Source organism: Sorex araneus, chromosome 4, assembly GCF_027595985.1.
Source record: "Sorex araneus isolate mSorAra2 chromosome 4, mSorAra2.pri, whole genome shotgun sequence".
Lineage (NCBI taxonomy): Eukaryota > Metazoa > Chordata > Mammalia > Eulipotyphla > Soricidae > Sorex > Sorex araneus.
The window spans coordinates 37,816,220-37,888,308 of NC_073305.1; the positions used below are offsets into that span (position 1 = coordinate 37,816,220).

A 72,089-nucleotide genomic window follows, 5' to 3' on the forward strand; every position below is an offset into this window, starting at 1 on the left:
AGCCCCAAGCATCCAGTTCTTATCCAGAGTGATCACTTCCCACTATCATTGTCATAGTGATCCCTTCTCTGACTGGTACGGAATTTTATTGTCAACAACTAACTGTGGATATAACTTTGTCCATTTAATTTTGTTGTTGTTGTTGTTGTTTTGGCTGTTTTGACTATAGTGCTGTTGCTAAATTGTGTGAGGGCATGCATGGAGAATATTAGCTTGGTGTGTGTGTGTGTGTGTGTGTGTGTGTGTGTGTGTGTGTGTGTGTGTGTGTATGTGTGTGCGCGCGCGGGTGAAATACCACTCGAGACTGGTATTTAATTCATTTGGAGTATGGGAATAAGAGCCTAAAAGTAGGATGGTGTGGTTGTGACTCCTTCTGTTCATGGCTGTGGGTTTGTTGTGTGGTGGAAGGAGGGAGGAACAGTGAAGGCTGGATGACTTCTGTGCTGGAGAGGCCCAGTGGTGGAAGGGCACAGGCTTGATGAGGAGAGCTGGTATGCGGTGTGGGTGGGACTGACTTGTGTTCAGATGTGGGGTAGAGTTGGTATGGAGGGAGCCTTAGCCAAGGATTGGCATGCAGTGCTGGTTATGGGGAAGAAGGGAGCGGAGAGATGAATATATGTGGTATCTAGTGTATGTATGCGACATGGTTGTAACTGAGCTTAGCTTTTGTTTAGATTTTCTTTTGCCCTTTGTTCTGGTCTTTGTTTTTGTTTCTGTTGGTCTTTGTTTAGTCTTTGTTTCATTCTTTGTTTCAACTTTCCTTTGGCTTTTGTTCGGTCCTTCTGTAGGCCTTTGTTTAAACTTTGTGTGGCCTTTTGTAGTCTTTGTATAGCTTTTGTTTTTAAGTGGGTCTTGGCTGAGAACCATCAAAAACACCTTGTGTAATGAAAACCCCGGATATATCAGCTCTCCCTATATAATCCACATGCACCGAGGTAGCCTCAATGCCCTCCGGGGACCTGGTACCCACTTGGAACCTGTTTCGGTCAAAAGCAACTACCTGGAGGTAAGCCGACTTTGGGTGCTCACATTGGACTTCATTATCAAGTGCCAGGGCACATATTTACAAGGGTTATTTCATGATGTCCGATGGGGGATCTTATGCTCTAGGCAATCACAATGGGGGAGGACATAAAGGAACAGACAAGACAAGAGCAAAGGACACGGGGTAGTTCAGGTGCACTTGGGGTAGGCTGTGTGCTCGCGGCTTGTGCAATGTTTGGGAGTCCTCCGAGTCTGGCAAGAGGCTCCGACCCCTAATTCAGTATCTTGCAGGTTTAAAGCCCCGTGATCCTGAGACTAGATCAATAGCACTGTTGGCTTCTTTTTGTATTTCTTCCTTTATTGCCTGTCATGACTTAAAAATGAGTTTTTCTTCTTATCTGGGAAGAACTTCTTCCCTCCTACTGCTGGCTGTATGTGTGAGGAATGCTAATGGAACAACAAAGCCCACATCTTAATAGAATGTTGCTTCATGTACACCAGCTGCTTAAATAAAAAAGTGCTAATGCTTTGCCTTGTACTGAATTGCTTAGAAATCATCGAGTTGTTTAGGTTTTGTGGTTGACAGAAAATAAAAACAAAATATATGTCCGTCCCAAATTAATAGATGTGGCTAGAGAGGCAGGAAGAGAATAGGTGAAAGAATTTTGAAACTTAAAAAAAATAACTCAAATAGGGAGATGAAAACAGACAGGGGTCAGATGGCAGCTAAGCTATTGTGTGTTTATTTTGAGCAATAAGAGGATGTCTTGGTGAGTGGAGGTTCATAATTATTTCAGATTTACAGAAAAATTGTGAATAGTACAAAAATTCCAGATGTACCTATATTATGCAAGTGATGATATTCAGCAACACTTGTACCCCAGAGTCAATCCAGAGTTATGATTTTCTTAGTTGTCATGTTCATTGAGACTCTTAAAATCAGGATGTGTATCTGGCACTAGCATCTCTCTCATGACCTGGACAGTGGTGAAGAGTAAAGGCTGCCATTTTATTAAATGTCCTTAATATTGGCTTTTAAATTTTTAAAATTTTTTGCTTGGTCTTACGCCTTCCCATGACTATGTTTTTGGGGAAGAAATAGGTTTGCTGTTTAGATGAGTCATATCTAAATACATACCTGAATCTGACTGCACATTTTTACCATGAGATTTGGCTTCTGGAATAGTAACTAGGATTTTAAATGATTGCCTAAAATCTTACAAGAAAAGTTGAAAAAAAGATTCAGAGTCATTGCGGGTAATGTACTTGCATTCACTAAAAGTGTGTGGCCCTTAAAGTTATATCTGAAGTGTTTGCAGGTGTGGAGCTCTGTGGTTACTCAAGGTTCATGGCGTGTGTTGGATTTATGCCTGTCACTGTGTATTCACTTCATAAATGTGATTATTCCTTTCTTAGCACAGTCATCTGCTAAATACACATCTCAGTGAAGAGTTGTCCTGAGTAGACACTCCAGTTTTCTCAGTGGTCTTGAGTGAGTGGACAGGAGAGAACGTGGATTTTGTTTGTAAGAAGTTGACTGTATTTATATTCTGCAGGTGGAAAGTTTGGCTGCCAGGAGACTTCCTTTGTATGGAAGAAGTGATTAAAATATACTTTTTAAGATATGCAAATATGAACAGTGCTTTGCTACTCAGAATACAATACAAATATGAACAATGTTTTGTTGCTCAGAATACCCGCAATGACTCTGAAGTCATAAATATAAATGTAGGGCGGTTGATTAATTTGTTGTGTGATCCTTGCAGTCAAGTGAGTGCATGTGTTACTGTAGGAATCAGGACTGTTTCCTTGGATGAGGTAGATATTCCAAAACATGAAGTTCTTTCAGAAGTCTGAGTTTCTGTGTATGGTGCAATGTAATGTTGAAGATCCCAGTATTGGGAAATAAAGCCTTGGTATGATGACTACTGTATCGGGGCCACAGAAGTTGCCCTGGAGTCGAGAAAGTATGTTCTACTTGAAGGCTCATGTGATTTATGATGAACCCTCCTGGGAAGAAATGAGAATTTATTCTCTTTCACCCATAAGGAGAGATCCAGGACATCAAGTCTCAGTAGGACAGGAGTGTCTTGCTTATATGTGCTGAGTTGCTGTCTATAACCTGGAAATCTTCTAGGCTGGGCTGCAATTCTAGAGTTGGGTTCCATTGTAGGGACCCCAAGAATGACCTCATCTATTGGCAATACAGGTCTCTCTTGATGGATGTTAGCTGTGCTCTGGCTCCTTAAGCTCTCAGCCTGTTTTTAAATATTCCTAAGGGCTAGAGAGATATTGTGGGTAAAGTGCTTATCTTACATATGGCCAACCCAGGCTCTATCCCCTGCCCCTCACATGGTTCCCTGAGCACCATCAGGAGTGATTCCTGATCACAGAACAAGAAGTAAGTCCTGAGAACAGTCAGGTATGGAGGCATGGCCTCAACCCCAACAAAATGAAACAAATAAAAAACATCTAAGGGCTGAAGAGATAGCTCAATGGCTGAGCTCATGCTTTGCTTGTGAAAAACACAGGACTGATCTCTGTCACCTCCAGATTCATTAAGTACCACGGGGAGCAACCCTCAAGCACAGAGTAATGAGTAGGTCCCAAAATACCACAGAATATGACCCCAAAACTAAAATGCGTAAGACATTTTTTTGTGCTATCTCCAGTGGTCCTCAGGCCTTACTCCTGGCTCTCTGCTCAGGGATCATTTCTGGTAGGCTTTGAGGGACACTATGTGGAACCCATCATCAAACCTGGCTTAGCTACACACACAACACAAATAAATGGCTGGTCCAAAATAAATTTTGAAAACGTTCCTGGGCTGGAGAGATAATAGAGGGGATAAAGTTCTCATCTCTTCTGTGTCTGAATCCGGTTTGGCTCTGCATATGGTCCCCTGAGCACTTCTAGGGGTGACCCCTCAATATAGAGCCAGGAGTGAGCCCTGAGCACTGCTATATGTGGCCCTCAAAAACAAAACAAACCAAAACAAAACAAAAACAAATTCTCAAGGAACAGGGGAGATGGATCAAAGGGCCAGACAGAGCTTGTGTCTGCCAGGCTCGGGGACCAGGTTCAATCTCCTGCACTGGGTGTCCTCCTAAGCTTGGCCAGGTGCAGTCAATCCTCAGGACTCTCAGCCCTGCTGAGGAGACCCCCTTAAAACAAAAGAGAGGTCAAAGGCAAAAACTCTGCCCAGGATTTTGTGTTTAGTCAGTATGGGGAGGCTGGAGGATCAGCAGATGCCTGCTGTTGAAAAGAGGGTTTGTTCCCATCTGTTCCCAGGAGGACGGGGCCTGCCATGCCGTGGCTTAGCCAGGAGCCTGTGGGCACCAGAAAGGGGAGAAAACCAGAGAGAACCTTAGTGCTACTTTTGGTCTGTGAGGAAAATGGGCTAGGGCAAGGGGGTTGGGTAGGCTCAGGATGAGCGAGTTTGAATGATTTCAGTGTGTCTGATCCCAAGTTGTCATGTACCTGACCCTGGCACCAGACACTATTACCTGCTACCTGGTACCAGACAATGATCCCAAGTTGTCTGGTACCCGCACCTTGTGTGTTTGACTCAACATATGCTCTGTCTCTGGGAGCACTATAGATAGAAAGGGTTACAGAAAAACAAAAGGGCTAAAGAAGTAAGGGATAAGACACTTGCCTTGCTTACAGTAGACTAAGTTTGAACCCTGGCAGCATCTATGTTTCTCTAAGCCCTGCCAGAAGTGATCCCTGAGCACAGCTGGGTGTGTCCCCCCGTCCCCTGCACCATTCTCCCTGCCACCCACCACCCCTACCCCGGGCCCCAAATTCAAAAAATTATCTAGCTTTGCTTGGGAGGAATAGTGTCTTCAGGGCTGGCCACACCACATGCTGGAGTATCAAAAATACAGAAAATAAGGAAATATGATTCGTGTATGTTTAAAGAAAATGGGCATCGGGAAAGGAAAGAGCATTCCGCCTGGAGAAAAAGCATTTAAGAACCAGATATTTGATAGCTGGATTCACGAAACATTTATTTTTCACAGTAGCCCAAAAATTAATGAAGGAGACAGAGGAGTGGAAGTGATCCACACAGCAGATGGTATATAAGTTTCATCTTGTTGCACAACAGATGAACTAGTGTCCTAAAATCATGTCCATTTGCTACCTCAGCATCCTGTAGATCAGATGTCCATTAGCCTTAGTCTATTAGTAGAGTCTCATGAGGTCTTACCTGTTGATGTTGCTGTATACAGGCTTCATTTCAGCTTATTTCTGGAGTTGGCAGAATTTATTTCCTTATGACTGTAGGACTTAAGACATGGGCCCTTCAATCTTCCAGCCAGCAATGTAGCATGAATTTTTTTTTCCCGTGCTCTGAATCTCTTTGATCTTGTCTTTTCAATCTATTTCCAGCTAGAACAAATTCTTGGATCTTAAGACGGGTTTAAAATATACCCGCTCAAATTATCAAGAGTAAATTTCTGTTTTTTCCTTTTTAAAATGTTTGGATCATGTCCATCTAGTGTGCATGTGGTCATTCCTGATGGTGCTCAGGGACGCTTGTAGTGCCAGGGATCAAACCTCAGGCTTCTTGAATGAAAACCCACTCCAACTCACGGAGTCTCCAGACCAACCTACTTGTTTAAAGATCTGTAACTCTAGTAACATGCTTCTGAAAATTTCCTTTCCCCCTACAATGTGACATAATATATATTACATATACATACAGATAACAAATGGTCATGATTTTAGGGCGCTAGTTCATTTATTGTGCAACAATACAAAACTAATAACTGACTGCTGTGAATCACTTCCATTCCTTTATTCCTTTGTTTTCTTAATAAATATATCATCATCATCATCATCATCCCGTTGATCTTCGATTTTCTCCAGTGGTCTTAGTAACGTCTCCATTCGTCTTAGTCCTGAGATTTCAGAAGCCTCTCTTTACACGTCCTTTCCAATGGCTCTGCATTGGAGGCTCTTTCAGGGTCAGGGGAATGAGACCCATCAATGTTACTGGTTTTGGCATATGAATATGCCACTGGGAGCTTGCCAGGCTCTCCCATGCGGGCAGGAAACTCTTGGTAGCTTGCCAGGTTCTCTGAGAGGGAGAACTAATAAGATGTCCTGGCCATCCCTGTCCCTCAGGGGCCATCCCAGTCCCTTCCTCCTTCTCCCCCTCTCCTCTACAGTCAGGGTACAAAGGGCGGGGAGTCCCGTGTAGGGGTGGGTCAGCAGCCGGGCTGAGGTGGAATCCTGGGAGATGGAGCACGAGCGCACGTGTTAGGACACGAAAGATGGTGAACTACGCGCCTGGGCAGGGCGAAGCCAGAGGAAACTCTGGTGGAGGTCCGTAGGGTCCTGACATGCAAATCGGTCATCCGACCTGGATATAGGGCAAAAGACTAATCAAACCATCTAGTAGCTAGTTCCCTCTGAAGCTTCCCTCAAGATAGCTGGCGCTCTCGCACGACCACTCACGCAGTTTCATCCGGTAAAGCATATATGATTAGAGGTCTTGGGGCCTCTAATTTTTAACGGTAGAATACCAAAATAAAGGAAATAATTTTATTGTAATTAACAATGCTAATATAATAATTAAAATAATAAAAATGGCAAGTTTTATTTTGTATGGCTCAACTCAATTTTAAAGATTAGTTAAATTAAGAAAAGCCACTGTTCATACAGAGCCTTTTAACAATGGCAAGCAAGTATTCCTGGGTCAGGGTGGGATACTCTTGATAGCTTGCTGGGCTCTCCGAGATGGACGGAAAAATCAAACCCGGGTCAGCTGCGTGCAAGGCAAACACCCTACCCGCTGTGCTATTGCTCCAGTCTTAAAAGCCAGAATTAGGACTATTTACCCTTTTTGTTTGCTGGGTCATACTCTACTGTCTTGATTGGTGGCTCTGGCCCTTTGCCAGAGGAATCACTCTAAGCAAGGCTCATGCATACCATGCCATGCCAGAGCCAATCTGGACTTGGTACATGTGAAATATGTGGTCAGCTTATTGAACTATTGAAATATAAGTATATATACATTTATATTGCTGTATATATATTCAGCATTAGGGAATTAGAACTTGAGTGGGAAGGCCATTTTGCTTACCACAGGTAGTTTATGATTAATGTAAAATGTGGTTATTAAGAAAAACATGAGAACCATTTCTATTTTGGGGCTGGCAAGATGTGGGGTCAGGCCAATTCCGTGGAAAACCATTATGAGGTATACCCAGATTTCTGCTTGAGAGCACTAGCAATGTTGTGAACATGAGGTGCAGAAGGGAACTGCTACCCTACATCAGTACCCCACCCAGGGTAAACAGGTGTTCCTGGGAGACTCTGTACCTCGTTACATAATCCATCACCACATCTTCAAACAGACTCCTTAGAGGTTGATGAAGTTAAGGTTTCTCAGTTGTGTGATTTCTCCTCTTCTATAGGTAGAAGAGCTCCCTAAGCTTATCTCTTTTACACACATGGATCTTTCTCCACAAGGTAGCAATCACTTCATCCGTCCCCATCCAGTAATTCAGTGATAAAACTTTGCCTGTAAGGAGGCAGATAAGATTCATGGCAAGATGATACACTACGTTGACATAGCACTGTAGCACTATAGTCATCCCGTTGTTTATCGATTTGCTTGAGTGGACACCAGTAACGTTTCCATTGTGAGACTTGTTGTTACTGTTTTTGGCACATCAAATACGCCACAGGTAGCTTGCCAGGCTCTGCCATGCGGATGAGATACTCTCGGTAGCTTGCTGGGCTCCCCAAGAGGGACGGAGGAATGAACCAGGGTTAGCCACATGCAAGACAAACGCCCTACCTGCTGTGCTATTGCTCCATTCCAGGTTGGCATACTATAATTTTATTTAGTTAGTTCTAAAAAAATTTTTTTTGAGTCACTGTGAGATAAACCATTACAAAGCTGTTCATAATTGGATTTCAGTCATAGAGTATTTCAACACCTCTTTCTCCACCAGTGTACATTTCCCAGCACCAGTGTCCCCAGGTTTCCTCCCATCACCCCCAACCCTCACTCCCTGCCTGCCTCTTTAACAGGCACTTCTCTCTCTCTCTCTCTCTCTCTCTCTCTCTCTCTCTCTCTCTCTCTCTCTCTCCTCACTCTATATATCCTTTTGGGCATTGTGGTTCACAATATTGATACTGAAATATTATCAAGAATATCCCTTGCCTACTTTTGACCCTCAGATCTTATCCAGTGTGTTCATTCCCAGCTATTATTGTCATACTGGTCTCTTCTCATTCTTACCTACCACCCTCAGCCCCACACAATGGTTAGTTCCAACCATTAATCAGTCCTCCTACCCACTGTTTTCCCTGGCCATGGATATAATTCTTCTACTATATACATGCTATAATTTTAGATTTCAAAGAGCAACAACTAAAAGATGGCACAATTACATACTATAGGGATTAATTTCTAGAACTGCATCTGCAGGTTTTCATTTATGTGACAATGGGTATATTCATTTACTTCTTATATTTCAGTCTACCAAACTATTAAGCATAAGTGTAGATAATATGCAATTTTTTTTTCCTTTTTGGGTCACACCTGGCGATGCACAAGGGTTACTCCTGGCTCTGCACTCAGGAATTACTCCTGGCAGTGCTCAAGGGACCATATAAGATGCTGGGAATTGAACACGGGTAGGCCGCGTGCAAGCCCTACCCGCTGTGCTATCGCTCCAGCCCCGATAATATCCAAATTAAACTAGCTTTTTGTTTGTTTGGTTTTGGACCACACCCAGAGGTCCTTGATCTTGCTTCTTTCAATATTCTCTCTCTGTCTTTGACTTTTGTCATTCTGATTATAGTGTATCTTGAAATTAATTTTTTTTTCTTTTGGGGTCACACCCAGCAACACTTCGAGGTTAAGCTCTGTGCTCAGGAATCACTCCTGATGGTGCTCAGGGGACCATAAAGGATGAAGGGAAGCAAACTTAGATCATCTGTATGCAAGACAAGTCATACCCGGGTCGACCGCATGCATGCAAGGCAAATGCCCTACCATTGTACAATCACTCCAGTCTTTTGGAGGTTTTTTTTTTTTTTTTTCCTATTTGAGTCTATTTCACTGGAACCATGGACTCTCTTGGATCTTGGTGCCTGCACTCCCCAACACTGGAAAATTCTTATCGGTGATTTCAACTAGAAGTTATTAGAAGTTCCTAATTGAATTTGCCTTCCTATTCTTTAAGGACTCTGATGATTTTTTATATGGTTCCTCTTAAACTGTTTCCATAGCTCTCTCTTATGCTCTTCACTTCATCTCAGACTTGCCCCCACATTTTTTTTTTTAGAGGTTTCTCATCTTGAAGCTCATCAATCTTTTCCTCAGTTATTTTTATTCTGCAGCTCAGACCTTTTTGGTTTGCTTGTTTATTTATTTCCACACTGAGCAGTCCTAAGGGCTTACTATTGGCTCTGTGCTCAGAGATCACTCCTGGCCGTTCTCAAGGAACAGTATCAGTGCCACGGATGAACTTGGACTGGCCGTGTGCAAGGCAAGCACCCTACCTGCTGTTCTATTGCTCTGAGTCCTGTTTCTCAGACCTTTCACTGAGGGTTTCTTTTTTTTTTTTGTATCACCTGCCATACTCTTCACTGCTGTCACTTCTTAGTGTAGTTTTCTCATTTCCTCTCTCAACTTTCTTGTGCTTTGCTGACTATCTGTGCCATCGTTGCTTTGAATTCAAAAACCTTCAACATGATGTCACTAAAGGTATTCTCTGAGCATTTACAGAGCTCGTTGTTACTGATAGATCCCTCCATCTTATTTTTTTTACTTGTTGAGTTTGGTGGGTTTCTGTGTGTCTTCCTCATAAGGTTTGCTGTGCTCCTGTTGTACAGAGGGTGAATCTTTATAGTCAGCTCCACTGGGAGTTCTTTTTTTTTTCCTTTCTGGGTCACACCTGGTGATGCACAGGGGTTATTTCTGGCTCTGCACTCAGGAATTACTCCTGGTGGTGCTCAGGGGACCATATGGGTCCATATGCTGGGAATTGAACCCGGATTGGCTGCGTGCAAGGCAAACGCCCTATTCTCTGTGCTATCACTCCAGCCCCTCCACTGGGAGTTCTTGAGCCAGAAAGTTGATTTTTTTCCTTCCTTGACTGTCTTCAAGCAGTGATAGGAGGAATAAATGTGAGCAGAGTGAGGTATGATGAATTGAGTTATCATGTGGCCGTGTAGGGGTTGTGTAGTTCAGGAAATGCAGAGCTGGGCCTGCTGGGAAGGCAGAGGTCAAGTGTGGAGGCCGCTGGGCCTGGTTACAAGGGAGGAAAATACTTTTCTAATCCCCAAAAATGCATCAGGGATGTCAGCCGGGAGCTTAACCTCACCTGAAAGGGTTGGAGAACAAGCAGAGAGCTGAGGTGTGGAGGTGGGCCAGCTGTGATCACGGAGGGTGACAGACTTTTAAAAGCTTGCATCATGTCAATTTTGACAAGTAGAGAGGAGAAGAACATGCCAGTGATTCACATTTGATTTACAAAGATTTACACAACTTGTTATGAATTATTGATTGTGTAATGAGTACTAGGAAAAGGATTTATCAACTCAAGAATAAAAATTGTAGGAGGTTATTTATTTATTTATTTATTTATTTATTTATTTTGCTGTCATCCCTAGTGGTAGTCAGTGATTACACTTTGCTCAGGGGTTGCTCCTGGTGATGCTTGGGAGACCACGCAGTGCTGGGGGTCGAACCTGGGCCTCCTGCATGCAAAGTGTAATTTACAGCCCTTTAAGCAAATTCTCTTGGCCCAGAAGGTTCTTTTTAGAGATATTCATAATCATACAAGATTCCCTTATTAAACAGCTCCAAGATATGATCTACATTTAAAAAAGAATAAGACAAATGGTTATAAATAATCACATAAATTCCTATATTGCATGAGAAAACACAGTTGATAACTCTGTAGAAATTCTGACTGCAGGGGCCTGAACAATAGTATAGCAGGTAGGGCAGTTGCCTGGCATGTGGCTGATCCAAATTCAATAACTGGCACCATATATGGTCCCAGAGCACCACAAGGATTGATCTTTGAGCACAGATCCAGGAGTAAGCCCTGAGCATAGCTGGGTATGGCCCCCAAACAACAAACAAACAAAAAAGAAATTCTGAACGTAATGCCTCACCAAATTGCATATGTTCATTGAGTGTACTATGCAAAAAGCAGTGATAGGAGGAATAAATATGAGCAGAGTGAGGTATGATGTCTCTCTTTCCACAACTGTAGGGAAAAAGAATACTCCCTCAATTCATTTATTGAAATTCTCTATTGTGAAGATAACATATTTGGTTTGTTTTTGGGCCACAGCTGGTGGTGCTCAGAGCTCACTTCTGAGTTTGTGCTCAGGGATTACTCCTACGTATGTTCAGGAGTCCAAATTGGGTGCCAGTGATCGAACCCAGGTCAGCTGTGTGCAAACAAATGCTTTACCTGGTGTACTCTCTTTGTTTGTTTGTTTGTTTTTGGACCACTACTGGTGGTGCTAAGGTTTTACGCTGCTCTGCTCTAGAGATCACTACCAGCAGACTTGGGGTACCATATATGATGCTAGGGATCAAACCTGGGTTGGCCATGTGCAAGGCAAGTGTCCTACCCACTGTATTATCGCTCCAGCCTCTTGTGAAGATAATTTTTATTTGTTGCATTTTTATAACAACATTCTGGAATTTTATAACAACATTTTGGACTTTATTAGTATTATAAACAAAAATCATAATCATGTAGGGGAAAATAGAGCAAAGGGCTAGAACATATGCCACACACCAAGCTTGTGGGAGCCCTCGATTAAATCCTTGGCACTGCACTGTCCACAATGAGCAATCTCTGAGCATTGGTGTAACCCCTGTGCACTGCTGATATTGCCCAACCCCCACCCCAACTCCATCACGTTTGTAAAACTCAGATTTACTAGGAGAAATCACTAAGGATAGTTTATGCTTCCTCCACAGTGATGAGGTGGACATTAAAAGGCTTGCATGTGAACTGGAGATAGAGTACAGAAAATGAGACTCTTGCCTTGCATGTGACCAACTTGCAAGGTTTGATGACCAGTACTGCATATGGATGGTCCCCTCCCCCCATATCAGGAGTGGTCCCCTTCTCTCCCCTGCACCAAAGACTTGCGTGTGATTTTGTGGTTACAACTTTCTCCTTTGTCACAACCGACAGACTCCATCTGGATCAGACATTCTAATTCTTCTTAGGATTAAGAAAGTGATGCTCCATGTATAACAAACTTGAATTAGAACCTAAGCAATTAAAGCACCAAATTAACCAGAACACATTCTACTGCTTTACTTTTAGGAAAAAAAGAAGCAAATGATACCAAGACAAGCTCCTAACAGGGATCTAATCATCAGATGTGTGCGGAGGAAAATACAGGTACCAATGAATCTTCTAATTTGGGGATTGGCATCTAAATTATTGCATCATGATTACTGGCATTCAGAAAGTCACAATAGAATGCAGAATCAGCAAAAGACTGAGAATCAAACATTCAATAAAAGGTAAAATACTTGTTGGAACTATGCCAGCTGTCTCGTGGCATTCTAGGTTTGGGAAAAAATTATAAAAAATAATTTTTCTCTCTATCATAGACCCCATGACTAAAGCCAAAAAAAATTTTTTTTTGAGTCCATACCTAGTGATGCTCAGGGATTACTCCTGGAATCATTCTGGGCAGGTTCAGGGGATCATAGGGGGTGGAGGGGATAGGACACGGGTTGGCCAAGTGCTAGGCATGTGTTCTACCCACAGTATTATGGTTATAGCTCCTCAAGCTAACATTTGTTTACCTCAGCAAAACCAAGCACTACGTACAGTGAAATGAAAAAAGAGACTTTCTCCACCAATACCTTTAGGCTGTACTTTGGAGATTCCTCTTTTTTTTTTTTTTTGTTTTTGGGTCACATCTGGCGATGCACAGGGGTCACTCCTGGCTCTGCACTCAGGAATTACCCCTGGCGGTGCTCAGGGGACCATATGGGATGCTGGGAGTCGAACCCAGGTCGAGCCATGTGCAAGGCAAATGCCCTACCCGCTGTGCTATTGCTCCAGCTCCTGGAGATTCCTCTTTATCTTTCCGAAATTCAGTCAGTTGGTGAGACCAAGCCTTCATCTAGCAGTCTTGCAAATGGAGGCCACGTTACTTTCCGTGTAGCTCCAGTTTGGAGGGTGGAGGCCAAAGTCCTCCCCAATGATACTGTCAGCCACTGCACTTTCACTTTCTACTTACTTCTCTACATTTTGAAGCATGTGCTGGTTTTATTTATTTATTTATTTGGCTGCACCTAACAGTATTTAGGGCTTACTCCTGGCTGGGACTCAGGAACCACTTCTGAAGGAGCTTGGGGGACTCTATGGGGTGCCAGGGAATGAACCTGGGTTGGCCCCATGCAGGGCAAGCATCTTACCTACTGTACTATCGCTCCAGCCTCGGTGTGCTTCATTTCTGGTCTGTTTTTACCTGACCTCCTAGTAACTTCTTCATGAATGATTTTGCACTAGGTTCTACATTCCTTTCCACTGTAACTCCATCCATCAATTTACATGACTTCATTCTAATTAATTAATTTATTTTACAGAGCTGTTCATGATTGGATTTCGGTCATACAGTATTCCAACACCCAGCCCTCCACCAGTGTACATTTCCCAGCACCAGTGTCCCCAGGTTCCCTCTCATCACCCCCAACTCTCCACCCCCTGCCTGCCTCAATGGCAGGTGCTTTTCCTCTCTCTCTCTCTCTCTCTCTCTCTCTCTCCTCTTGGTCATTGTGGTTTGCAATATTAATACTGAAAGGTTATCCAGAATATCCCTTACTACTTTTAACCCTCAGCTCCTGTCCAGCATGATCATTCCCAGCTATTATTGTTACAGCAGTAGGTGACTTTAATATACATGTAAGCAAACTATTTGTGATTCCAGTGAACTTTCCATCTGCTTTATATCCATTTTCAGGATACTGAGAAACTTGTAGGACTTGGAACTATGGCATCTCTTAACCAAATAGTAGAAACATATTGCATCTCACTCACAGTCTTCCTTCTTTTTTATTACTACTGCTCTTCCGCTTGATATTTCAGTTGACTTGCTCCTTCATCTCTCCATCCATTTACAAATCAATTTTACCTATTCATTCATCAATCACTTTTTTCTATCCTCTATTTTCTTCCTATTACTGATTTGACTCTAATTACTTATTTTAATTATTGTCCTGAAAATTTAAAATTCTCTATGGACTATATGTCTTCTCTAAATTAGAACTCAGGCTACATAGAACAATTGGAGAAAAACAAAACACAATTGACAGATTGGAATGACTATGAATTAAAGGTCAGTGACCTCTTCTAGGCCATTAAAACTACCTGATGGTTTGATATTCAGACTTCTGGAAAACCTCTTTAGATCTCAGCTTTAGCCTTGCCTCCAGTTTCACTGGAAAAATGGAAGTTATTAGATGGGAATTTTGTACACTAAAATCTTTTCCTTTTCTCCAGCAAAGTTTATCTTCTTAATTCTAAATTCTATCACCTCAGGTTTTCCTCAAGAATACTCATTATTTTCTCTCTTATTTTATTTCAATCTCTCCCTCTTTAGTAGGCCATTCCTAGTAGCACTTACAAATGGTTTAATCTATCTCATGATATCAAAACCCAACTAATCCAACAGGTTACATTTATCCAGCCATATCTCCCTCTCCCTCTAAAGAAACATTCTCTGGAAATCATATACTTCTACAGTTCCTACCACTGTCTTCTCTAATTTTGAAGTCTATCCTAAAGTTGCCTACATAACTGAGTTACTCACTTAAATATGTATCTGTCAAAGACAGATTGCATATATGATGATAGTCCCAGTAAGACTGTATTATGAAGCCTAGATAGGTAATGGGATGAGCCATCTAGACCTGAGTAATTCCACTCTATATTTGTGCAATGACAAAATTGCCTATGTCTCAGAATGGATCCCCATTGTTAAGTGACATTCTTGCAGTTTCTTTAAATTCTCAATCCTTAATCTCTAATCTACCTTCTGTTTCTTCCACTGTCTGGAAATGGCACTTGTTGAAGCCATCAGATATTTTTGGGTTATTTACTCGAATGCTCTCTTTATAATCCTCATATTGTATCACACCATGTTTCAGAATCATTCTACAAAATCAACTACTTCCTCCACTGAAACACTCTTTACCCTTGGCCTTCATGGTATCATATTCTCCAGTTTTTCTATAACCTCTTTTTACCGTTCTAGGTACTTTTGCCAAACACTCGTCCTTTATCTGACATGTAAGTATGGCTGGGCCTGAGGCACAGTCATGCCAATCTTCCTCACTGCACATTCTGACTCCAACCAATCTCATTCACCCCCATGGATTCAACTGCCAACAACTTTCTAAGTTTATCTTCCACCTATACTTCTCCTTTGAAATGTCCACTTGACAGCTCCATCTGATGGCTCTATCTACCTTGAATCATTTCTTTTACTTCTCTTGTTTCTTTGAGTAGATAAATTTATTATTTCCATATAGCATGTAAATAAAAAGATAGAGGAATAAAAATGATTAAAGATGGAGAAATTTAACTTGCAAGATGAAACAGCACAGCTAGTATTTCATCTAATTGGGGAAGTTCAGCAAATTTACTTATTTTGGATGTCTCAGATGATGGTTTTGGGCACAAAATTCAGAAATAGAGTGGGTGACAATCTAGTGCTCATTTCAGGTTTTCTCTAACCTGGTTTCTTTTTTACCTCCATGAGACTAATGGCCTTGGAGAGTCTAAGACAAGATAAGCTAGCAGTTTTAGCTTTCTACTACCTGTCCAAAAAAAAAAAATCAATTCATCAAATAATATAGATTCTCTTCTTTTAGTTCCTTCCTATGACTATAGACCAAGTTAACATTTACATTTTTTCTACAAGATCGGGAACATTCACTACCTCTGTAATTCAGGAAGGAATTAGAGAGATTTGTTTAACCGAAGCAAGTGTATTTCATAGTCACATCATTCCTGTTAAAAAAAAGAAAAATTCAACCCTTGTTTCTTACATGATGTAACATGTAAGATTAAAAAAGGCAATTGTAAAAGATAGACAAAAGATAGACTTTGACAAAATAATCCTTTTTTATAGGGATATCACTTTATGTCTAAAACGATATTTCTTAAAATAGCCCTGCTGAGAATTTGACAAAAATCAGCCTGAGTCCTCAATAACACCCCATAAAACAGAAGCTTCTGTAGGTTTAAAAGACCATTTAAACTCAATCACAGATAAATATCATTCATTGACTATGTGTGTATTTGGTGGTGGTGCTGGGGGGGTGAGGTGTGTAGGCATTGCAGAACCCTGTCATTCAGAGAGAAGCCCTTCCTTCAAAAAGTTTAAGGTGAGCTCACACACATTATTAAAATTGTGCTACGTCCACCAAAAGAAGTATGAACAAATGATAGAAAGACTCCTGGCAGATTCTTTGACGAATGAGACTTTAGTGGGGTTGTTTTGGATGATTAGGAGGTTGCCACATGACCATGATGGGGAGGAGGCATTCCAAGACTAGGGAACAGCATATTCAATGGTGCACCTTTAGAGTAGAGAATGCCGTTCTCGACCTGTTGCAGACTGATGGGGGTGAGATTAAAAAAAAAGTGGGGGAAAAGGTATCAATGCATGTGGAGTCACATCAATGAAAGAAATAAGGACTCTGTTCTGTGACTGGGAAGAGCTTCTGAAGATTTTGAACAGAAAAATGTGGAGATTAATGTGGAGACAAATGCTTGCTTTTTTTTCAAAAATTATGATTTATGTATTAATGCAACACATATATATTAGACAATGATTTCTGTAGATAGACATTAGAATCAAGACTTGTATAGCCTCCATTTTCAAGGTACAAGACAGAGTGGTTGAATATTCTAAATTATTTCTTTTTCTTTTTATTGAATCACCGTGAGAACAGTTACAAAGCTTTCAGGTTTAAGTCTCAGTCATACAATGATCAAACACCTATCCCTTCACCAGTGTACATAGTCCACCACCAAGAACCCTAGTATGCCTCCCACCACCCCCCCCTGTCTGTGTGGCAGATGATTTTCACTTTACTCTCTCTTTACTTTGATTACATTCAATTTTTAAACAGAAGACCCACTATTATTATTTAGATTTTTTCCCCAACAATCAGACCTGCTGAAAAGGCATCATTAGATAATTTGTTTTCTATTGCTAATAATGAAAAGCATATGGTGTCGCGTGGCTACTGTTGTGGCCGCATGGTATTGGATTTCTGGTATTTTAGTATTAAGTCCAGAGAGATTTCTGCCAGAAATCACTGGGTTCCGAGATTGGTTTGTGTGCCTCTGGGATCCTGGCCATTCAGGAGTGGAGGAACCGTTTTTGGTGGCCGCTTGGGGTCTTGTCTGGGCAGGGAGCAGGGCTGGTTCTGTGCCCCCATCTTGAGATTTCCCACGTGCCCTGTCACTGCAAGCTCCTACCTCTCTGTCCAATAGGCTCTGATATATGGCGGTTGCCATGCTGCTGTTTTTTTTTTTTCTTTTTGGGTCACACCCAGCGATGCTCAGGGGTTACTCCTGGCTTTGCACTCAGGAATTACTCCTGGCGGTGCTTGGGGGACCATATGGGATGCCGGGGATCGAACCCAGGTCGGCCGAGAGCAAGGCAAACGCCTTACCCTCTGTGCTATAGCTCCGGCCCCTGCCATGCTGCTGTGAAGGGGAAAAGGCAGAGGGACAAAAACCCCTCCCCTCCTAGGGCGGCATGGGGCCGTAGCTTAGTTCACAGTCCAGGAGCATTTCTGCCAGAAGCCACTGTGTTCTGAGATTGGTTTGTGTGCCTCTGGGATCATGGCCACTCAGGAGTGGAGGAACCATTCGTGAACGGCCGCTTGGGGTCTTGTTTGGTCAGGAAGCAGGGAAATGCTTGCTTTTGATTCCTGTTCCTAGACCATCTTGCCCCAAATAATACAAGTCATTTATTCACACATGTCTGTAAGTGAAAATGCATACTGTATACTTAGAAATGTAAAAATAAATGAAGACCTTCATGTGATTAGAGTTGCATTCAGAAAATAGTTGTACATATCACATGGTCATATGGCTTCAAAATAATGAGTTTTTCACTCTTAAGACTTTGCTAAGTGGTCTGTGTACTCATTGCCAATCCTTGGATCATAATTCTTACTTCCCTATAATGGCAGGAGTCAGGTACAGCTTGTTCAATCTGAGAGGACTTTTGCATAAGTTTGACAGTTGTCTGTGGGCAGTGTGGGCCGGGGACCACTTAAATTTGTTTTCATTGCCTGAAGCAAAGCAGAGCAAGGGGGGCTTTGTTTTGACTTCCTGATGAGTTGTCAACTCCGCAAACAATTAGGGACTTGTGATATCATTACTTTTATATTTTACCTCATCACGTCCTCGAATCAGGCCTGGACTTTGGCAAGATGCTGCTCTATGTGGAAGTGCACTCTGATTTGAAATGTGCTTCTTTCTATTCCTACATCTGTTACCTGGAACTGGTTTCCCAACAAAATCCTGCTCTTGAACATTTAGTACTAATCTGTAATTTTGGTTGCAAATGGATGCAACCAAAATTACAGTGTCCATTTGGTTGCAAATGGACACAGATGGATAACCATGGACAAATGGATAAATATATCCTTGGAGACAGTGTGTAGTAACTATTTGCCAAAGTTCATTGGTAGTTTTTCTGCTGAAGTAACTGAGCAGCACAGAAGCCATAGTCTTATTTTTTTTATTAAAAAATATTTTCTGGTAGTATCAGAATTTTTCCTATTTTTTTTCAAGAGAAATTTTGGACATTCATATCAGCTCCATGAAACTGAATATTTTCTTTGTCTAGTGACAGTCTGGTTTTTTGTTTATTTTTAAAATGGCAGGGAAATAAGAAAAATATGCATTGTTTTAGGTGGGTCTGACCTAAGAATCATCTATTGTTTAACTACTTTAAATTTTTTTTAAGTTTTGGCACCATGATTTACACAATTACCATAATGTATAATATTGATATTGGCAGGGTTTCATGCAAAAAGTATTTCAACACCAAACCTTCTACCAGTGTCAGTGTCCCTCCACCATTGTCGCAGCGCCCCCACATTCTTTTTCCAATTCTCTCTACAGCATTTGCTTCCTACTCAAGACCAGTTCTTAGTTTTTGTTGCCTTTAAGTATTTGTTGTTTCTTTACTACATTACTTTATATTCCACACACGAGGAGATCATTCTTATCTACCCCTCTCTTTCTGACTGACAGTACTCAGCGTGGGAGTCTCCAGATCTATGTAAATTCACTCAGAGAAGAGAATTAGCAAGGTTTTAGATACTATTTAGGATCTCTAAGGGAGATGGCGAACTTGATATAAATTTGCTTTGCTGTGGTACTTTTCCCCTCTAATAGGTGGGAGGGAGTTGGGGCTGGGTGGCCTTCAAAAGGGACGGAAGGGCTAGAAAGAAATCTGGGCCTGAGTCTCTACTCCAGAAACTGTTCCCAGACTAAGTACATGTGCATTTGTCACATATGGCTGTGTAGCAAAAGTGGCTGTCTTTCTGCGAGTGGGGCTCACAGCCCTAGAAGGTTCTGTTTGTGGTTTTAGGAATTAAACACAGGATCTAAGTTCTGTGCTGTCCTGAGGATCTACTGTGCCGCTTTGATTTGGGGGTCAATCAGAATGGGTGTATATCAACATTTCTTTATTGCTGTTTCTCTTTGCTTGAATTCTTATAGAGGTAAACATTTGCATGAGATTACCATTTTTTTTCCTTAAAGTTTCTCTTTTTCTAGTAGTTGCCTGTTTTTCAGTCTTAAAAATGGTCTGTTTCGGGGCTGGAGCGATAGCACAGCGGGTAGGGCGTTTGCCTTGCACCCGGCCGACCCGGGTTCGAATCCCAGCATCCCATATGGTCCCCTGAGCACTGCCAGGGGTGATTCCTGAGTGCATGAGCCAGGAGTAACCCCTGTGCATCGCCAGGTATGACCCAAAAAGAAAAAAAAAAAAAAAAGGTCTGTTTCATGTTTTTCCTTAAACATGCTGTTTATTAAGGGATATAGCTCAGAGGTAGAGCCCATGTCTTGTAAGTGTGAAGTTCTGGGTTTGAATCCTGGCACTACAAAAACAAACAGACTTCTAAAGTTTTAGGACTGATAGTACAGGAGGTCAGGCATTTTCCTTACAAATAACGGTCCAAGTTTGGTCCCTGACACTGTATATCACTGGCACTGCACATGTGAACAAAGTTCAGACTTGCTTCTCCCTCCCGTCCTCCCCCAAACAAAAAAACAACCCAAGGCATTCTTTTTATTCAGCTTTGTGCTTTTATGTTTGTTTGTTTGTTTGTATTCTTCTGTGCTGACCCAGGCCTTTTGCTAGTAACATCATGATATCATTTATTCTACACAACTGTAATCTGATGCTTTGTTTCCTTTCTCTTCCTGTCAGCTCTTTTGGAGCAGCACTAGGTCAGGGTTAGGAGTACAGACTACATTGCCTTGTTTGAGGTCTCCTGCCGCCCCCGTTTTCTAGTTCTGCTGGTTATAGAACTTCCCTGTGTTTCTGCTCATTCATTTGCGAAGTGGGGTTGTTATGAGGAGATGAAGATCAAATGAGTTAAAAACATAAACCCCGGGCCCTTGGGCACAGTACAGGAATGTATTATGCCCAAAGAGTAGTGTAGGAATGTATCCAGTCCTGGTTTGACCGCTGGTACACCACGTCTATGATGTCTTTTTTTTTTTGCTTTTTGGGTCACACACGGCGATGCACAGGTGTTACTCCTGGCTCATGCACTCAGGAATTGCTCCTGGCAGTGCTCAGGGGACCATATGGGATGCTGGGAATCGAACCTGGGTCGGCCGCATGCAAGGCAAGCACCCTACCTGCTGTGCTATCGCTCCAGCCCACTATGATGTCTTAATAGCAAATTTTATGAGTTTTTATATCTTGGAGAAGCCATCTTTGTTTATATTCAAAATTATTTTGAGCTGGAGTGCTAGTATAGAGACATAGGTGCTTGTCTTGCATTCAACCTCCAGCATCATACACAGTACACAGGAGTAGCTCATGAGAACCATAGAGTGTTTAGCCTCAAACAGAACAAAACAAAATCTTGACTTCTTTTGGTCCTTTATATTTCTATAAGCACTACAGAGTTGTCAGGTTAATTATTTGGAAACCTGGTATGTATTGGAATTGCATTAAATTGATTTATAGATATAATTCAATATACTTGTAATATTGCATATTATTTTGTAGCCTTTTAAGAGGATTTTCATTTTATTCATGAAGGACTTGCATTTTTTCCATAAGTTATATATTTTCTTATGAGTGTCCTACAATTTTATTAAAAGTGTAAACGGCTTCTTTAGTTTTGTATGTTTTAACTGGGTATTCTTCATCTTAATCTTGGTGTATTAACCTTGGTTGTATAAATGTTGCTGAAATTATTTTTAGACTTAGTAGGTTATAGACTAACAGTTTTTGTTTTACTTTGTTTTTTGTATTGGTTAGGATTTCAATCCTAACAGGACAGACAGATAGACAGACATAAACAGAAAGACAGAGAGACAGAGACAGAGACAGACAGAGAGACAAAGACAGACAGACAGAACTGCTCAAGAGAGAACATGGACTTCTCCAGAGTGGGAAGAGCCCATGGTTGCTAATTCTAAAAAGGAGATAATGTTATAGACATTTCCTTTCCTTCCTATCATAAATGAGTATTGAATTATTCACCCTCACCTAAATTCACCATGATTTAGAAATTTTTATTTTATTTCTAGGTACATCAGGATTCTTGTTGCTACCATAAATGCATTATTATTTTGGGTGTGTGGGTGCTGGGCTGCACTTGGCGGTTCTCACCGATTCCACTGGGCATTTCTTCAGTCATCATTAAGGCCAAGTGTCTTCCTTGCTCTATCTTTTCTAACAAACTCCAGATTCCATTGTGTCTGAGAGTCCTGTGCATTCTACTTTCAAGACGTACTTTCTTCCATGGAACTTCCCTAGAAATTCTCTCTCATTCATTCCCTTATCTTCTTGCTTCCTCTTTTCCTTCTTTCAGTGGATGTTGTAAGGACTCAGTACTTTTCAGGGGAGTGTTAATCTCCTCTAGTCAAGATCTTCCAAAGTCTTGCTCTCTTCCCTGCCTTATCTGCAAAGCTTGCGCCCCTCTTGCCCATGTCACTTCAGTTCCCCTTGCTCTTGGCACAGCCACCTCTGATTTCACTACACACCTGTCAGGCCTTGTTTAGGAACTCCGACTCTACACCTGAAGGCTCCTACCTGCCCTTCATATCTCACCTCCTCAGCCCTTCGGTCTAAATTTGTCTTTCTGTTGCATTACTGGCACCCAGTTCCTCTCCCTGAGAATCCTTCTGACACCTTAATTACCTGCCGACAGCGCTGATCATGAGATAATCTGTTCAGTTCCTCCTCATTCCATCCAAAGCTCCCCGCATCCTTTACTCCTCTTTGTGCCAGGCATCTGAAAGGCATTCAACAAACGGTTGAACAAATGGCCCGGCATGATCTGGGTAGCCTGATATCACCAGGACTCCTCGATTAGTCCAGGGCTTTGTGGTCACCAACTGTTTCTGTGACTACCACAGACATTCTGGGAGGGCTCTTGCCAGCCTGGGGTTTAACTAGCCCTGAGAGCTTTCTGAGTCACGATGACCCCTGTATCTCTTCTGTGCAGGGCAGAGTAGCACATGCAGCTCTTTTCTGCTGCAGCCCCTGCCCCCTGCTCCAGGAGCCATTTGAGGGTGCTGTCTCTGGAGGTGGCTGAAGGTACCCGAGGCTGCTGTGGTCGCTTTTTGTTGTGAACTTCTATATGGATTCAGTGATAGTGTTGTCTGTCTACCAGGAGTGGACACCATAAAAAAAAAATCTTATTTCCTGTTACTTGCGTTCAGACCAATTTTGGAGGGAGGGTTTGGGTCATACCAAGTGGTGCTCAGCAGTCACTCCTGGTGATTCTTGGGGAGTCATATGCAATGTTGTGGATCTAACTAGGGTGGACTGCATTCAAGGCAAGCACCTTAACCCCTGTACTATCTTCTAGTCCCAGGACTTTTAATTTTACTTTTTTTGGGGGGGAGAGGGGGACACACTCAGCAATGCTCAGGAATTACTTCCTGCTCTACACTTAGGAATCACTCCTAAGTGTAGAGCAGGAAGTAATTCCTGAGCATCTCCTGAATGCTCAGGAGACCATAAGGGATGAAGGGAACCAAACTTAGATCATCTGGTTGCAAGGCAAGTGTCTCACCACTTTATCTGCTCTTCAGTTCCAGACCCTAGAAGATTTTTAAAAAATGTTTAATCACATTAATTATAAGTGCATATAAATTACTGGCTTACAAGATCAGGATGTACTTGCTTCCCTTTTTCTCAATTTTTAAGAGAATTACCGTGAGATACACAGTTACAAAGTTGTTCATGATTGAGTTTCACTCCTACAATGTTCCAACCCTTCACCAGTGTCCATGTTTCACCACCAATGTCCACTGCACGCTCCCCCTGCCCCCAGGACTTTAAAAAATGATGATTCAGTTGTTCTTTAAATGAAGACCTGAGTAAGGTACTTACCTTGCAAGAGGCTGACTTGGGTTTAATCATGGGCACCATATGTGGCCCCCCAAATCTTCCAGAAGTAATCCCTGAGCACTAAGGGAGTGGCTCCCCAAACCCATACAGAAACAGAGACGTAATCTTTCCACGATTAACCAAGTACAAGCAGATGAATAGTTACATTACAATGAGTCTTACTGTTTACATAAAAGTTTTACAAAAATGCACAGATTTCATCACTGTCTCAATGACTACCATGGACACTCTGGGAGGGTGCTTGCCAGCCTGGGGATTAATTAGCCCTGAGAGCTTTCTGAGTGACTAGGACCGCTGTATCTATTTGGTGCAGGGCAGAGTTCATCTTCTCTCCTTCCATAAAGTAACCTGATTTTAAGAAATTTATCCAAAAATAAATGTTTCACTTTATTCTGGCAATTTTTTGAAAGGATAGATATGAAGAAATTAAGCTTGGATGTTGCTACGATTTTTCTCCCTCTTTCCTATTAGTAAGTACAATTCTACTTACCATTTTCCACCTATATTCTTTCATTACAACTGAATTATATTTTATTTTCATCTCCTCTCAGTGAATGAAGGTTAAAGGATTTTATCACTCTCGAGGGGCTTTGGTTTTCAGGGAATAAATATAAAATTGTGAAATGGAGGCAAGGGTTTAACAGAAATTCATTGAAGATTTATAAATATTTTAAGCACTTGAAGTTAGTTCAGTATTTTAAATGCTATGCATTTCATCTTGTTCTTGACACCGATCTATGAAAATTGAAATTCCTCATTACTTCCAGCTCATCTCTTACTTAAATTATTATTCATAATCATCTGAAGGCAGAGAAGGTGGCAGTATGAGTTTTAATGAGAAATTACAGCTACAAAGAGGAAGAAGTGGGAAAAAAGAAATCTTTACAAGGGATACATTTCTCCTTTGTAGAAAATCCTTACAAGGAATTCCTGTAAAGGTCACAGCTTTCCTACGTAGTGACTCTCTGGGACAATCTGCATTGTATAGAGCATACTCAAGGAGGAGAGAGGGGAACTCAAGCTAAGGAGACTTAAAATTCTCAAAAGTATGGCAGAGGTGTGGTTTGGTGTAGTGCAAACATTCAGATGGGGTCGGGGAGATAAGACAGGGGAAAGGGCATTTGCATGCATGCACACACACGCAGGGTAGTGAGACCCAATGCCACATACCAGTAGGAGTAGTGGGAACAGGGTGCAGGTCCCTGGCGTAGGGCAGCCTCGACCACTCTGTGTGGCCGTGAGCAAGTGTAGAGCTTTGGTTGAGGAGCTGCCTGGGCTAATGCCCACAAGATGGACTCTTGATTCCGCACTTACAGTGCATGGCTAGTAGGAGCACCAGGACATACCCTGTGTGGCTGTGGAGGAGCTGAATAAGCAGCATAATGGAGCATAAGAAGAGACCGCTGAGTAGGTACTCTGTGCCCCAGAGGCCTTGGTAAGGTCCAGTGGTCAGCACCACCACTCAGCACCTTTTGGCCATGGGGCTAGGGTAGGCCAAATGAGGTCCCTCTTTGGAAGAGGTCAACACCCGGGGACCCTCCCCCATTGCCATAAGGACACTCAGCTTCACCTTCTCCTATCCTCCTTGATTAGGAATGCAGGGAAGTGAGGAAGAGTCCAGGTAGGGAATATAATATATATGTATATATTATGTTACATATATTATATGTATTATATACAGTGTGTAACATTAATATACTACACATTTAATATATGTGTTACATATTCCATACATATAGCATATATATGAAATTATATAATTTTTTTCTAATATTTTTTTTCACAGTGAGATAGACCATTATAAAGCTGTTCATGATTGGGTTTCAGTCATACAATGTTCCAACACCGTCCCTCCACCAGTGTAATTTCCAAGCACCAGTGTCCCCAGTTTCCCTCCCATCCCTCCAAATCACCCTCCACCTCTGCCTGCCTCTATGGCAGGCACCTCTCTTTGCTCTCTCCTTCTCTTTCTCTCTCTCTCTCTCATTTTAGGTATTATAGTTTGCAATAATAGATACTGAAAGTTTGTCATGTATATTCTTTTACCTACTTTCAACATTCAGTTTTTGACCAGAGTGATCATATTTTTTATATTTTTTTTCTTTTTGGGTCACACCTGGCAATGGTCAGGGGTTACTCCTGGCTCTGTACTCAGGAAATACTCCTGGCAGTGCTGGGGGGACCATATGGGATGTCGGGGATCGAACTTGAGTTGGCTGTGTACAAGGCAAACACCCTACCCACTGTATCATTGCTCCAGCTCTATTTTTTTAAATAATTTTTGAGGTTTTTAGATCCATACCAAGCTGTGCTTAGGGCTTACTCATGGCTTTGTGCTCAGGGATCACTACTGGCAATGTTCAGGGACCATATGTAGTGCTAGAATTGAACTTGGGTTGGTTTTGTGCAAGGCAAGTGCCTAAATCTCTCTGGCCTGGCAATAGAATCTTTTCTTTTTTTTGGCTTTTTTGGGTTACATCTGGCAATATCCAGACTTACTCCTGGTTCTGGATATTGCTCAAGGGCAGGCATTTGCTCAAGGAACCTGTTGACAAGAATTACTTATGGCCGTACACAGGGCACCATATTGGATGCTGGGGAGTGAACCTGGTTTGTCCATGTGCAAAGCAAAGGCCCTACCCGCTGTACTATGGCACCAACCCCTGGGTGTAGAATCTTAACTGACTTCTTACTTGGAAGGGGGAGCTTCAGCAAGAAGTGATCAAGCATAGAACTTCATAAGTTCCTCCTTCCCCCCCCCACCCCATTCTTTGTTTATATTTTTGGGTAATACCCCATTGTGCTCAGAGGTTACTCCCCACTCTGTGCTCAGTGTTTGGGGACCAACACTGCTCTTGCTTTTCCAGCCAGTAATCATTATGGGTTTGTAATAGTGCATGAATTACAGGAAATAAAAAGGTTGTGACAGATGATTGTTTTCCTTTGGAGTCTTGATATCTGAAGCCAGGAGATAGTTTTCACAAAGGGTTCAGGTCCTGGACAATGGGGTAAAGGTTTATCTCCTGTCCTTCCCAGTTTGAATTTTTTATAGGGAAAGGGCAGGCACTTGCTCAAGGAACTGGTTGACAAGAACTGCAGAGTTCTTGCTTTCCAAATACTGACATGCATCTACCTTCTATATAAACTCTAATCTTTGACTCCTGTGATCCCAGGTGTAGGTCTGAGCACATGGGCTATGACACATAAGCTCACTACATGCCATGGCTCTCCTTTTCAGAGAACTGCCCAGTACGAGGCACCACATGATACTTCCATAAAGTGATCAACACACATTCCAGTGGCTTACCTTAGAAAAGGTGGTAGGAAGGAAGGGTGGGTAGAAGGAAGAAAATCCATTTTGTGTGTTGAGTTCCACAACTCAACACAACTTGAGTCTCCTTAGAGAATAAGATCTCACTCTAGTGTTGCTTATGGAGAGATGCTGGTGCATCCACACTGCAGGATGGATGATTAAATGTGTGGGTATTTATTCAAGTTTTCTAATTACTTTGCATAAATTTGAAAAAGATGTAAAAGATTCACTAATCTGCTTTTCCCTAAAAAGTGTTTTACACTTTTCCTGTAATAACTTTCCTTGTCACTTTTCTTGTGTTTCCATTATTATTTATTTATTTATTTATTTATTTATTTATTTATGCTTTTGGGGTCACATCCAGCGATGCTCAGGGGTTACTCCTGGCTCTGCATTCAGGAATTACTCCTGCTTGAGTGACTATATGGGATGCCGGGGATTGAACCCAGTTCAGCCCTGTGCAAGGCAAATGCCCTACCCATTGTGCTCTTACTCTGGCCCTCCCCTTTTTATTTTTAATTGATCAGTCACTATTGCCTAAATCAGAGTAGGTCCTTGAGGGGAAAAGGGATGGACAAAGAGTACCTGTGGACAAATCAAGGGCCTCTGTACAATTAGGAGACATTTAGTTTGTTCTCTCATTTTAATCAAGCAGCTATTGAACATCTTCTTTTTTTTTTTTTTTGCTTTTTGGGTCACACCCAGCGATGCTCAGGGGTTACTCCTGGCTCTGCACTCAGGAATTACTCCTGGCGGTGCTTGGGGGACCATATGGGATGCTGGGGATCGAACCCGGGTCGGCCGCATGTAAGGCAAACGGCCTACCCGCTGTGCTATCGCTCCGCCCCTATTGAACATCTTCTAAAGCAGGCAATGAATGAACTAGGTCCTGAGGACAGAAAATTGAAGGAATCAGTGAAATAGTGAATTAGCACAAAAAAATTCCAATTTGTTTCTGGAATTATGTACAGTGCATGGAATCTGGGCAAAGAAGTAGGTGGAGTAATCATTTCTCCATGGGTCAAAGGAAGGAAGAGGAATTAAAATAAAATTTGGTGGGGGGTGGTCACACCCAGCAGTGCTCAGGGCTTACTCTCCTGGCTCTTCACTCAGGGATCACACCTGGTGAGCTCAGGGAACTGTATGTGGTACCATAGATGAGACCTGGGTTGGCCACATGCTGGGCAAACACCTTACCCACTATACTATTGCTCTGGCCCATCTTTCACTGTCATCCCGTTGCTCACTGATTTGCTCGAGTGGGCACCAGTAACATCTCCATTGTGAGACTTGTTACTGTTTTTGGCATATTGAGTACGCCACGGGGAGCTTGCCAGGCTCTGCTGTGCGAGTGAGATACTCTTCGTAGCTTGCCGGGCTGTCCGAGAGGGGCCGAGGAATCGAACCTGGGTCAGCCGCATGTAAGGCAAATGCCCTACCTGCTGTGTTACCGATCCAGCCCACTCTGGCCCATCTAGAAGAATTAGTGGTTTTTAAATGAGGCCAGACCCATTGGTACTGGGAGGGGTCAATGACCAATCAGGTGTGGGCCTGACAGTTTAGTGCAAGGCCCAGATACACTTGTACCCCAGAGCTGGACCTAGAGATCTTGAAGTGGAGCCAGGGATCAAACTTGACCTTGCATCAGTGAAGTATGTGCACTATCACTTGAGCTGTTGCCTGGAACCTTTGGAAAGAGGTTTGTTAAGAGGAAGGCAGCATCAGAAGTTGTTCTATGGGACAAAAATCAAGGTATCGAAGTAATCCTGCCTCTTAGCCCCCAGGAATAGCTGGGTAGGGCTTAAAGCACTTTCCAGGGGAAAGTTGATTCCTGAAAAAAATTAATTTTTGTTCTTTTGTTTTTGAGCCACACCTTGTAGGGCTCAGGGATCACTCCTTGAGTTGTATGTGGTGCTAGAGATCAAATCTGGGTTGGTTTCATACAAGGCATTCATCCTACCCACTGTAATATGTGGTACTTAAATAAAATTCTTATTATAAAGAAAGATTATCTTCCCATGGACTCTGACCTGCATCTCACTGACCAGAATGTGGTCACATGGGAGAGTTATAGATAACTGAATGACTATATGATGCTGTTAAAATCTAATAAAGATTTTCTATTGAAAGAGGGCAGGGTTGGATTGTGGATGCCAATAAGTCATAGTGGTCATTTTGAGTTTGCTAATTTTAATCACCAACCCATAATATTAGAGAATTTTCTTAGCTTCAGATCATGAATTTCCTCACTGTAAAATAGGCACAGTAGGTCCCCATTGCCTAGGGTAATATTGGGAATCAGACATGATGGCAGTAATGTAGTTGTACATGCTCAATAAATAGTGGAGATGTGTCCAGGGAAGATTCTTTCTTCCCTACCTTATTTCTCTCTCCTTTACATCCTTTTCTTCCCTTTTCAAATACTTGGCCCTTCACGTTCATTTTGAGAACAGATGGAATCATCTAGAAAGTGTGAAGATAATGTTTTATATTTTCAAATATTTTTCTTTTCATCCTGCCACCCAGTTAATAATTGCCTTTGCTCTGCGATTAGGTGGTATCTCTTGTGGAAACATCAAGTAATTTGTTTACAGTCATGGAAGTAAATAAAAATGCAATTAGTGCTTGAATGAAATGTCATCAGAAAAACAGTGGCATACATTCAGCGGGATGAAGAATTCAGCCAAATTAGATAGACCGTCTGAATGAATTCTTAGTGAAAGGAAAATGGAATTTATTAACCAGGTTATTTGCATTCAGTCTGGTGCTAGGTGCTTTGTCTGCTTGATTTTATTTAATGCTTCTAAAGTTCCTCTTGAGTTATTACTTGTATATTCCCCTCTGTTATAGCATATATATTTATGTCTCCCCAAATCCACATATTTAACTCTAATCCCTGATGTGATGGTATTTCTTGCCTGTGAGATAGTCAGTCTGCTAGGGTGGGAGCCTTGCGAGAAAGGGTTGGTGTCCTTTATAAAATAGTTTTCACAGGGGCTCCGGGCACCTCCATTCTCTGTGAAGCAGGAAGAGGCCTTCTCCAGACAGAATCTGCTGTTGCCTTGATCTTGGACTCACCAGCTTCTGGGCCTGTGATAAATGAATGGGTAAAGATGCCTTCCTTTAGATGAGGAAATCAATCCGCCTGAGCATATTAACTCACAAATGTTTTGATTGCCAGTAGCTTGGATAACGGTGATTTGAACAAAGTGGATTTGTGTTCTCTTGCGCAACGTGTTCCTAATTCCAGGGGCGAGGCTTGGACTGTAGCTGCACGGACATCCTGGATCCAGCCTCCTCTGGACTTTGGCCTTCTTCTGCATGATCAAGCCATGGCCCAGGACAGTGGTTGTGCCCAAGGATAGAGAGCTAGGCAGATTTTACACGTTTTAGTTTTTACTAGATCATTCCAAGTTCCTTCTGTAAATCCTTGGTCTTTTGAGTACACGTGGAACATTTCAACATATTGACTGTATGGCTAGAGATGTGACTCAAGTGTTGTATAGCATGCAAGGCATGTGTGGGACCCTGGAACTGGTCATAACAGAGCATGGCCCTCTGACCACTGCCTGGTGTGGCCCTGGTGGCCCCTAACCACTGCTAGGTATGACTGCTCCAATAACAATATGTAATATAATGCTTACTCTAAGATAGGCCATAAAATAAATCTTGGCAAATATCAAAGAATACCTCTTATATGAGCCACTTTCTATAACTAAAATGCATTAAAATAGGAAATCACTGTAACAAAAATATATACTTGAAGTTTTGATACTGGTTTAAAAAATAATTGAGTCAAAAAACTCAGCTATATTTCAAATTAAGCAAAATTAATTGTGTAAATACTTGTGCCATGAAGCTAAAGTTGTCACTAGACGGGAGAGACAGTATAAGAGGCAATGCACTATGTGCTTTACATAGTTCTTTATATGCAACTGTTTCTGGTTTCAGACTGGAGCGATAGCACAGCGGGTAGGGCGTTTGCCTTGCACACGGCTGACCTGGGTTTGATTTCTCCATCCCTCTCAGAGAGCCTGGCAAGCTACTGAGAGTATCCTGCCCGCACGGCAGAGCCTGGCAAGCTCTCTGTGGCATATTTGATATGCCAAAAACAGTAACAACAAGTCTCACAATGGAGACGTTACTGGTGCCCGTTTGAGCAAATCGATGAAAAACGGGACGACAGTGCAACAGTGCTACCAGCTGCATGAAAGCGCAACAATTTCATAGACATCTATACTAAATTAAAAAATAACAACAAAATACCACCAAAAAATTCTCAAAGAAACATTACAATTCCACACATGTGAAAAAGCCTCACCAATCAATCAAAGCAAGACATTTTGCTGGGTGGATATTGCATTGTTGCAATATATATTTTGAAACACAATTTGAAATAGCAAGACTTTTCTTTTTCTTCCTTAAGAAGAATTTATTAAGGCATTAAATCTTTTTCTTTTAACATTTAAAATGATAATTTAAAAGAAAATGCACAACCATGAGAGTAAGGAATTAGGGTCAGAAATATTGAGCAAAAATAAAACCCTTTTTTTTAAAAAAGTGCCTCTCATATAGAAACTATGGCACACTTCCACAGTGAAATACTGTGCAGTTGTTAGGAAAAATGAAGAAATGAAATTTGCCTATGAATGGATGGACATGGAGAGTATCATGCTGAGTGAAATGAGTCAGAAGGAGAGGGACAGACATAGAATGACTGTATTCATTTGTGGTATATAAAAATATATAGTAGAGGACTAATATCCATGGCCAGGGAAAATGGGGACTAGGAGGACTGTCAATGATTGGAATCAACAACAATTGTGTGTGAGTCGGAAGGTAGGTAAGATAGAGAAGGACCAGTGTGACAATAATAGTTGAAAACGATCATGCTGGACAAGAACTGAGCGTTAAAAGTTAGTAAAGGGATATTATTGATAACCTTTTAGTATCAATATTGCAAACTACAATGGCCAAAAGGAGAGAGAGACAGAGAGAACAGAGACAGAGACAGAGAGAGTGACAGAGACAGAGACAAAGAGAGAGAGAGAGAGAGAGAGAAAAGAATAGCCCCTACCATAGAGGCAGGCTGGGGGATGAGGGAGGGAGTGGGGGGTGATGGAAAGGAACCTGGGACATTGGTGCTGGGAAATGTACACTGGTGGAGGGATGGGTGTTGGAATACTCACTGAAATCTAATCATGAACAGCTTTGTAATGACCTGTCTCAGTGATTCCATTAAAAAAAAGTGCCTCTCATAAAGGCAGTCTGATGGGTGACATCCAGTGGGAGAGGGAAGTAATAGTGTAGAGAAGTGGACATGTGTGAGGAGACTGGTTTTGAAACATTGTATGCCTGAAACCCAATCATGAATTACTTTGTAATTTCTGGGCACTGAATAAAAATTTTTAAAATTATTAATATTTTAAAAAAGCTGCTAGAGGAGAATTGTGTTTTGAACTAGCCTGTGGTTGGTGAGTTCTGAGCAAACTGAGAATGGAGTAAGATATGGCGAGGAGACAGACACTTCTGGTTCTTAGACATAAACATAAGGGATCTGTACATTAACCAGAGTGCCACTTATCTGATGAAATAAGTTCCAGCTGCAGTCAGATTCTGGCAAACAACTGTAAACTGCACACACACACACACACACACAATATAAAAATCCCAAACCTACAACAATCTGAAGGTTTTAGAGTATGCAGAAATGCAGGCATATCATCCTTTGGAGGATGTCAAGGTTCAGAAGAGAAAGTGGTATTAGGAGGTATCCAAGTCAGAGTTTCTGCCTGGGGCAGGACACAGGATGTGTATAGAGTGCCTAAACACCAATGGGAAAATCAGCATGTGGTCAGTGAGAGATGGGACAGTGGGTAGGGTGCTCGCCTTGCATGTTGCTGACCCAGATTCCAGCCCCAAGACCCCAGATGATCCCCTGAACTCACTAGAAGTAATCCCCTATCACTGCTCTACCCTTCTTTTTATACCCCTCTTTTAAAAACTAAGATGAAGAGACAAATACACAGAAATTTTGTTTGCTTTAGGGACATACCTGGAGGTGCCCAGGAGTACTTCTGGCTCAGAGTTCAGTTCTCTGGCCCCAGGTAGTACCAGGCATCAAAGCTGAGCCTTCCACATGCAGAGCACTTGTTCCAGCCTGCTGAGCTCTCTCTCTGTCTCTCTGTGTCTCTCTGTCTCAGTCTCTGCCTCTATCTCTGTCTCTCTCTCTGGCCCCAGATCTACAGATATTGTGTATCTCATTGAATTACACCTGTGTATCACTTTAGATTGAGATGCAGATCTGAGTCCCCAGCAGGCTCCCTAGAGCTTTCTCTAAAACCATGTTTGTTCTGTTTTCTAGCACCCCATTCTAGGTGAGGATAGAACAGGTGAACTTAACGGGAATTGAACTGGATTTGGTTCCAGTCCTCGAATGGTCCCCTGAGACCTCCAAGAGTGGTCCTTGAGTGCAGAGCCAGGAGTAAGACCTGAGCATGTCCAGATGTGTACAAAAACACTTTTGTACAAAAACAAACAAATGTGTGTGTGTGTTTTAGAGAAAAGACCTTTCCTAAATCTAGAATATTACTTTGAATATATTCAGTCTCACAGCATTTACCTTAAAGGGGTTATTAAAATAAGGAAAAATGGGTTCCCTTTCAGAAAACATAAGAAATGCAAAGCCCACACCCCAAGTTAATTACCCGTCCCCTCAATTTAACTCCTTCCCATATACACACCTGGGCAGAAAATCTCGCAGGTTCTTGCCAGACGCGGGATGTAGACACATCACAGGTGGCTGTGGACTGGGGTGTGAGTGTGTGTGTGGAGGGGGGGAGGCGGGTGGAGTGCAGCGTAGGGTAGGGGGACCCACGGGAAGCTCTGGGTGCCTGAAGTGCCCTTTTTGTTGTCTCCCCTTGCTCCCTCTGCCCGAATGAACGAACATCAGTGAGATGAGTCAGAAGATGGGCAAGGAGGGTCCCCGACTCTCCAAGAACCAGAAGTTTTCCGAGCACTTCAGCATCCACTGCTGCCCGCCCTTCACGTTCCTCAACTCCAAGCGCGAGATCGTGGACCGCAAGTACAGCATCTGCAAGAGCGGCTGCTTCTACCAGAAGAAGGAGGAGGACTGGATCTGCTGCGCCTGCCAGAAGACCCGGTAAGCGCTCGGGCCGGGGGGCGGGGGAGCCGGGCCGGCCGCCCCCCGGAGCGGCGGAGGAGAGCCACGCTTCTTTTGGCCCTCCCAGACCCAGTCGCCGCCGCGCACCGTCCCCCCAGCGGCCCAAGCTCCAGCCGGCGGCACCCCCCGCGGTGGTCAGAGCACCAGCCAAGCCACGGTCCCCTCCGAGGTCCCCTCCGAGGTCCGAGCGGCAGCCACGCCCCCGCCCGGAGGTCCGGACGCCACCGGCCAAGCAGCGGCCCCCTCCGAAGCCCAAGCAGCAGCCGAAGAGCAGCCCCCAGAGAGGGGGGTCCAGCCGTGGGGGGTCCCCCGTCAAAACTTCTAGGTTCTGGTAACACCATCTCTTCCCTTTTTGTTCCTTTCTCCTGCCCTAAGGTCAGTAGCCCCTCGTTGTGTTTACTAACTCTCGGGCCCGTCTCCGTGGGCCCCTCCGGCTCAGCCCCTCCAAACCCGTGTAATCGGTTCTCTGCATTAAACCCCCCTCTGCTGGAAAGACCCTGTGTGGCTTCTGCTTTCCTCACGAAACGAACACTGGGTGCAGTATCTCTGATGGCGGCGTCCCCTGCCTCCCTCCTCTGGTGGCACCTTGATTCCCGAGCCTCGGAGAGAGGAGTAATGTGACTCGTAGGGGCATCCGGGGATGTATAGGAGGGGTTCTGCGGTTTCAGCCAGACGTCCTCCCAAGACCCTTCATCTAAGGATGACCCAATGTTGCTTGTTTATTTGATCCATCACTTATCTAGCCAGCCTGACTGCATAACTAGCGAGTGCCAGGCTGGGGGATAGGAGTGTGCCCGTCACCAAGTTGTGTGGTACTCCAAGACGAGCAAGAGGATAGTTGGGCACAGTGGAGGATGTAAATGCCCCGATCTTGTGACAATCTTTCAGGGCTGTGTGAGTGAGACTATAAGGGAGTTGTCAGCTCTGCCTTAGGAGTTTGGGGACTCACTAAAGTTAGAGAGGTTGAGTAGAGAAAGAATGGAGAAGCATATGATTATCTCTTTATCTGCGACAAGTCAGCCTTTTCTCCTTCCTTCCTTCCTTCCTTCCTTCCTTCCTTCCTTCCTTCCTTCCTTCCTTCCTTCCTTCCTTCCTTCCTTCCTTCCTTCCTTCCTTCCTTCCTTCCCTCCCCCATCCCTCCCTCCCTTCTTCCTTCCTTCTTTCCTTTGTTTTTTCTTTCTTTTTCTTCCTTTCTTTTATTTTTTAGAGCAAATTTTGGTTCACAGCAAAATTGTGAGTAGAAGAAACAGCAATGTCCTATATACTGTCTAAATACATGGTAGGTCAGTTTTCTAGGTTTTTTTCCCTTAATATTTGGACATACATGTACCTATTTTTTATAAGACAAGTCAACTTTTTCCTTCCCTTCGCCTTTCCTCCCTTTCTTCTTTCTATTTATCTTTCCTTATTTCGTTGTTAAAAAGTTTATTAGAGCAAATTTTGGTTCACAGCAAAACTGTTGAGTAGAAGAAACAGCAACATCCTATATACTGTCTATAGACTTTGGCAGGTCAGTTTTCTGGTTTTTAAAAATATCTAGACATGTGCCTATTTTTTTTATAAGTTAATAGTGGGTGTTAATTGTATGCGAGAGTCTTATATGTATGATGCCAGCACTTGGACAGGATGTTACTCTGTGTGCTTGTCCCATGGTGTTTTCAGATCTAGTATGCAGAAGAATCAGCTGGGGCATGTTAAAGATAACCACTCCCTGCAGAGACTCTAACTCCTTGAGCCATTTCGAGGTCTAAGGATCTGTATTTTAACAAGCAGTTCCCCCCTCCCAGATCATTCCCAGGTATGATTTAGGTACCACCTATAGAAGATACTTTGAGAAGTATCTTCTATAGATAAGTGGTCTATGTCATCTGCGATCTTACTTATAAAGAAATATGGAAGTGCTTTATTTATTTATTCTTGCGCCATACCTGGCCATGCTCAGGGTTACTCCTGGCTCTACACTTAGGAGTCACCTTTGGCGAAGCTTGAGGCACCATATGGGATGTGAGGGATCAAAACTGGGTCAACGGCTTGCAAGGCAAGTGCCTTACCTTCTGTACTATCTCTCTGGCCTGGAATGTGCTAATTGATGGTAGTGAAAGTGAATGCATTCAAAAGAATCCAAGATCAGGTGAGGCTGATTTGTAAAGGAAGTTAAGAGTTTTTACTAGTCACTAAAACTTTAGTAGGAGGTGCATTAAATTAATTGATCATTAGTTTAGGCCCTCTAAAGGATCCTATACCAGATAAGGTTTGTCACATGGGAGTGGTGAGGAAATGTAGGAAGTTGATTGTGTAGTAGTATCATCTGCATAAGAGACTTCAAGCCACTATCTCTGGTGAGTTACCTGATGACTGGGTAGTAGGAGTTGACAAAAAGGAGACAGAAAGGAAGTAGAAATAATGAAAGCAAATCTTATCAAAATCAGTGTTTGTCAACTAGGGACATGAGAGTAGGAAATCAATTAGTAGGACAGGGGCCACAGGAAGGAAAAAAGATTAGGAAGCCACAATCAGAAAAAGGTTGAGAAATACTGATTAAAATAACAAATTTGTCTGGGTGTAGTCTTGCTGGTTTTATTCACCTACACTCAAGAGAGTGTCCCATGCTGACATATTTTGACTTCCTTGGTTAACTCCTGTAAGTAGCTGTCGGAGGAAACCTCTCCCCAGGCCGTGATTGCCCCCTCAGCTATTATTCATCGACCTCTCAGACTTTGGTCATAAATACCCCTAATATTGTAGATGCACCATTCCAGCCATTCCTGAGAATTTAATTTGTCCTTCTCAGAGTCCCAAAGTTTTTAAGTAATGCCTTAAGCCATTGCTTTACTATGTTGTCATTCTTTCCAGTGATATTGATAGACTATCAAAAGGGTGGGATAAAATTAATGGAAAAAATTCACTCTGAAGCAAAATCAGAAAATTGGGCTTGAAGAAAGGGTCAGAAACGGCTTTCTGGGGCAGGTTTGCTTTCTGGAATAATGCTATCCCTGTGTTTAACTTTTAGAAGGTAAACAGTTTGACAAAGGCCTTTTAGCTTGGAAAGTTTTGGCTTCTCTCATGGTTTCAACTGTCACTTTCAAATCTTACTAACCCTCTAACGTTAAACTCATATGGACTGCTTGCGAAGCATCTCTCCTTGGGTGTGTGAGACTGAAGCCATTTACGCTGGACTTAGTTAGAGGAAACTTTCTCTTTCTTTTATTTGCTACCTCAAAAAACAACACTGTTGTCTGATGTTGGAAACCTAAGCAACCACCCTAATTTCCAGTCTTGTTCTTCTTCCATCCCAAGTGGCTGAAAATTTCATGTTTTAGATTTTTGCTTTTAAAAAGCTGTAGCTTACCATACATTAAAAATGGAAGGAAGGAGGCTGCATGTATGAGAGCCAGACTAGAAATGAGAGAGAGTGAATGGAGATATCGAATTGATAAAAATGCCTTATAATTAATATGTGTGGAAGCACTTATTCGTGATGGGGGCAGGAAAGGCTGATGGGGTTTGAAATATAGAGAGACCCATTAATTAGTATTAAAATGAGGGAACACATTTCCAGATGACAAGAAAGCTGGATGTTTGAGAAGGTTTGAGAAGGTCAGAGTAGGGCTGGAATAATCAATAGACAGTCTTGAGGTTTGGTTGCGCTCTAGGCAATGCGGCTATAGGAGAATTGTAAGTTCTTAGAGAGTTCATTCTCTACTAGGGAAAACAAATGTGCATCTTTAGAATGACCGATAGAGTCATTCAACTCTACAGCAAGAGCTGATTTTTCTTTTCAGCTTACTTTGTCAAATATCCTCACAATTATCACTAAGTTTCACTAGTACCTCCAGGATGTTAACACTACCTGTTTTTACCATCTACCTGGCTCCTTTCTTCACTTCTTTCCCACTCCCAAAGAAATAAAGGCTCAACTTCTTAATTTGTTGATAATGCCTGCCCTTCACACTCAATATATGTCTCATCCAAGGGAAAACTCCAACCATTGGTTAATTCAGGTTAATTCAACCATTTCTATTCATATTTATTTTTAGGAAGTTAAATTTCACCTGAGAAAACATACAGTAAGGCAGTAGTAGTAGTTGGGTGTAAACAGAATTATGTTTCATCATATCACTAAACATGTTTGCTTCTGGGAAGTGATAGTTTAAGATACCAGATTAAAGACAAAGGGGGACTCGGGCCCAAAACCTGTCATGCATATGTGTATAGTACTCCACACACACATGTATCTCACACAGAGAAGATTTACTGAATTATAGTTTGCATGTGATACAATTTAAACTCTCTAGTATGTCCTGTAGGTATCGGAGTAATTAAGGCATAGAATATTCTCATGACTGCTTCCCTATTCCAATTTTCCACTTATTCTTTGAAGTCAACTTCTAAGACCCTGAAAACCATTGATCTGTTCTCTGTCCCTACTGTTAGGTCCTATTCAGAATGTCGTGTAAATGGAATCAGACAGTGGATCCCTTTTGAGTTTGATTTTTTTTCACTTGATTTAATATTTTGTGATTGAACCTGAGTCATTTTAACTCCTAAGCAAGTATTCCATTGTACCTATCAATTTTTCACTTCCCAGTTGAAATAAATTCAGGTTATTTTTAGTTTTTAGTGACTATGAATAAAACTAGTATAAACATTTTTATGGGCTTAGGTTTTCTTTTCCCTTGAGTCAATAATTAGGAATGGTATTGCTGGGACATAAGGGGTAGGTGTTTGAATATTTAAGAAATTGATACATTTTTTTTCTCAGTGATTGCACCATTTTGCATTCACCAGTGTGAGATGCCCTGCATTTTGTCAGCATTTGGCATTGTCAGCTTTAAAAGTGTTATCATCTTAGAGGCCAGAGACAGAGCTCAAAAGGTGAACACAGGCTAGGCATGCAGTAGTCCTGGCTTTAATCTCCAGCATCACTGTTGGGAGTGACTCTTAGAAGAGTAGAACCAGGAGTAGCCCCCAGCACTGCCAGTGTGGCCCCCAGCTTTTCCCCTTTAATATATTCTAAAAGATGTATAGTGGTATCTTTTAAAGTTTTAAATATTATATTTTACTAACAACTAATGATGCTGAGCATTTTTACTGAACTTATACACCATGCACTGAAGACCCTTCTGTATTTGTGAGATATGTGTATATATTTTTTCCTGTAACAAATAGATTATCGAGGGGTTATGGAGATGACTTAGTGGCAAAGGACACGCCCTGCATGCATGAGATCTAGACATAAGATCTGGTTACTGGCTCAGGAGAAAAATTTAAAAAAGGGAAGAAGTTATGAAAGGGTCTGAGGGATAGCTCAAGGGATTACGATGCTTGCTCCACACACAGGGGCCTGGGATTGAGCCTTGGTTACTAGTCTAGTCTCTGGCATTGCTGATACCCTGAACATTACAGAGTTGTCCCTAAGCAATGCCAGGAGTAGCAACTGAGCAGTGCCAGGTGTGGCTTCAAATAATTAAACAAACAATTATTGTTTTCTTGTTACTGTGTCTTGGGAGTTTTAAAAATCTACATAGCTACAAATTCTTTACCAATGATAAAGTGTTCAAACATATTCTCCCAGTTTGGGACTTGATTTCTTGTTTTCTTAATAGTGTCTTTCAAAAAAAAAAACAAACCCCAAAGTTTTGGGGCTGGAGCAATAGCACAGCGGGTAGGGCATTTGCCTTGCACGCAGCCAACCCAGGTTCGATTCTCAGCATCCCATGTGGCCACCTCCCCAGCACCACCAGGAGTAATTCCTGAGTGTAGAGCCAGGAATAACCCCTGAGCATCGCTGGGTGTGACCCAAAAAGAAAACAAATACAAAGTTTCTAATTTTGAAAAATTTTGTCATTTTATTCTTTTATAGGTTATACTTTTTGTATCATATTTAACATTTTTTCATCCTAAGTCATGGATTTCCTCCTGTCTTCTAGAAATTAAAAAATTCATAATGCTACTGAATTTATGATTCAGTAACATTATTAGCATTTGAATGATTTTTATAAATGGTGTGAGAAATAAAGTGTAGCTTTTTCATATGCATATTCAATTGTTCTAGTTCTATTTCATTAAATAAAATTTATTGAAAGGATTTTCCACTTTTGCAACTTTGTTGAAAATCAGTTAATCGTGTGAGTTTATTTTTGAAAATTTATTGTTTTAAATTTATGTATCTTTCCTTTCACAACTATAGTACTTGACTAGTGTAGCTTTATAGTAAGTATTGAAATCAGTGTAATACACCAGCATTGTTCTTCATTTAAAAAATTAACTGGCTTTCTAGTTCCTCTACTTTTCCATGTATGTATCAGAATCACTATGTCCATTTCTATGATATATCCTTGTTGAATTTTGAATGAGAATGTGTTAATTTTATAGGTCAATTTGGGAATAACTCTAAGAATGTTGAATTCTTGAGCGTGATAAGTATCTCTATTCATTTAGGGTTTGGGAAATAGTTTTCCTTATGAAAAATTGCTTGCTTTATTTAGCATATTTGGCTTGATTTATATCTATTTTATGCATGTAGATTTTATTAAAAGTATTACTTTTTGATATTTAATCATTCATTTCTAGTGTATACAAATGTAATTAATTTATGTATATTGGTTATGTATCTGTGATCTTATAAACTCACTCTAGTTTCTTTATATAAAAATGGAATTTTGGGGGGCTGGAGATAGCACAGCGGGTAGGGCGTTTGCCTTGCATGCGGCCGACCTGGGTTTGATTCCCAACATCCCATATGGTCCCCTGAGCACTGCCAGAAGTAATTGCTGAGTGCATGAACCAGGAGTAACACCTGTGCATCATCGGGTGTGACCCAAAAAGCCAAAAAAACAAAAGGAATTTTTTACATTAACAGTCATCTGCTAATAGAGATAGAACTTTTCCCCTTTTCAATCTGTATGCTTAGTTTTGTACATGGGTTAAACTGTTATTTCACTTAGAACATTTGATGTTTAGAAAAATATTTTAAAGAAATATTTTAACAAGATTAAATAGTTTGCAAGTGACTTTTAGAAAAAGGGATTAGAGCCCAAAGTCTTAAGCCTATGGAGATAGTGTTTGGGTTGGGTTCAAAGTATATACTTGCCTTTTCCTTCAGATATTATTTCAAGATATCGCTCCTCTTTCCTCATGATTGATTGGTTGGCTTGGCATAGTCCTTTGATGTAAAAGTCATCACACTTGCTGAGCAGAAGACCACTTCCTACCTGAGCTCATTGTTGACCTCCCCTGCTACATTTCAGACACCTGAACATCCAACCTTCTTTGTTGGGCGTGTTGTTGCGTCAGGAACAGGAACCCTACCTTCCATCCCTCTTCCCTAGGCCCTAAGTCAGGACTTGGCTGATGCGATGGAGTGAATGAGGCCAGAAGCACCCACAGCAGCCCAGTTATCTCAGTGAGAAGAGCCAAGGCTCGGCTTTAGTTTTGTGTCTGAGCTCTGCTGCCTGTGCCAGTTAATTGCTCTCTCAAATCCACTCACCTATGAGTGTATCATCCACCTCATTAATTATTACCATAAATGCTTCATTCATCTTCTTACATTAGTCAAATGGAGTTTATTGGAACTTTTACCTACTGGGCATACTGTGTCATTTAATTTGAGCTACCAGCAGATCCTCCTCCACTCAACTGCTTGCCCTGGTTGAATTGGAGTTCAGGGCCTGCAGTTTGGCAATCAGCTGTTGTTGCCAGTGATGTGCCAACGAGAAAGGATGAGTGGTCAGTTGGATTACTTCATATAAAAGGGGATGCTCGAGATCTGTGGGTTTCCCAGGCTGATGTTGGCACCCACGGCTGCACAGCCAGCAGCATTGATGATGAGTTTTAATATGTGCAGGTTGCCCCTTGTCTGGCTGTCATGGAGGCAATTTAGATCATGTAAAGCAACCCCCTTCTCCATTTCCCTAAGGAATCTGCGCTAACCTACCTTCTAGGCTATCATTTGGTGATTTATTTTTAATTCTGCTTTATAATTATTATTTTTGTTTTTTGGGTCATACCTTGTGATGCTCAGGGCTTACTCCTGTCTCCGTGCTCAGGGATCACTTCTGGGGGCCTTGGGGGACCATATGGGGTACCAGGGATTGAACTCTGATAGGATGTGTGCAAGGCAGACACGCTAACCACTACATTATCTCTCTGGCCCCAACAAGTTTTAATAAAGTATTCTTCATGTATTTTTCTTGGTACTTTCAATCTGTCTGAAGGACACTAGTCTTGTTAACATGAGATCTAATTTGGGGTTTCTGAAAAATGCTACTGTTAACAACTGAATAGGAATTTAATTTTAAACCTTTAGTTCCTTTCCCTTCTCCCCCCCACAAATTATAGGAAGAACTATAATTCTCATAAGCTCAGTCTTTAGCATAAAAGTATGGTCCACTTTTAATTATTTTATTCATTTAGTTTTTGAGCCATAGTTCTCAGGGCTTACTCCTAGCTCTGTATCTAGGGTTCACACCTAGCAGGGTTTGAGGAACCCTATGGGGTTCTGGGGATTGAACTTGGGTCGGCTGCATGCAAGGCAAGAGCTCTACTCTCTGTACTATCTCTCCAGCCCAAAAGTAAGATCCAACTTTAATGCTTGCTTCTTAGTGTCGTTTGTTTGTTTGTTGTTGTTGTTTTCTTGATTCTTAAATTCTGCAGTGATTGAGCAAGCATCATTTCTTTTTCTGGGTATGTATAGGGGCTCATCAGCTGGGTGCTAGCGATACCGGGTGCAAGCCTGACAATGCTGTGCTCAGGCCTCGTGGTAAATGGGGGCTACCAGGGGTACACCCAGCAGTGCTGGGGACTGGGCATGCGGTGCCCTGAATTCAGGGCCTTGTACGTGTTGGTTCTTTGAGCTATATTCCTGACCTAAGCATGGTAGCATTTCAAAGGTGGTCACAAAGAGCTCTGCTGTTCAACTACATTGCAGTTGTTATAATGCGGTGTCTCAACTGGAGAAGAAATGAGCTTGCAAACAATCCTTGTTTGGGGCCTTCTATTTAGAAAGCCTTTACTGAGTGTTGTTTGTCTCCTTTAACAGTCTGTTTTTCATCAAAATAGAAACAAATCAATGTAGCCCCAGTTTTACAAAGTGAGTCCTGTACCCCATGGGTACGCTTTATGTCTACGGGCAGTAAAGCTGGTATTTTCCTTGAGGTGAATAGTCCTTTGATTTTCTTCTTGTATTTCAGCGTTTCAAAATTATTTCCAAAGGACCAAGGAGATGACTCAGAGAGCTGGAGTGCATCTTTGCATGTGGGGACCCCAGAGTCAGTCCCTTGCACTGCTCGCTCCCCAGAGCAGCTCCTGGAGCCGCTTCCAAGCATTGCACCAGAAGTGACCTCACCCCCATGATCTGTCACGATTTAAGAGAGAAGCAAATCGTTATTATTTTAATTGTTGTTGGTCAATAAGCAGGTCTTGCATTTACTTTGCATAGAAGACACGCTCTACTTCCCTTTTCATTTGGGAGGCTCTGAGCAGTGTTAGCTTGACGTCAAGGGCCCTATTTGTTTAGCGTTCAGGGAGAAGCAATAATTACTGTATGTAAAAATAGACGGCTGCCTTAACTCCATATTTCTGACTCGGGAAAAAAAAGGAAAGAAAAAAATAAAAGAAAAATGGTAAGGCCATATTCCTACCAGAATTAAGAAAATTAAAGAGTGATTAGGCTGAGTTTCTAAGAAGGATAATAGCCTCCGAGGCAGTCTCCAAGTTCGCAGTGATGTTGACTGAGCTCTGAGCGACCACTCCTCACTGACCCAGGGCTGTGATGTTTGTTTCTCTGTGAACCAGATTGAAAAGGCGGATCAGACCCACCCCCCGGAAGAAGTGAGCGCAGCGTTTCCGGTGAATGGACGCCTCCAGCTCCTGGACCCTCTGCTTCTTGACCTCGGTGTCCTTGGGCGAGTTCTCTGGCTTTGGATATGACGCAGGGGCTGACACCTGCTGAGGCGGCCACCACCGATTCCCACCCTGTCCATGGCACTGGGGCCGCCGGGCAGCCTGCCTGGAGGTGAGAGGCCTTGTGTGTGGTCACCCCAGGTCTTAGCCACACCCCTGGGGCAGCGGAGTGCTGTGCTCCTTGATCGCCCGTCGCCGTTTCTCTCACAGGACCTGAGTGGTCTTCAGATCTGGCGGGCTCCTGTGCCCGGACCCGGTTCCCCACCAACCCTCAGTTCCCCTCTGGCCCTGGCATCCTGTGGCTGAGGCTGACAGTTGATCCTTGACCGTCTTTGTAATTAATGCTGAGATTGGTTTCTTCATTCCCAGTGCCATTTGGTTTCCATTAGGCCTCTTGATCAGCTCACTGGAATTTCTTCATAGGTCCAGTGACTTTAGTTCTGGAGAAAAGCCAAAACCCTTCTCACTCCCCCACAACCTTCACACCTTCTCCCCTTACATGCAACCCCAGCCCCTGCCCCCGGAAGGTTAATTAGGCTATGGAATGATTTTGAGACGCACTATTAGTGTAGTTTACCTTACATGCCAGATGTAGCTATGTCAGAAGGCAGGAGAAAAGGCACCAGGAAGTAGTCCCCTTCCACTGCTCAGAACCCTCTCTTGCAGCTTCCCACCGAGATTAGAGCAAACACTCTGTCTGGCCTCTGAGCCTTGTCCAGGCCATCTGGATGGTCCCAACTCCAGAATTAACTGCTTTGCAATCTGTGTGACCTCTGGCAAGTTATCTGGCCCTGGTGGTGGTGTTCTACCTTGCTTGCTTTTCTGAGGGGTCCCAAGACTGGGTTGCTAGGACCGGCCTTCTGTGTGGCAGGAGAGCTGCCTTTCCAGGACTCCCTCCCTGAGGACAAGGAAGACGAGCCCAGGACACTTTCTCAAGACCAGGAGGGATGTGAGGAGAGTTGTTTCCATGGCATTAGAGTTCCTCCTTCCTGCAAAGGGCTGAGGTCGGGCTTCTCTGTGTTCTCTTTGGCCAGTTCCTTCACACCAGGTAGCAGCATCAACAAATGAAAGAGAAGCTAGCCCCGGGGAGAAGAAAACTGGGGAGAGGGGTGGGAAGGATAAGCAGCCCAAGATTTCTGGAGGCCATTCCAGACTGGTGTGGGGGAGGGTCTGAACTTAATTATAATGGAAATTCACTTCCCTTCTCACTTCTCTGTTTGACTACCAATACAATACCCATAGTCGCACATTCTTGGCTTTCTTATTTTTTATGAGAGAGAAGAGGCCCGGGCAGTGCTGGGTGTACACGTGGTGGGGCGGAAGATTCAGACTCTCGGGAAGGCTTTGGCCTTAAGTGTGTTTATCAGAATCTTAAAAACAAACCTCCCCTTCTACTCAATTCTGGTTCCACCATACTCCTACACATCCACTCATGGATCTTCCAATCATCTCACCTTGCCATAGATCGATCTCTGTCTCTGTCTCTGTCTCTGTCTCTGTCTCTCTCTCTCTGTGTAGAAACTTGGCTTTAGGAGAATATCTTTGGGCTCTCATTTTCCCTCTCAGGCACAAACAAGGCACAAACACCAGGGACCCTCTCAAAGCCCATGTGGGTGCCTGACCTCAAGGACCACTGAAACATGGCCGGAGATAATAATCTTACACACTCACTTCAGGGATCTTCCCTTGAGTTAGGGTTTTGTTTGTTCAACAGTGGCCTTATAAGAGCCTCTCTTGGGCCACTTTCTCTACTCAACTCAGATTTGGGGGACGGAAGGAGATGGGTTGAAGGGCTCCATCTTTCTTCAGGCTGTATAAACGGCCCAGCTCATTTTAAGTCCACATGGGGTTGATCTGTTGATTTGCTACCAACGTTGGTATTGCAGGGGCAGAGAAGCAGATTCCTTCCCCTTCCCCTCACCCCTCCGACACTTTAAAGCCCAGCCCACGAGGGCACCTGGGCTCACTGTTCTCCTCTTGGGACTCAGAGCCCTTCCCCTACCCAGCAGGACCACACTTTCTTGCCAATTTTTTTTCTGTTCTTGTCTCTGTGTGGGTAAGCCACATGCTGGCACTTCTGCTCAGTGTCTGTGCTCATCACGGAACTCTGCTCTTGCTGTTTATTCTGCCCGAGAACCATCTTCCCCACGATCTTCACACAGGCGCCTTCAGATCAAGTATCATCTCGGAGATACATCCCTTGGAAATCCAGTGCAGTTTCCATGGTTACGCTCCGTCTTATCACTCTAGTTTTGTTTGCCTCTGCAGCATTCTCACCTTCTGAAATGATGTCATTCTTTCATTTACTTGTTTATTGCTTGGCTGCTCTTCCCCTCCTGAAAGAAGCTCCGGCACTGCCAGCACCTACTTACGGCTGCATCCTCTCTCCCCAGCACTAGCAAGAACGCAATAAATGCTTGCTCACTGAATGGATGTTTGTTTGTTGTTATTTTAAAAATAGGAATAGTTTTTTTTTTTTAATACTTAGATGCTTTTGAAAAATCAAAGCTGCCTATTGTATTTAGCAAGAGGGACCTGTTGGTGGTGTTGCATAACACGCTCTGTGTGGAATTAGTGGGAGGTGAGGAATGGAAAGTTGTGAGTGTAGATGTACTAAGCGTGGTAAAGGGAAGTAGTGACTGTTCCACTAACTCAGGAGACACTTGAGCAAATGGAAATTTGGGAAGAAACTAGCAGAGTGCGTGCATATAGAAGGAAGAGGAGATAATTCATTCATCCGAGAGCTGAGGAGGGAATAAAGGAGTGGGGGGTTGTGGAGGATCTGGGTTACAAGTGAGGGGCTCTGGCACATAGCAAGAGAGACTTTGCAGTGGAAAAAAGGAAGAAAGGGAGAAGAGTGTAGGCTTGGGGGAATTTACAGTGTGAGGAACTTAGAAGCATTTCCTGCCTCAGGTTTGGATTTTGTCTGTGAAGCAGGCAATGAGGTGGCCTGTTTGCGGTGGGAGCTAGTGGCATTAGGAGGGTCAAAGCAATAGGGAGAACAGAGAGACTTATGGAAAAGTTGCTTCATCCCAGGTCTCTGAAAACTTCTAAAACACCCTGTCTTCAGGTGAATTAAATTAATTCATTAAAGATTGAAGACACTATTTTGCCACTTCATTGCTTCATCAAGTCATTGACATCAAGTCATTGCTTCAACCTCATACATAAACTCTGGATCTAAACTTGAGACTGTGGAAGATGTCTGTGGAAGATGAAAGAGTTGGAGAAAGAAAGGCAGGGTCTGATCTTCCCAGGGAACCAGGAATCTTTAGGAAGCCCTCACTATGGGAAGCAGCAAACAGACCACAGTGCAGTGGGCCTGTGCTGTGAGAGAGACATTTGCTGAATATCCATCAGCAGTTATATCACACCAGTGCAAACTGATTCTGGAGGGTTCTGGGAGGGCTTCTCTCCTGACTCAGTGGCACACATTCCATTCACATTAGCAACACCTAGGAAATACTTAGCTCTGCTTCCATAACATGAAATGTCTTACAGGGATAAAAATGATTTTGTTGACCTAAAGTAGAGCTCTTGATTCTAATTTGGAAAGATTTTGGTTCTGATTCTTCTTGTTTGTAAAACAGATGAACACTTTTGGGGATGTTGATTAAGGAAAATTGATAAACTAGTCTTTTGTGGGGAGGTGTTTGAACACATGCACTGTCTCAGGGTTAGCTCTGTGCTAAGGGATCACTCCTAGGAGTATTTGGGAGACCCTATATGGTGCTGGGGGCTGGAGCGATAGCACAGCAGGTAGGGCGTTTGCCTGCACGCGGCTGACCTGGGTTCGATTCCTCTGTCCCTCTCAGAGAGCCCGGCAAGCTACCGAGAGTATCTTGCCTGCACGGCAGAGCCTGGTAAGCTACCCCTGGCATATTTGATATGCCATAAATAGTAGCAACAAGTCTCACAATGAAGACGTTACTGGTGCCCGCTCGAGCAAATCGATAAGCAACAGGATGACAGTGATACAGTGATACAGTGATATGATGCTGAGGCTTGAACTGGGGTCAGGCACATGCAATGCAATGACTTTACCTGTATTATCTCTCCAACTGCCCAATTACTGTATATCAACTAAGTCAAAGAATTTTTTTTTGTTTGCAGGTATCTCCGATAGCAGTGAAATGATTGTTTTTACACGATATTGACGTTGTATTTTAATTTGGAAGTTTCTAATGTGAGCTTGATAGAGCTCTGAGGTACTTGGAAATGCCACATCATGCAATGAGAGGGAGGAGGATTAGACAGGACTCCAGGATACACTTCCACATCAACTTTTAGGGTCTGAGGCTGGAGCAATAGTACAGCGAGTAGGGTGCTTATCTTGCACATGGCTGACCTGAATTCTATCTCTGGCATAAAAAATGGTCCCCCAAGACCTTCCAGGAGTTATCTCTGAGCACTAAACCAGGAGAAAATTCTGAACACTGCTGGGTGTAACCAAAAAGCAACCAACCAACCAACCAAACAAACAAACAAAAATGAAACAAAGCAACTTTTAGAATCTCTGTTGATTTGTAATTTTATGTAGGTAGAGCATTCTAATGGGATCACTGTCACTGTCACTGTTGTCCAGTTGTTCATCGATTTTCTCAAGCAGGCATCGGTAACATCTCCATTGTGAGACTTGTTGTTATTGTTTTTGGCATTTTGAACACACCACAAGTAGCTTGTCAGGCTCTGCCGTGTGGGTGGGATTCTTTCAGTAGCTTGCCGGGCTCTCTGAGAGGGGCAGAAGAACCGAACCTGGTAGGCCTCGTGCAAGGCAAATGTCCTACCTGCTGTGCTATCGCTTCAACCCTCTAATGGGGATAAAAGAGTTTTAACAATCTATTTTGATGATCAAAAGCAAATATTTAGTGATTTTATAATTTAATTGAAGTATGCACTATTTAGCATTGCCCATAGGTCTGGATTGCATTGAATGATGTTCAGTGATTATTTCTTTTTAGGCAACAGTTCACCTTCTAGAAATCGAGTTCTTTGACTTTCGACTAATTAACAAGGTTCATCTAAACAAAGACTAGCAAACATTCTTTGTAGTTACACTTTTATTTTTTATTTTACATTTTTTTTTTGCCATTCCATGATGTGGCATTTCCAAGTACCCCAGAGCTCTGTCAAGCTCACATTAGAAACTTTTCTTTTTTTTTTTTTGGCTACACCCAGCAGTGTTCAGGGTTTACTCTTGTCTCTGAGCTCAGAGATCACTTCTGACACGGATTCGGGGGCCAAATAGAGTGTCAGAGATTGGACTTGGGTCAGCTGTATGAAGAGCAAGTGCCCTCTGTGCAGTACTATTTCTTTAGCCCCAATTATACCTTTACTTAAAAAAATGTCATGTTAGACTTATATTCAACATGGCACTAAAATTCATTTCTTGCTTAAGTTATATTAACTATGCAAACAGTACTATATAATATGGCTTTGAGGATTGTCGGGAAAATGGGAGGTTACAGCTTAAGAAATGAAAAATATATCAAATGAGATATATAACAGATTTGAATGATTTAATTGAACTATATCTCTTAATAATAAAGTTCTAAATAAGTGCTAAATTTAACTACCAAAGAAACATTCACATTCTATTTTGAAACAAGAGTACACTCTCTTTTTGGATGAAGGGTAATTTGGCAGTACTCAGGGCTCAACCTGGCTCTGAGCTCAGAGGCCACATCAGGTGGTACTAAGGAGATTATGTGCAATGCCAGGCTTTGAACCATTGTAAGAGCTGCAGCTGTAAACAAGGTGAGTGTCAATCTCTGTACTATCTCTCCAGCCTCCAAGAGCCCATTTTTATTTATTTATTTATTTAGTCACACCTAATGGTTATCAGGACTTACTCCTGGCTCTGCACTTAAGGATCACCCCAATAATGCTTGAAGGACCATATGGGATGCCAGGGATAGAACTTGGGTTGGCTGCATGCAAGGCAAACACTCTATCTGCTATATTATCCTTCCATGTGCTTCAAGCTCTGTACTATTTCTCAGGCCCCAGCTACTTTTTTGATGCTGAAAATAGAACCACGTTGCCTCCAGTAAATCTATTTGATTAGTGGTGAAATGGTGATATCCTTACTAAGTGCTGCCACTACCAGTGAGTATTGGCTTTTCAGTCATTCAGAGAACACGGGTCACACAGGACACTGCCATATTCTCATCCATTATATCATGCTGCGTGCACATCAGAGGATGATGTTTTTCCTGTGATCTCCCATGCTTCTCTCCCTGTGGAAATGCATTCACAACTAATTACCTTCTGGCATGCTTCTTCCATTGCAAAGGGGAATGGCACAGTAGAGAGCAGTGTGCCCCAGTGCTCACCGAGAGGGGTCAGGAGAGCTAGCATAGCTTTAAGACCCTTTTCATTTTTTGGAGGTGGGGGCAGGTAGGTAGATTAGGGCCACATTTGGCTCTGCCAGGAATTATTTCTGGTGATGCTCAGGGGACCATATGCAGTTTCAGGGATAAAACTGAGGTTGGCTGCAAGTGAGGCAAGTGCCTTAACCCCTGTACCATTTATCCAGTCCCCCAAGACTCCTTCTTGATGGGAATTATTTACTAGATGCTCTTGGTTTAATTTCTGAGATCTCTGCCAGATAACAATCTTTGGGTTTGCCCTACAATTTCTGTCTCTGGAAGATATCTTCTCTCTCATTTACAGCAAGGAATCTTAAAGCATCAGAAAGAAAACAGTTGGGGTCTTGTTTTTTTCCCCTTTGCATGATGATGTAACAAATTTTTACATAATCAATTTTCACTAGACTTCAATTTCCATTTCTTGAATTCTTTTGCAGCTGACAGTTTCTGTTCTTTGTTTTCTGGCTTATAAACTTTCTGAGTCAGACCCTTTAACAGAGACCGTTTTTTTCCACTGATGAGATCGTTAAGGATTTTTACTGCCAGCTGCAAGATTTTGCATTTATTTTCAACTTGAGTTTTAGCTGTGAGCTGTAAAAAAAATGATTTTCCAGCTTTTTTCCCCCACTCAGCTGATGCCTTCATGACACTCTGTTATTTGACTTGGAATGCAAATGGTGTCTGTTTGCTTAACTCTTGTTGATGTAGATTCTGGTACCCTCTGACTTGCCTAACTTTTCATCTTCTTGCTATGGGAATGTGCCAACCTAACTATTTAAAAATGATCCTGCTCATTTCCTTTCCTATATTTTTTCTTCTCTGATGCAAAGATGAAGATGAAGCAGTTTCAGCTTTTAGCATATTCCTTCAGAACTCCAACTTCACTGTTTTTAATAAGCCACAGCATCTTTCTGAGACTTGAGTGTTTTTTTTTTTTCTCATAGTCTCATTAGGTTGGGCTCAGAGAGCAAGAAGAGTCTGGAATGGACTACTAGTTCTCTGTGTCCCTCTGTCTGTTGTGACCCCCAGTCTATTGCTACCCTCTATCCTGCCAGCTTCCATATTCTTTCGTGTCTTTCTCTCACTCATATTCTTCTACATATTCTTCTACCTTAAATTCACAAAAGATCTTACTTTGACTATTTCCAGTAGAACCACTATTGGCCTTATATATTCATATATGTATATAGATTTGTGATGTCAAGGATTGAACCCAGGGCCTCGTACATGCAAAGTTCATGCTCTAACACTGGGCTACAACCTGAACCCAAACATTTTTTTCTCTTTTTTTTATGACCCCAGACATTCCATATTTTTATTTTTCTGGGCATTACACCATCTTCACTGCCTTCTTCAGAGTCTGTTCTAAGCAGCTGAGATTTTGCCCACGCCAGAACTGTGACTCATGCAGGTGAGGTGAGCAGGTCCCATATGCAGGAGCACTGCTGTCTAGGGGTATTCTGGCTTCAAGTTTTTTTTTTTTTTTTAAACTGGTGAAAGCATTTGTTTACAAGTCTTTCCAATGGCCTGTGGCCAAGGTTATGTCACACGATGTCACTGTGGCCTACCTGGGTTAGGATACTTATGTTATTTATATCATTTCAGACTACTTTAATTTGTTTTCACCTACCATTTTAGCTTACTATTACTTGCATGGTTTTTAAGTCTCCAAAAGTACTGACTTTAATTCTGTTGTACGTTTGTCTCTAGTGAAACTCTTGGGTTCTAAAAATATATTCTGTGGATTATTCAAAAAAGATTTAAGAGTTTTTAGTACCAAATACAAATGTGTTCATGTAGGTATGGCTGTGTGTATGTGTGTGGGGCAGGGTGGAGAGAGAGAGAGAGAGAGAGAGAGGAGAGAGAGAGAGAGAGAGAGAGAGTGAGAGAGAGGACAGAGAGGACAGAGAGAGACAGAATTTTTCTTTTGCAGCTTCATACAGTCTGGGTGAGGTAGATAGTCTCCCTTCATTCCCTGTCTCAAAATCATAAACAGATGGGAGAGAGATGGTTCTTCATGTGGGTAAACCTTCTGATGCTCCCTATCCAAACAGAAGGAGGGTTGGTTGGAATATATTTCACATTTCCTCTCTTTCTCTGAGTTGTGAAGCTCAAGTTACTATGAAAATGGAAAAGCTTTTGTGCACATATATCACCCAACAAAGCTATGTAAAGCTGCTCCTTAAGGCAACTCTATACTGGGAACATTTTACACACCCGTTGGGATTTGTCTGATGTAGATCTATGTTATATAATGACTTTTTCATACAAACCTGAAATTCTGTGATTTAAGGGGATTATACTGCATTTGAACAAGAACACAGAGGTACAGCACAAGGTCACTCAGAGCCATCTGGGTTTCTGTGCTTGTAGAGGGAATATTTATAAGTTGAGCAGCTGAATTTCCTGGGCTGGATAGGTGGGACCTATCAGAGCTCATCCAGTGCTGGGCAGGGCTTTTATCTATCACTTCTTCAGGTTGCCTGTCTCCCATCTTGCTCAGTGGCTGCGTTTCATGTCTTCAGTCCAGACACTTTACTTACCTGCCCCACCACTCCTTCATTCTAGTCAGTGGAAAGGGGAAATCTTTTTTTTTTTTTAATTTTATTGAATCACTGTGAGATAGTTACAAGCTTTCATGTTTGGGTTACAATCTTACAATGATCAAACACCCATCCCTCCACCAGTGCACATTCCCCACCACCAATATCCTGGGTATACCCCCGCTTTCCCACCCTCCCCCTGCCTCCATGGCAGACAATATTCCCCATACTCTCTCTCTACTTTTGGGCATTATGGCTTGCAACACAGACACTGAGAGGCCATCATGTTTGGTCCATTATCTACTTTCGGCACGCATCTTCCATCCCAATTGGTTCCTCCAGCCATCATTCTCGTAGTGATCCCTTCTCTATTCCATCTGCCTTCCCCCCTCCACTCATGAAGCAGTCTTCCAGCTATGGGGCAATCCTCCTGGCCCTTGTATCTACTGTCCTTGGGTGTCACCCTCATGTGATGTTATCCTATACTCCACAAATGAGTGCAGTTGGAAAGGTGAAATCTTATGGGAACCTCTTAATCTCCGTCTCTGTCTTTTCTTCTGATCAGGATTCTCATGTGCAAGGGATGAAAACAACAGGCTGAATTTCCAAAGCGTGGAGAGGGCAGGCTGAGACTGCCCTGGGCAATTGGTTTTGTTTATTTGCTTACTCTTTTGACCAGTCATGTGACCAAAGGGCATGAGGTTCTGGGGTTTTCCCAGTTTTGGACAACTATCTGACCCATTGGTCAGGGAACAAAATCTTTTTCTGAATAAGGTGAGGGAGGCCAATCTAAGATACAGGTACTAACGCTGGGAGAATTCTGGTTGACGGCTATTTTCCCCAACAGCACTTTGAAGATACCATCCTATTGTTTTCTGATCTCCATTATCACCTGTGAGAACTCTTCTTTCCTTCTGTGTCTCTTCATTGTAAGTAAATAGCATTTTCCCTTTGGTTACTTTTAAGACTTTTTATCTTTGGTGTATCAAAGTTTCATTATAATGTATTTTCTGTTTATTTTGTTTAGGACTCAAATTTCTTCAATCCGAAGACATCTATCTTTCTTCAGGGAAGTTCCAAAAACCAAGATACTGTTGTACACCTCCCACAACAGCAAAGATTAAAAGTGTTTAGTGTGGGCAAGAGTGAAGGGAAAAGTCTCACAGGCTACTGATGAGAAATTTTAAGTTGTTACAACACTTCTGGCATGCAATCTGGGGATATTAGCAATATAGGATATTACATCATCTATGCTCAAACAGTTATAATTTAGGCATCCATCCTAAAGAAAATCTGCATTCATGGAAAAGGGATATAAAGGGAAACATAACTTTGTTCAGTGAAGTATCATAAAGACAAGAGCAAGAAAATTAATCACCATATCCACCAAAGAATGAGTAAATCAATAATGACATATTTAGAAATAAAATATAAAACAGCAGCTCAAGTAAACGAAACAGATATGCCCACACCAGTGAGACAAATTGGGAAAACAAAATGGAGAATATAAAAAACAAATAGTAGTCAATGTAATATAATGTCTCCCGCATAAAATTTCATAATACATGTTTCCTGATGAGTAGAAACCATAAGATCTGTCTCTCTCTCTCTCTCTCTCTGACAGAATATTTTTAAATGATAGCAAAACAAAAGGCAATCCAAGAAATGTTTATCCTCTTGGAAATCAGAAAGAAAATGTGAAATAATTCCTGGTTTGAAGAATGGCAGAATTAAAAACTATGTAGAAATAGCCAATGAATATTTACCAGGCACAGTTGTGTTCAGTGGAGAAGTGGGAGAGACTAACGACCAGCCTCTCCAAGGTTACTAGCATTTGAAAACAACACGCTTGTTCCGAGCCAACACTGTGTCTGCCAACTTCGGACAAGGGCAAATAGACCTACTATGTTTCTTCCTCTCAACCTTGCTTTAGTAATAGGTAGGGAAACACAGAAGACATCAGAATGTTGTAGAATGTGGAGGGAGGTAAAATGGGCAGTATTAGGTAGAGGGAAGCTGAGGGTGTAGGGGAAAAGGGACTTGCGGCGCAGTCTAATGCCCGAAGTAGCAGTGGTCAAGCATACGCAGGTGCCTGCAGCCTCTCCGAGGCCTTGACTCTGTGCCAGCGACCACAGCCAAACCTGGCCAAGTTTCACAGGTAAGTCAGATTCTGGGGCAGTGCCCAACAGAGTTCTGCTCAAGGTGTGGGGATGGAGAGGAAGCAGGGGATACCAGCCAACAGGGAGCAGGACTCAGATGAGAGTGCAGTATGTCATAGCCCAGAAAGGGGAATCAGGCCGTCTAATGCCACAAGACAACTGGAGGTCATGGCCAGAGTATCTGGGCTTCCTCTCTGAGGGGCGCCGTGGCTCTCTCTGGAAGTGGCAGTGGGAAGGTAGGGAGATTACACAACACAGTCTTGGGGGGAAAAAAAAGACGTTTTTCTGTCTAAATTAGGTGCTAAATTAACAACAGAAAAAGACTCTCCACCACCAACGTTTTCCAATGATGTGCTATCTGAAGTCATTACACTCCTGTGAATAAGAGCAGGGCTGGCCTGGCCGACCGGTAGAGAGAACAGATTAATAAACCAGTCCACCCAGATCCTGTAAGGAAACATAAGATCCCTTCAACCTTTAAAAGATTTTTTTCCAAGCTAGATAGATTTTTCTCCAAGCCAGATAGGTTGTAGGAGTCTAACTACCACATCATCCAGAAGACACTCAGTCACCACAGAATGCAAACTGGGGAGGCGGGGACACAGTATATACTAATTCAGCCAAAAATGGATAATAGCACAGACATGTTAATAACTAGACATTACTGAGTTCTCTCTGTTATGAAAATAAAACCTTTGGAATGGATTAAAAAAATCTGGGAATTACTTGAAACCTGGAGAACTAAATGTCATATGTCTTAAATCTACTAAAATATACTGTAATTGTATTTTTGCCTTTTAAGGGTTGATTTCAAGGACCACTTCTAGATAGATATTGCAGATAGATATTGCAGTTTTGGGTAAAACGCCAAACGTTGTTCTATATAAATTCAGGAATGGAATTTTTTTTTTGATAGAGGCGCTCATCTGGAAGTGCTCGGAGGTTATCCCTTGGGCAGTGCTTCTGGGTTGTTCATGGCAGTGCTGGGGGACATACAATGCTTGGTATCAAATAAGGGCCTGCTGCATGCAAATATATGCTCCAGCCTTTTGAGCTGTATCTCTTCCGTTTCTCTGCCATAATACTTTGTATATCTCCCTGATATTTATGAATGTTAATTGTATATTACTCTGATAAATATGAACGCTAATTGTTTTATGTTCTGACATTTTGATTGGTTCTGGGGAAACTGAGATGCATCTCAAGAACTGTTCTGGCAAATGCTTTCCAGCTGGCTATATAAGTGAGAAGTCCTCTTTTACAGTGTTTGCCATTTCTATGGTGTCAATACTTTGACTGTGTCTGGTTTCAAGCTCTGAATGTGCTACCACTGAATGTAACATTGGGAAGAGATGTGCAGAGCTTACCCTTGTATGTTCATGAGCCTGTGTGAAACTACAGCCTTTTACTAAAAATACTGCTTCATTAAGCATACGAAGGTACTAGTGAAAGAAAAGCTATAAAAGGAAAATAAAATAAATTCAAACTGGGAGCTCAAATAGAGAAAAATGACAAAACTTTTTTTTAATCTTTGAGAAAAGGTATTTGTTCACATTTTACTTTTAATTATTATCTTTTATTACGCAAAATATGTAAGGTATGTATATTATATGAACTGTTCTAAACTCTTAGCTTATTTTTATTTGGTGTTCCCCAGACAGCAGCTGAGGCTTCTTTCCTTTTTTTTTTTTTAAAAAAAAAATGGAATCACCGTGAGAACAGTTACAGGGTTTTCAGGATCAAGTCTCAGTCATACAATGATCAAACACCCATCCCTTCACCAGTGCACATGTTCTACCACCAAGAACCCCAGCATACCCTCCTTCCCATTCCCCCCTCCCATTCTCCCCCTTCCTGTGTGGCAGATGATTTTCACTTTACTCTCTCTTTACTTTGATTGCATTCAATTTTCAACAGAAAACCCACTATTATTATTTGGACTTTCCTCCTCAACAATCAGACCTGTCGGAATGGCATCATTAGAACATATGTTTTCTATTGCTGATAACAAAGAGCATATGATGTTGCATGATTGTGAGAGCGGCCTCTCAGTTTTGGGATTCTGGTATTTTAGTAATTAAGTCCAGAAGTATTTCTGCCCGCAGCCGCTGCATTCCAAGATTGGTTTGTGTGGGAGGCTTCTCTCTTTACAGATATTGGTGATAAAGTGATATTGATCAAAGAATTGATGAAACTGCCCCACTGAAGTCAGCTTCAGGATGAAGGGACCAAGGTTTAATACAGGAGAAAAGATAATCAGTTTGGGGAGACAATATTGAAATTCATATTTATGGTTTGGAATGATAATACGCAGATTTTTTCATTAACATTAATGAGAACAAGAAACATAAGTCGCTCAAAAATTGAGGAAAATGGATTAACCATCTCTTCTGTTTGATTAGGGGAAGAAAAAAGTCATTAAGATAAAGGTAGAAGTGGATTAGTAATAGCAGTAAGAAGCTATAGGTATTTTTAAAAACAGAAGGCTTTATCCGTTTTGTCCCTGTAGTGATTTATGCTGTCAGATATTTTTGCTGCCAAGCTGTCAAAGTCAGAATATGGAACAAGCTTATTTGTACAACTAGTGCCTGTGGCTTTTAAAACCACTCTTCACTGGGAAGAACAAATGCCCTTGGAGGAGAGTCGATCTCACATTTCTGAGCAGGGAAAGAAATAGTTTGTGAATTATAGATGTTCAAAGAAAACAAGGTAGCATTAGGACATCAGAGAGCCACTAATTCATAATAATGAAAAAGAGAAGGTAAAGCAGAATTGCCCGGAAAACTTACTCGGTTTCTGAGAAAGTTGCATGGTTTCCACCACTATCTTCGAGCGGAGCACTTCTGTGAAGACTTTTGTGATAGGAAATGGCATAAAGTGAAGAAACAAATCCAATCATTTATATGGAAATTTAAAAACATAGTCCCATGCCTAAAAATGAGCCATCAAAAGCATACTAACTGACATATAAAATAAAAAATAACACCTACATGCAGCAAAAGCATGAATTACGGGAAAAACACTCAGCCTGTGGAAAGTAATTCCCAGGGAAGGAGCTTGTTGGTACCGCGCCTGCAGCTCTGGGCACACTTGCCTCTGAAATGGCTGCTGCAAAACAAATGCTCTAAAAGGCTATTTTAGATTTTTGCTGTTTGTTGTAAAAGCAGAAATCCCTTTTTTCCCTGGCGGGCTAAACAAGTACTAGACTAGGTCTTGAGTAAAAGTGAAGGGGTGTAGTCTGCAATTTTAAAAAGCAGGGAATACCTATATAATAGCACAAATTATAGAGACCTACCCCTCTTACTATTCATTTTTAATTGCTTTCAATATATTTACTTAATTTAAATTGAATTAATTATTTAAAATTATTATTTGATTTTGGGGCTTTCCCTGGTGATGTTCAAGGATCACTCCTGGTGGCACTTAGGCAATGACATACTCTTCTGGGGAATCGAACCTGGGTTGGCCCTGTGCAAGGCAAATATCCTACCTGTTGTACCATCTCTCCAGACTCCTTAAATTAAGATTATCATTGGTGTTTTATTTATTTATTTATTTTGTCACAGCCAGTAGTGCTCAGGGCTTACTTTTGGCTCTGTGCTCAGGATTCACTCCTGGTGGGACTCAGGAGGTCATATGAGGTGCTTGAATCTGGTTCGGTGTTGGGTCAGGCAAGTGCCTACCTGCTCTGCTCTGCTCCCCTCTTAAGTAGTCATTTGAAAATGCTCATTGCTATCTGCATGGAGATGAACCTGTAGTAGGACACAATAATAAGGGGTGTTACGGGACATTAGTAATATTTCAAAGACTTCTGTGAAGTATGGTTTATAGAGAGAAAGAGATACAAGAATATTGGAGAGAATCAGGATTTCTGGAGATCCCAGGACACATTTTATGAGTTGTTTCTCTAGTCTCTGAAGTAGTAAATGACAATCTCTCCTAAGCACTGTCAGCAGTAACTCCATAGTGGACAGAGATGCACCCTGAGAGCTGTGATGAATTTCATCAGCTAACCAGTGCATGGACATTATTGAAGTTATATTCTAAGGCATGTGGCCATTTCCTTCAGTGAAGAATCACTTTGCATAGGCACGGAATCTCTATTCTCTTTCTATACTAGTTTGATTAGCTAGTTCTCATCTCAGCAGATAAGAACTAGCTTTTCTAAGTTCAGCAGATCTCATGAGACCTTACTACCAGGGAAGGAAATCCTGGATGCCAGAAAATGTGAAACCTACACTCACAAAGAGAAAAACAGCAGGCAATATCACCAGAAAAAATGCATCTGGGTGAAGGGCAGTAAAAGAGAAAGACTAAATGAATGGAAAACATGCCATTAAAATGTAAATTTAGACTGAACTTCTCTTGGTGAGGGGATTCTAAAAGAAGTATAGGAGATAAGTGAAAGAACAGAAAGAATGATAAAGGGTAAGTTTGGATCCTAAATGTTTAAGGATAAAACTTTTGCACTAAACACAACCCAAAACAGAAAAATCAAGTGGAGAAGCAGGTTAATATTATGGCAGTGGATGATTCTAAGAATGAAATGTACAATAAAACAAGAGGGAAAAGGTCCATTTTTACACTAATTGGTGCCATGACAAAGTTCAAGTCTTAGCAAAAGTCTAACTCAGGCACTTACTATGGTTTATGCAACATTTGAAGAAAATCGGCTGACAGCAGGTTTATCAACATTGGCTAGAACAATATCAAACACAGGAGATTAGAAAACCGAACTACTTTCCCCCAAGGAGGTGGTGGTGGAGGCCTGTTTTGGACAAGAAGCCAGCATCCAGGGCTGGAGCAATAGCACAGCGGGTAGGGCATTTGCCTTGCAAGTGGCAAACCCGGGTTCGGTTCGCAGCATCCCATATGGTCCCCTGAGCACCGCTAGGAGTAATTCCTGAGTGCAGAGCCAGGAGTAACCCCTGAGCATCACTGGGTATGACCTCCTTTCCCCCCCCCCCCCCCCGAAAAAAAAAGTCAGCTCAGGCTGGCAGGATGGGAATACTGGATGGGAACTGAGAAGCATTAAGGAAGGAAAAGAAAGAAAGCTCCTGGCCTTGTACAAACACATTGATCCAAGCCTACATGCTTGTGAACCCCTGCCATGGTCAGTGCCGGTCAGTGTTAGCAAGTCTGAGTTCTGGTCTCTGCTCTCCTGTGAGCATCACTGAGAAAACCCACCTGGGGTTAGAAGCCAAACTGAATTTGCTCTGTAGAGACATCAATTGCTCTCAATTGTTCTTGTTCCTACAGCTTTGGATACAAGGAGAGAGAGAGAGAGAGAGAGAGAGAGAGAGAGAGAGAAGACCATGTCAACCTACATATATTCTTCCTTTCTTGGCTCTATAAACCATGGATTGTAATGGTGGAACTTTTGAGGATGCTGTTTTGGGCATGATTCAACACTGATTGTGTGCGTGTATGAAAAAGAAAATCCAGTGAGACTAGACTCAGAAAAACAGCTCAGTTACTTACAGAACTTGCATGGGAATTTCGAGGTTTGTAGTGCAAACCCCAGAGCCTCCCATACTAGCTGAGCTGATCCTGACAGCTTCTGTTCTTGGGATCTCTAGTAAGAAAAGACCTAGTAGATGACCAAGTGGCATAAAAAGCACCCAGGCCAAGTGTGAGACTGTGAGCTTAATCCTAGGGATATACATGAGCATGCGGCATTCCTGGAAACCCCTTGGTCTGGGATCTTTAGAGAGAAAAATAACTACAGAAAAGCTCCATTTCTAGGCCATCAATAATCAGGACGAAAAAGGGTCTTGGGGCTGGGGATGTAGACAGCAGCAGAGCACTGGTCTTGTAAGTGTGAGATTATTCAATCACTGGCATAGTAACTTTTTTTTTCTCTAAGGAGGGGTCATTCATCTCATGTCAGAATACTACATATGTAAAAAATCTGGAAACAGGGCCTGGAGTGATAGCATAGCGGGTAGGGCGTTTGCCTTGCACGCGGCCGACCCGGGTTTTATTCCCAGCATCCCATATGGTCCTCCAGCACCGCCAGGAGTAATTCCTGAGTGCAGAGTCAGGAATAACCTCTGTGCATCGCTAGGTGTGACCCGAAAAGCAAATAAATAAATAAATAAAAAATCTGGAAACAGTGTTGGTGGGATTGTGGTGCAAAAAAAAATCCTCATCCACTGTTGGTGGGAATGTCACCTGATTGACCCTATGTGGAAAGAAATATGGAGATCTACTTAAAAATAGGAGTATAATCACTATATGAAATAGTGATTTTTCTTCTGGGCATCTATCTCTCAAATGCAAAAACATTAATTTGAAAGGACATATGCACACCTCTGTTCATCACAGCACTCAGTGTAATATTCAAGATAAAGAAATAACCCAAATGCCCAACTAGGGGTGAATAGATCAAGAAGTTGTAGTCCATGTATACTACAGAATACTATGCAACCAAAAGAAAGGACAAAATCATGTGACTTTCCATGATATAAATGGAACTAGAGGATATCATGCTGAGTGAAGCAGTCAGAGAAAAGGGATAGATACAGAGTGATGTCTCAGATGTGGGACTTGAAGCTACACAGCAAGGTAACAACAAAGGGTCAAAGGGAGCACAATGGTAGAACTTATTCACACAACTAAGCTAAAGGGGTTTGAAAGGCAGGGATTTGGGGGCCCTTAATGGAGGGGTTATGGATATACCTATGATGGGTATGGTGCAGAAATAAATTACATGAGATGCTACCACTAAGAGTAAATCAATAGCAATCAACATATTTTTAAAATGTGGCAAAAGGTGGTGTCATTTTGGTGAGGATTTTTGCCCTTGCAAATGGTGACCATTAACTTGAAGAGAAGAAAAGTCTGCCTTTGAAGGCGTTTGCTGAGCAAGGCTGGTTTGTCAGTGTCATTGACAACATTCAGAAAATGAAAGGTTCCAGGAGGTCAAATTTTTTTTCCTTCATAAGCTGAGGACTTGAAGTCCTTGCTTGGAATGTTACTACAACATCATCCCATTTATACCATCATAAGCTGGTGAGTCACAATAATGTTACCCACATACATTCACTCATACCCACCCTCCATGCTCCCACTTACATGGCTTTGCCTCCTTATCCAAATGGAATGGATTTTTATACCTCACTTCCCGGCTTTGTCCTGAGTTTGACCCTTCCCATCCGGACTCTATGAGCCTAACCCTCTTCCTTCTTGGCCTGAGCGGTGAGTTATGACACTGATAAGAAGCCTAATCATCCTCTGCTTCTGGTTTTGATCATCTAACTAAATTCTAATACCCGTGGCCTCCTTGCCACCATTCAAGATACAAGTACACCATATTGACCCCCTCTCTCACTATGAGTTCAATCTCTTTTCTCTTACATGCCAGAAAGATTTGTACACAGATTAAGTCTTCGCTAACATTAGCAGTATGCTAAATGGATTCTGCAATTTCTCACAAAAGAAGGTGAAATTTTGGAGTCAGAAATGTATCCATGAACAGGTGCTACCCAGCCTGTGTGACAGCAATGCTGCAATCCCATATCTATAAAGCAGGCAGAGATATTGAAGTTTATATAGTCCAAATGCTGTGTTTACAGGAGCAGAGTCTCAGAGAGTAAATGCTTTACCCCAAGTCTTTCAGATACATACTGCAGAAATCATTTCCGTGTTGCTTGTTTGAAATAGAGACCACCTCTGGTGGTGCTGTGAGGCAAGAGCATGCTATGCCGAGAATGGAATTCGGACCTCGTAGACCCATACTCTCCCATCTGAGCCACGTCCTTGGCTTGGAAAGCACATTTCTGGAGCTAGTTTTAGAGATATTTTCTATCATCAGGATCAGTTTAGTAAGTGGAATTATTCTGGAGACTGTGAGGACAGAGCTGAGAGAGGAGAGAATGACACGAGAAGACACCTAGAAGGCTGTGATGAAAGTGTCAGAACGGATGGTAATGTCTAAAGAGATTCACCCTTTTGGAATAATATTTACCGACAACTTGCCTAGCCTATAACAGATATAGAAACTGAGGAATATAGACATCCCTGATGACCTGAATTCTACTTAGAGTTCCCACTAACCCCCACCCCCACCCCCACCCCCAGAGTACAGGACAAATAAAAATAACTATTTGTAAATGTTTCATATAACTTAGGGTATTTTCTATTGATCTTTAGTTGTCATTCTTTTTTTTTTTTTAATTTTTATTAAATCACCATGTGGAAAGTTACAAAGTTCTCAGGTTTATATGTCAGTTATGCAATATTCAAACACCCATCCCTTCACCAGTGCCCATATTCCACCACCAGAAACCCCAGTATACCCCCCGTCCCCACCCCCTACCCCCTACTGTATAACTAATGAATTTCACTTCATTTTTTCTTTACCTTGATTACATTCCATAATTCAACACAAAACTCACTATAGTTGTTGGAGTTTCCAACCAAGAGAGACAGACCTACATTTGATAATTAGTTTTTCATTGCTGGAAATGAAGAGATATGTAGCCCCACTGCTACAAGTACATAACTCTCACTCTCTCTCTTTTTTTCCCTTTTTCCTTTTCCCTTTTTTTTTTTCTTTTTCCCCCTCATCCCCCTTCCTGCGCCTCATAGTATGGTGTACGCCACGCCGCGTCGGCCAGCGTGGGGCTTTTGCTTAGTTCACAGTCCAGAGGTGGCTGCTACATTAAAAACCTTAAATATTTCAACAAAAACTTACTGTTATTGTTTGGAGATTCCCCCCCAAGTCAGACCTGTTCAAATGGAACCGTTTCACATTGCTGACAATTATAAATGTTAAGTCGCGCGGACGCAAAGTCCAGGGAAAATTCTGCCAGAAATTACATAGCCCAGCTCACAGTCCCAGTGCATTGCTGTAAGAAGTCTCTGAATTCAAAGTCTTTAGGCGCAGAGTGTCCGATTCGCGCTCAGCGGCTCCGGATTTATCTGGGCCGAGGGCGTGCCGGTTACGCCCCCTTCCCATGAGTTCCTGGGAGCCCCAAAAGTAAAAACCGAATACCTGTGGGTTTGGAGTCACAGAAGATGGCGCCTGCCACATGGGTGCCGCCAACCCACCGCTTTTTGTGCAGGAAGACAGGGTGGGGAGGAAAAAAAATCCACCCCCGGCAGCACAGAGTTGTAGCCCAGTTCGGTGTCCCAGTGCATCGCTATCGGATGCTGCGCTGGATGCCCGAATGTGTTACATCTTTGGAGTCAAAGTCTTTAGGCGCAGAGGGTCCCTTTAGCTGTCATTCTTAACTAGTGTTTTCTTTCCTACCTTCAGATGTGAATAAAGTTTTCTTGACTTAAATTTTATTGATGAAATTATCAAATTACATTTCAGAATCTATATAATGTATATATTACATATGTAATAGTATGTAATTTTAAAAATGAATAGAAGCTAGGTATGTTTTACTGAATAATTACCAAAACACATAAATGAGGAAAGCAAAGACCAGGGAGAGGTATAGGAGTCTAATTTATTAATTTTTATTTTGGGGCCACCTGAATGATGCTCAGAGGGTCTGGGGGCCCTTCCCAGTGATTCTTGGCCAACCAGTATGGCAGGCCAATACAAAAGTCCAAGGATAGGGTGCTGTTCAGGCTTTGGGGTGCTGGGTATCAAATTGGGGTTGGCTTGCAAGAATGCAGGCAACCTAACCCTTGTACTCTCTCCCTGGCCCCTAGAAGTTTAAAGGAAAGTCCTGGTTTATATACATAACCATGAATGCTTATTTTCACATGAAAGAAATGCTAAAACTGGTAAATATATATCATTTTTGTTCCCTTCCCAAAGGTAAAGCCAACTCTTTATAAGTATCATATAATTGGTTGGCTAATTATGGAACTTCTGGGAAAGAAAGCATCAAAGTAAAATTACTTGAAGAAAATTACACCTGGAATTTCAATACAAACTTGTTTGTATGAGACAGTGACTTCTTTTTTTCTATTTCATATTATAGAAAAACAACAAATGGAGAAGTCTATTAAAGACCGTTTAAACAAAACTAAAGACAGATGTGACCACCATTTAAAATAATTAGGGCTGTTGAAGGCAATGAAAACAAGCTTGGAAGCTGCTCAGGAAAATGAGTCGAAAGCTAGAAAGGACAGTGGCTTTCAGAGACAGGACTATCAGAGGCTTAGGTGATGAAAACACACACCTCATACATATCAAAACTTGAACAATGAGAAACCAGGGTGGAAACTGTGCAGAGCGGGGAGGAGAGGCAATGAAAATGTACAGAGATGTACAAACAGTGGCGAAACTCAGCAATTTCCAAGCCCCGGCAGACACAACCCAAAGCAGCAACAAAAAAAGCCCACCTCCTGTGGAGTTAGGAAAATCCAATTAATTTGATGCTGAGAAAAGCAGAAAGTTGCTCATCCAGCACTAGTGGAAAGATAGAATAAGGAAAAGTATGAAAAATGAATCAGATAAAAAATACTAAACAAGAGTTGGAGAGAGAGAATTCAAAGGGCTGGGCACATTCTTTACATGCAGGAGGCCCAAGTTGAATATTTGGCACCTGCAACACCACCTCAGCACCGTGGGGTGATTCACAAGCATAGCTCTAGGAGTTTTCATTTATTTATTTATTTATTTAATTATTGAATCACAATGAGATACAGTTACAAGCTTTCACTTTTGAGTTACAATCATACAATGATCAAACACCCATCCCTCCATCAGTGCACATTCTCCACTACCAATGTCCTCAGTATACAGCCCCCCATCTAATCCTTCCCCTGCCTCTATGGCAGACAAATTCCCCATATTGTCTCTCTACTTCGGTGCATTATGGTTTGCAGTACAGATACTGAGAGGTTATCATGTTTGGTCCTTTATCTACTTCCAGCACACATCTCCCATCTTAATTGATCCCTCCAACCATCATTGTCTTAGTGATCCCTTCTCTATTCCAGCTGCCTTTTTCCCCAGCTCATGAGGCAGGCTTCCAACTATGGAGCAATCTTCCTGGCCCTTATGTCTACTGTCCTTGGGTGTTAGACTCATGTCATGTTATTTTATATTCCACAAATGAGTGCAGTCCTTCTATGTCTACCCCTCTATTTTTGACTTATTTCACTTAGCATGATATTCTCCATGTCTGTCCATTTATAAGCAAATTTTATTACTTCATCTCTCCTAACAGCTGCATAGTATTCCATTGTGTAGAGTACCAAAGTTTCTTTAACCAGCCATCGGTTCTCGGGCACTTGGGTTGTTTCCAGATTCTGGCTATTGTGAACAGTGCTGCAATGAACTGCTGCAGATATCATTTCTATTGTGCTTTTTTTTTTTTTTTTTTTGCTTTTTGGGTCACACCCAGCAATGCACAGGGATTACTCCTGGCTCATGCACTCAGGAATTACTCCTGGTGGTGCTCATGGCACCATATGGGATGCTGGAAATCAAACCCGGGTCAGCCACATGCAAGGCAAGCGCCCTACCTCTGTGCTATAGCTCTAGCCCCACTACTGTGTTTTTTTGTACCCTCTGGATATATTCCCAGAAGTGGTATTGCAGGGTCATATGAAAGCTCAGTTTCTAATTTTTTTTACTTTTTGGGTCACATCCGGCAATGCACAGGGGTTACTCCTGGCTCTGCACTCAGGAATTACTCCTGGCGGTGCTCAGGGGACCATACGGGATGCTGGGAATTGAACCTGGGTCGGCCACATGCAAGACAAATGCCCTACCTGCTATGCTATTGCTCCAGCCCCTCAGTTTCTAATTTTCGAAGGATTGTCCCCTTTCCCCCCACATTCACGCCAGCATGGGTTGCTTTTGTTCTTTTGGATGTGTGCCAGTCTCTGTGGTGTGAGATGGTATCTTGTTGTTTTGATTTGCATCTAGGAGTAGTTTTCAAGTACCACTGAGTGTGGCCTCCAAACCCAAACCCAACCCCAAACCCAAACCCAACCCCAAACCCAAACCCAACCCCAACCCCAACCCCAACCCCAACCCCAAACCCAAACCCAAACCCAAACCCAAACCCAACCCCACACCCAAACCAATGCTTACAAATAAGCTTGGCAAGACATTGTACTTTAGAATCACTCATATTCCATCTTGCCTGCAATGCTAATTCCTTTATTTTACTTTATAGTGCTTTCTTTCCATCTTTCTTCCTCTCTCATTTCTTCTTTTTTTATTTTTGAAGGGGAGGGGCAACCTGGTGGTGCTTGGGTCTTACTCCTGGCTTTGTGTTGAGGAGTTTGGGGGACCATATTGGATGTGGGGGATTGAATCCAGGTCAACTACATGCAAGGCAAGTGCGATGTGCTCTGTACTATCTCTCCAGCCCTATCTTTCTCAGTTCTTAAGTAAAACTATTTTTAAAAATACCATATGTACTCGGAATATACCAAATGAATATTCTAGCCAACTATTTTGTCATGAACTAGAAGGGAAAAAAATCCTCAGAAGTCAGTTGACACCGTGAGGAATTACTAAGCTGCAGTATAAGAATCAAGGAAGGGAATACCTACAAAATAAGCAGAAGAAAATACAAAGTGAACCTGCAATAATCTTATTTGTTTTCTCAATTAGATAAGAGTTCCGGCCAGGACCAAACTATCTCAGGCAGCTCCAAGGAGGAAGGAGAACCTTTAACAATTCTATCCTTTCTATCAACATCTGAGGAAGAAATGCATTCAAAAATTAAATAGGCTGTAAACAGAAAAGTTTGAAGCAATGAAAAAAACAGACAATGCTTAGTTTTGCAAAACAAAGGCAAAATGCATTTATTATAGTGAGAAGTGTAGATGGGTTAAGCTCATTTATTAAAAAGCTGTTTAGATTGGATCGCGGAGCAAACTGTATATGAGAAAAACACCTAAAGCAGAATGATTTGGAAAGACTGAAAATAAAAAGATGAACAAAGTTGTACTCATAATTTGCCTCTCCCACTTAAGTTATAAAAGGTAAGGAGGGTCACAATCTAATTATCAATAATATTAGTTAATTCTGAAGTGTTGAGACAAGTGCTTTTTATTTAATGCTAATGTACAACAGATACAAAACTAATGAATATCTATGCATGAAATAATAGATGTTAACATCTACTAACTTAATATTATGGAACAGAAAAACTAATAAATATAGTCTCTAGTAATTTTTAAATTTACTTCTCTTGTTCCGTAACAGAATAAGGAGATAAGTAAGGGTCAAACCAGGGACATGACTCAAATTGATAGAGCATGTATCTATCTATATAGAGCATGTATCTAGATATACCCGAGACCTTGGATTTAATCCACTGTGCTGCCTGGGTTCCCAGGTGCGACCTTGGTGGTGTATCCTGAGCACCACTTGCAGTGGTTGTTGTCTCTGAGGATTGCCAGGTGTGGTCCCCATATCAACTAACAACAACAACAGCAAAAACCAAACAAGTATATAGAAGTCTTAATAAAGCATTTATTAATAACACATTACTAAAGTAAATAGATTCTTGAAAATTTAGATGAGTATTGAAGATGAAGAAAATGGATCATTTTCCAAAGAAGACGAACGGCCAAGAAGGATCTGAAAAGATGCTCTAGGTCACTAATCATCAGGAAAATCAAAGTAGAAACGACAGTAAAATATCTTCATATATCTGTTAGGATGCCTATTTTCAAAAAGATAAGTAAAACAAATGTTCTCTTAGGATGCAGAGAAAAGGGACTCCATATGCATTGCTGGCAGAAATGTAAATTGGTATAGCTACTGTCAAGAATTATAAAATTTCCTCAGGGAATCAACCACAGATCTATCATGTGATCCAACTACTTTATTTCTAAAACATTCCCAGGTGAAATGAAATCACAATCTCAGTGAGAAAGTTGAATTCCACATTAACTGTTCACAGTTGTCAGAATATAAAAACAGATGACAATGGATAAAAATATATGGTATATTTATTGGTATATGGCAATATACCAATATACCAATATTACATGGTAATATATTGGCACACACAATATTATTAAATACATAATATTATATGTATGTAATATTGCATATAGCATGTGTATCATTGCAATATTACATATATAAAAATATATACCACATATAATTATAATATTAATAATAAGAAAATCCTATCATTTCTTCTTTTTTTTCTTTTTGGGTGGTAATCAGTGATGCTTGGGCTGACTCCTGTCTTGATACTCGGGAACTATTCCTGGTGGTGCTCAGAGACTATGTGGGATGCTGGGGATTGAACCCTGGGTTGGCCATGTGTAAAACAAGTGTCCTACCCACTGTATTATTACTCTGGTAAAAACCTGCATATGATCTCAATATTATATGCTCTTACTTTTATTTTATCAATTGAAAATTTAAATTGTGGTTATAAATGAAAATAATGTTTATATGAACACACATATTAGAAATTTTTTAAAAATCAAGGGTTAAGTACAGGGTTAATTATGAAGGTTTAGGTTAGTGGTTTAATATTTAGTAGAATGACTAGTGTACAAATCTAGCACCATAAATGACAGCTCTGTAAAGATTATTCTTATGATTAGAAATTCTTTTACTCAGACCTAAAACTAAATTTGCTTTAAAAATTTTCTGCTCAAAAATATGGACGTTTCTCAAAAAATTAGAAATTGAGCTCCCATTTGACCCAGCAATACCACTTCTGGGAATATAACCTGGGGACGCAAAAAAAATTACAGTAAAAATGATATCTGCATCTGTATGCTTATTGCAGCACTATTTATAATAGCTAGAATCTGGAAAAAACCCAAATGCTCAAGAACAGATGACTGGTTAAAGAAACCCTGGTACATTTACGCAATGGAATACTATGCAGCTGTTAGAAAAGATGAAGTCATGAAATTTGCATATAAGTGGATCAACATGGAGAGTGTCATGCTAAATGAAATAAATGAGTCAGAGAAAGAGAGGGACAGACATAGAAGGACTGCACTCATTTGTGGAATATAAAGTAACCTAATGGGAGACTAACACCCCAGGATAGTAGAGATAAAGGCCAGGAGGATTGCTCCATGCCTTGGAAGCCGGCCTCACATGCTGGGGAAAAAGGCAGCTGAGATAGAGAAGGGACCACCAAGTAAGTGATGCTTGGAGGGCTCGCTCAAGATGGGAGATGTGTGCTGAAAGTAGACTATGGGTGGAAAATGATGACCGCTTAGTACCCGTACTGCAAACTATAACACCCAAAAGGAGAGAGAGAGTAAAAGGGAATGTGCCTGCCACAGAGGCAGAGGGAGCTGTAGAGGGTGGCGGGAGGGATACTAGGAAGATTGGTGGTGGAGAATGGGCACTGGTGGAGGAATGGGTACTTGATCATTGTATGACTGAAAGGTGATAACGAAAGTTTGTAAGACTGTAACTGTGCCTCACGGTGATTAATTAAAAATAAAAATTAAAAAAAGTTCTACCCAAAATAAGTACTAGGAGGTTGACTCCATGGCTTCGAGGCTGGCCTCACGTTCCGGGGAAAGGTCAACTCAGAGAAGCGATCACCAACTACATTGTAGTCGAAGGCCATGTGGGGGAAGGGAGTTGCGGGCTGAATGAGGGCTAGAGACTGAGCACAGCGGCCACTCAACACCTTTATTGCAAACCACAACAGCTAATTAGAGAGAGAAAACAGAAGGGAATGCCTTGCCACAGTGGCAGGGTGGGGTGGGGGGGAGATGGGATTGGGGAGGGTGGGAGGGACACTGGGTTTACGGGTGGTGGAGAATGGGCACTGGTGAAGGGATGGGTTCCCAAACTTTGTATGAGGGAAGTATAAGCACAAAAGTGTATAAATCTGTAACTGTACCCTCACGGTGATTCTCTAATTAAAAATAAATAAATTTAAAAAAAAAAAGAAAAAAAAATCAAGAAGGGGAAGCTGAGAATCAGAAATAAGGAAGAGTGGTGATAAATTAATTAATTAATTTGGGAACTCACCAGTTTTTTCTACTTCCACAAATATATTAAGGTACTTGTTATTTAAAAAAAACAAATAAAATAAAAAAAGTTCTACCCAGAAAAAAAATTTTCTTCTCTATCATTGACTTCATCAGTTTGCTATGGAAATAAATCGCAAAGTTATTCAAAATAAAGGGAAAGTTTTGTATACAAAATTGAAGAATCAAAGCTATCTCTCACTGTCATTCCGTTGCTCATGGATTTGCTCGAGCCGGCACCAGTAACATCTCCATCCTGAGACTTGTTGTCATTGTTTTGGGCATATCGAATTCGCCACGGGTAGTTTGCCAGGCTCTGCTGTGCAGGTGAGATACTTTCAGTAGCTTGCCCGGCTCTCTGAGAGGGGCGGAGGAATCAAACCCGGGTTGGCCGCGTGCAAGGCGAACACTCTACCGGCTGTGCTATTGCTCCAGCCCCAAAAATTCAAGATTCGGGGGTCTGAGAGGTAGTACAGTGGTTAAGTGGGTAGGTTTCTTTCTTTTTTTCTTTTTGGGTCACACCCAGCAATGCACAGGGTTACTCCTGGCTCTGCACTCAGGAATTACTCCTGGCAGTGCTTGGGGGACCATATGGGATGCTGGGAATCGAACCTGAGTCTGCTGTGTGCAAGGCAAACACCCTACCTGCTGTGCAAAGCAACCTAAATGAATTTTAAAAATTATGGTAAAAGTACCTCTACTTAGTGAAATACAATGTATGTATTCACAAGGGAAATTTCTGTGGCAAAGCTAAATGAAAACTAGAACACAACATTATACAAACACACACAAACACATACGCACATACATACACATACACACTCTTCTTATTTGTGGGAAATAAAGCAACCAAAAAAAAAGCATTCATCAAAATGCCAATAGTGAAGAATTATGGGTATCTTCCTTCTTTGCTCAATTTTTCTAATTTTTTTCAGTAAGAATATTGTTTGAACACTTTTTTTTATAAAAAGATAAAAAATATTGGGAGAGGGGTTGGAGCAATAGCACAGCAGGTGGGGCGTTTGCCTTGCATGCGGCCGACCAGGATTTGATTCCCAGCATCCCATATGG

General features: G+C 41.9%; 1 protein-coding gene and 1 non-coding gene across 3 annotated transcripts; one reads left to right on the plus strand and one right to left on the minus strand.

Annotated features, from left to right (window-relative positions):
• The first annotated feature begins 895 nt into the window (after positions 1 to 895).
• Positions 896 to 56,627, plus strand: MOBP (myelin associated oligodendrocyte basic protein). 2 transcript variants are annotated; one of them, XM_004614553.2, is made up of 6 exons: positions 926 to 1,006; positions 12,315 to 12,392; positions 33,912 to 34,121; positions 43,938 to 44,157; positions 53,807 to 53,888; positions 53,987 to 56,627. In XM_004614553.2, the coding sequence occupies exons 3-4, from the start codon at positions 33,916 to 33,918 to the stop codon at positions 43,975 to 43,977; spliced, it is 246 nt and encodes an 81-aa protein (XP_004614610.1). In that variant the 5' UTR covers positions 926 to 1,006; positions 12,315 to 12,392; positions 33,912 to 33,915; the 3' UTR covers positions 43,978 to 44,157; positions 53,807 to 53,888; positions 53,987 to 56,627. The 2 variants fall into 2 exon arrangements, with proteins under 2 accessions (XP_012789530.1, XP_004614610.1); XM_012934076.2 differs by lacking the exons at positions 43,938 to 44,157; positions 53,807 to 53,888; positions 53,987 to 56,627 and adding an exon at positions 34,210 to 34,477 and having other exon boundaries at positions 896 to 1,006.
• LOC129404691 (small Cajal body-specific RNA 15) lies at positions 43,540 to 43,666 on the minus strand. The gene has a single exon (XR_008630060.1). It is a non-coding gene; the product is annotated as a small Cajal body-specific RNA 15 (non-coding RNA).
• Positions 56,628 to 72,089: the final 15,462 nt, after the last annotated feature.

Bases quoted from the DNA above. Each gene is read 5' to 3' on its own strand.
- MOBP (XM_012934076.2), top strand. From the start codon at position 33,916: ATGAGTCAGAAGATGGGCAAGGAGGGTCCCCGACTCTCCAAGAACCAG. The intron at 34,122-34,209 runs GTAAGCGCTCGG...TGGCCCTCCCAG, and splicing joins TGCGCCTGCCAGAAGACCCG to ACCCAGTCGCCGCCGCGCAC.